General features: G+C 43.9%; 1 protein-coding gene across 1 annotated transcript; it reads left to right on the forward strand.

The window, feature by feature from the left end:
* The first annotated feature begins 11,379 nt into the window (after window positions 1-11,379).
* LOC134359980 (complement component C8 gamma chain-like) lies at window positions 11,380-37,608 on the forward strand. The gene is made up of 7 exons (XM_063073909.1): window positions 11,380-11,578; window positions 12,405-12,541; window positions 14,355-14,425; window positions 19,315-19,416; window positions 19,778-19,879; window positions 23,119-23,154; window positions 30,309-37,608. Exons 1-7 carry the CDS (start codon window positions 11,441-11,443, stop codon window positions 30,329-30,331), a joined length of 609 nt encoding a protein of 202 aa, XP_062929979.1. The 5' UTR covers window positions 11,380-11,440; the 3' UTR covers window positions 30,332-37,608.
* The last annotated feature ends 17,214 nt before the right edge of the window (window positions 37,609-54,822 follow it).

Here is a 54,822-nt window from a genome sequence, read left to right on the forward strand (position 1 = left end):
AAGGTGGAGTGTTCCGGGCGACCCAGGAGGTTAGGCTGGTTCCCCCATTTGACGATACCGATGTGGATCGGTACTTTCACCACTTCCAAAAAGTGGCTATAAGTCAGGACTGACTGAGGGATAAGTGGGTTGTTTTACTTCAGAGTGTACTGAAAGGGAAAGCCCAAGAAGCTTAGTCCGCTTTGTCCGCAGAAGATGCCCAGAGGTATGAAGTGGTGAAAGAGGCCATCCTCAGGATTTATGAGTTGGTCCCGGAGGCATACCGGCAGAGGTTCTGGAATGCGAGGAAGCAGTGGCACCGCACGTATTTGGAGTTTGCCTGTGAGATGCAGACATATTGTGAGCGTTGGTGCGCCTCAAAGGGGGTAGAGGGGGATTATGACAGACTGCTGCAGCTGATCCTGATTGAGCAGTTTAAAGGTTGTGTCCCTGAGGGTATGAGACCCTACCTTGATGAGAAAGAGGCAGCCACGTTAGCCGCAACTGCTAAGTTAGCGGATGAGTATGCGTTGACGCATAAAATGAAGTTTTCCCCGAGTAAAGGCTACCAGAAGGGTAGTCAAGACGGCGGGGAGAGTCCGCCGGAAAAGTCAGAAAGTAAGCCGGGGACTAGTGAGAAGGATAAGGTAGACTGGGAGCAGTCTGGCAGGAAGTCTCCTGGGGTTGTCTGTTATTATTGTGGGAAAGTCGGACACTTTGCGTCCAGGTGCCTTGCCCCAAAGAAGGAGACGGGAAAAGGGAAGACAGCGATTTTGAATGGCTGTATCGAGCTGTTAAGCGAACCGCTAGGGAAGGACAGGTCTGCCAAAGTTCAGGAAGGGCGCAAGAGGTTTATCTCGGCCGGATTGGTGTCAGTGAAGGAGGGGTTAAAACCAGTTCCAGTGCGGATCTGGAGAGACACGGGAGCGTGTCAGTCACTAATACTGAAGAATGTATTAGAGTTTAGCTCAGAGACCCAGACTGGGGAGGTCAGGGTCAAAGGTGTTGGGGAAGGGACAGAGTCAGTCCCTTTGCACCAGATACACTTACAAAGCAACCTGGTCTCTGGACTAGTCACGATCGGGGTGAGGTCCGAATTACCGATGAAAGACGTGGAAGTCTTGCTCGGTAATGACATCGCCGGGGGAATCGTGTTCCCAGTCGTGAGATTGACGGGTCAGCCTGCCAGCATTGAGGCCCCGCCCATGGACTCACAGGTTCATCACGGGACCGCGGTAGTGAATTTAGCTGAGACGTTTCTGCCAGTCTTGTACGAGACGGGGGTAGAAAATGAAAAGAAGGAGTGTGGTGAGACAAGAGGTAGTGAGGGAGCTGGGACAGACGTAGCAGTAGCCAGGAAAGAATTTGTGCAGACGCGGGAGCGAGACGAGGGGCTGATGGTTTCGGCAGAGACAGCTCTCTCTGACACAGACTTGACAAGGGAACTAGTAGGCTATTGTGCGGAGGAGGAAGTGCTAAGGAAGAAAGGGAGACCAAGTACCGTGCCCGCCGATGAGGAGTGGGGGGTGGTGCAAAAGGGTTATGGGGATGAGGTTTTTAACATGGCCCACGAGGTACCCCCCGGTGGACATTTTGCGGTGCTGGAGGAAACAGTTGGTGGACTCATGAAAGAGGTTTACCGGCGCTCCAGGGGGAAGGATGTCATTGATCATGACCGACGCGAACTGAGACGGTCACAGGCTTTTGATATGCTAACAAACCTAGTCGGGGTTAGCGTGGACATCAATGAAGCTAGGGGCCCCCTGATAAGAGAAAAAAAACATTTTGAAAAGATTAGTATGGGATCGATCAGATGAGAGAAGGCTATCGTTTTGGCCAGGTCTACTGATAAGGTCTCTCTCTTAATACCCGAACAAAGCGGCTCTTTAGGAGAAGTAGTTAAACGACTCGCACCTGTGTGTTTGATTGTCCCGAGGCGATGCAAAGAACTGGGACGTTGGGTGGTGTCTGTTACAATAAGCCAGTCTAGTAAACAACATCCATATATAATGAGTAATTCAGTGACTAAAGGGCTGATGAACACAGAGGTGTGTATTGGCAATTTAATATGGCTGTCTGAAGCCAGCTTGATAGTGAACCTTGAAAAAAATGAGTTCGGCCACGCGAAGGTCACTTACCTGGGAATTGTGGTGACACAGGGGCAGCTGGCAGCGATGCAAGCTACAGTGCAAGCTATTGCTGACCTCCCAACCCCGACAGACAAGAGGGCCCTCAGAAGGCTCTTGGAGAAGGTGGGGTACTGTAGGAAGTTTTGCAATAACTCTGCGGTCACTACCCCTCCCCCTCCTACTAAGCCTTTGCGAGAGAAAACTAAGTCAGAATGGGACGACCCTTGTTATTGTGGTCCGGGACAAAACTAAATGAGAGGTTACATTGATCGCAATTCATCAGTGTTTTTGGCCACTATGAAGTTTGCTGAGTTGGAGCCTGGTCTAAGGGATTATTAATAACACATATAAAAGGGACGGAAAATGTGATTACTGACTGTCTGTCAAGGTGTTGACAACTTCAAATTCTCTGCATTAGCCAAGTAGCTGATAAAGATGTATATTTGTGTGTATCAAATAATGTACTCATGTTTGTAATTTTTACCCCGGTAAAAATCCTTAAAGGGGGGAAGTGTGACGAGAATACACATAAATTAAGATATTTGCTGGCCTGGGATAGCATCAGTGGCATCAGCAGTTGGTCTGCCACCTGTCCTCAGGGGAGGGAGAGATAAGGCACACAATGAAGCAGCATTTGGAGGTGTTAATGAAGGAGCCATCAGTCTGGGTATTGTCAAGATCAGCTCCCCCTTTGAACCCTGAACTGTTTGAAGTGATGGACAGGCGATACCCCAGCAGGGGGATAAAAAGGGACAGGTTCGCTAAGGCAGGACACACACGACACTCGAGGTAACGAGACCCTGGAAGCGGTGCGCCTCTCACGAGTCGGTGGAAAGTATCGGGCCATAAACGCACAGGGTGGAAAGGTACGATCAGCGGGACCCCGGTGTGTGTCCACCCTCGCTTGGGTGCCAGGTTCACTGCAGAGGATCGACCGCATCTGGAGGAGGGGTCACAGTCGGTGACCTCAGGTGACATCATGAAGGACTCGCCCGAAAGCTGCTTGTGAGCAATATCGCAGGTCTGTGAGTGGAAGCCGTTTTGGAATGATCAGTCGTTCTCGTTCTCTCTCTCCCTCCCCCCACGTTGTCCATCGCCATGGCAACGATTACTGCGAACTGAACTAAATTGAACGGAACTCTGCGTCACTTTGAAACTGGTCATTTACCCCTAGACAACGATAGAGCTTGATTGATCCTGTTATCTTAATTCTGTGCACGTGTGTTTATCATTGCTGAACTGTTGCATTTATTATCCTTTCGATTACTATGTTGCTCGTTTCTTTAATAAAACTTTCTTAGTTCTAGTAATCCAGACTCCAACTGAGTGATCCATTTCTGCTGGTTTGGCAACCCAGTTATGGGGTACGTAACATAAGTAAAAACAACTTTTAGGGTTGCTCCCCAAATGTTCCATCCTTGCCAAAATGTTAAATTCAAATTCCAACTTTAGGTGTCCACTAATGAGCAATTTCCCGGAATGCCCATTTCTCTCAGAAATGTAGGCATCTCATATCTGGAATAGAAATGCATAAATTTCCATCTCAAGCCTGATTACACCTGGCCAGTGCGGAATCTGAGTTTCTCTAAACTCAATTCCATGGAAAACAAATAAATAAACACAAACCAAAAACACAGACAGGACGAACTAATATCCATACTTGTACTTTTCTTCCTTTAGAACCTTCTGCAAGTAACTGCAAACTTTAAAATAAAACAGTTAATTCTCACTGAATAGCTTTCACACATTTTTGAAGAACAAAGGAAGAGAGAATAAAACTGCTGGGTGGGGGGCCCTGACTCATCAACACATTTATGCAACTTCTTAAAGGCACAACCTTTTAAAACAGCCTTTGCACTCTTTCTCTTGCACACACACACATTCTTTATCTCTCTCTCTCTCTTGAACTCTCTCCCTCTCTCTGTCTCGAACTCTTGAACTCACACTGTGGCCACGTCTCATACATATGAAATGTGCTCACCATTTACACTTTAAACCATTTCAGAAAATCTTTTCTTCCTAAGGGTTAAACCGTTGCCAAAGTATTTAGTTACAATCTGATAAAACTGAGGAATTGTGTTACTCTAAGCCTTTACAACTAAGAAGTGCTGGAAGTTGTTCTCATGCACAAGTAAATATCATTCAACAAGTTTAAACGATGAAATCCCTTCATTAACCAAAATACCAACATATTCTGACCTTTCTATCTCCAATTTTTGGTAGGATTTAGATTATATGAATTGTTTGCTGTACATTTCCAGATAATGACCCACATTACCACATCAGAAGCAGCAGATCTGAGCACTGTACTGCCCGACGACAGCTTCCTTGATTGGGTGAAGGCCCACTCCAGCGCTCTGTTACTTCCTTTCTACAATTTCTTTGCTGGTTTCTGTCCTGATCTGCATTTCCCCACACGCTATCCCATGTATTTTCTTGAAGTCAAAGGACTTCAACTGACTCTGGAGTATTCCTAAAGTTAAAATCTAACTCCCACTCTTCCTTCTCCCATGCTCTAATCATTTTCCTAAGTAACTTTGCCTCAGTATGCGTAGGGTCATTGGGATCAACAGTTCCAACATCCTTCTAGATTCATCAGTGCTTTGAGACACTAATGTTCTTAACTATCGATTTGTGGATTCTAGCTCTAAATGATTGCGATCTAATGTTGATCTGTAAACCCCTTGGGACACCATCCATAAATGGGATGCAAATGCAGTGCGGTGTCCTCCTTTCCTCTGATAATGTTTACATAATGATCCCCCCAGCATACCATTGTGTTTCTGGCAAAGTGGATGTATGTTTGGGTGCAAGTACATTATAATTAATATCCTTTCTTCAGCATGATCTAGTTCATGTGCTGCCTTCTGTTAACTAATTGCTTGGAACAGTTCCCTAGGATCATGCCTGGGCATATATGTCCCGCTGTCCTTAGCAAAATCTCTAAGCTGCTGTACCCCGAACGGTGTATTGCATGTTATATTCTGGTCTTGACTTCCTGCCCTGGCTCCTCCCTCTCTGAGAGTAACCAGGGGGCCAATTGTGCCGTCCGTAGCACAGGCTCTTTTTGGTTGTACATTTTGGTTCCTGGATGGAAGCTCACCATCGTAACCATTATCTGCTGAATCGTTCCAATCCATATCTCCATATTTATTCTCCTCCCCTCTTTCAGATCCAAAAGTACACATTATTCCTCTCTGTACGGCAAGTTGGTCCTGCAGCTTTTGTATTTGCTTTAAATACGTTTACATGATCCTCAGTGTTATGTTTATGCGTATTGATTTCTGTATCACATTTATATCCGTCTTTAATTCATTGTCCTGTTTCTTTAATTCCGCCACCTTGCTTTTAGCTAAATTTCCTTTTCCTCCTGCTTACTCTTTTCCTTAACCAATTTCTCATGCTTCTGTTGAAACTGGTACATTTAAGACCTTGAGATATAGAAGCAGAATTGGGCCATTTGGCCCATCGAGTCTGCTTCGCCATATTATCACGACTGATCCATTTTCCCTCTCAGACCCAATCTCTTGCCTTCTCCCTTTATCCCTTCATGCCTTGATCAATCAGGAGTCTATCAACCTCTGCCTTAAATATACATAAAACATGGCTTCCACAGCTGCCTGTGGCAACGAATTCCACAGATTCACTACTCTCTGGCTAAAGGAATTCCTCCTCATCTCTGCTCTGAAAGGACGCACCTCTATTTCTGAGGCTGTGTTCTCTGGTCTTAGAGTCTCCCACCATAAAAAAACATCCTCTCCACATCCACTCTATCAAGGACTCTCACCATTCCATAGGTTTCAGTTAGGTCTCCCCTCATTCTTCTGAATTCAAAAACTGGTCACAACACTCCAAGTGAGGCCTTACCAGTGTTTTATGAAGTCTCAACATTAAATCCCTTGCTTTTATATTCTGTTCCTCTTGAAATTAAATCTAACATCACATTTGCCTTCCTCTCCACAGTCTCAACCTTCAAATTAACCTTTAGGGAATCCTGCACAAGGGCTCCCAAGTCCTTTGCACCTCAGTTTTTTGTATTTTCTCTCCATTTGGAAAATAATTGAAGCTTTCATTTCTTCTATCAAAGTGCATGACCATACACTTCCTGACACTGTATTGCATCTGTCACTTCATTGCCCATTCTCCTTCAGTAGCCTCTCTGCTTCATCAATACTACCTGCCTCTCCACATTCATATCATCTGCAAAAATTGCAACAAAGCCACCAATTCCTTCATCCAAATCACTGACATATGAAGCAAAAAGAGTCAGTCCCAGCTCAAATCCCTATGGAACACCACTAGTGACCGGCAGCTAGCCAGAAAAGGCTCCCTTTATTCCCACTCTTTGCCTCCTGCCAATCAGCTAATGCTTTATCCACACTAGAATCTTTCCCGTAATACCATGAGTTCGTAGCTTGTTAAGCAGCCTCATGTGTGGCACCTTGTCAAAGGCCTTCTGAAAATCCAAGTACTCAACATCAACTGATTCTCCTTTGTCTATCCTGCTTGTTATTTCTTCAAAGAGTTCCAACAGGTTTGTCAGACAAGATTTTCTCTCGAGAAAACCATGCTGAGTTTGGCCTATTTTATCATACCTCTCCAAGTACCCCAAAACCACATCCTTAATAATCAACTCCAACACCTTCCCAACCACTGAAGTCGGACTAACTGGCCTATAATTTCCTTTCTTCTGTCTCTCTTCTTTCTTGATGAGTGGAGTGGCATTTGCAATTTTCCAGTCTTCCTGAACCATTCCAGGATCTAGCCATTCTTGAAAGATCATTACTAATGCATTCATGATCTCTTCAACAATCTTTTTCAGAACCCCAGGTATACACCATCTGGTACAGGTGACTTATCTACCTTCAGACCTTTCAGTTTCCCAAGAACTTTCTCTCTGGTTATGGTAACTTCACACACTTCATGACCCCTGACACCTGGAACTTTCACCATACTGCTAGAGTCTTCCACAGTGAAGACTGATGCAAAATACCTATTCAGTTCGTCCACCATTTCATTGTCTCCCATTACTACCTCTCCAGCATTGTTTTCCAGTGGTCTGATATCCACCCTCAACTCTCTTTTACCCTTTATGTATTGGAAGAAACTTCTGGTATCCTCTTTAATATTATTGGCTAGCTTACTTTTGTAATCCATCTTTACTTTATTAATGATTTTTTTAGTTGCCTTCTGTTGGTTTTTAAAAGCTTCCCAATCCTCTGATTTTTGCTCTATTATATGCCCTCTGGCTTTTATCTTGGCTCTGACTTCTCTTATTTGCCTTAGTTGTGTCATCTTGCCTTTAGAATACTTCTTCCTCTTCGGGATGCATATATCCTGTGCCTTCCAAATTGCTTCCAGAAATTTCAGCAATTGCAGCTCTGCCATCATCTCTGCCAGTGTTCTTTTCCAATCAATGCTGGCCAGCTCCTCTCTCATGCCTCTATAATTCCCTTTACTCCACTGTAATACTGATACATCTGACTTTAGCTGCTTCTTCTCAAATTTCAGGGTGGATTCAATCATATTATGATCACTTACCCCTGAGGGTTCTTTTACCTTAAGCTCCCCAATCAATTCACATTCATTGCACTACACCCATCCAGAATAGCTGATCCCTTGGTGGGCTCAACCACAAGCTGCTCTAAAAAGCCATGTCATAGGCATTCTAGAAATTCCTGCTCTTCAAATCCACGCCAACCTGAATTTCCCAGTATACCTGCATATTGAAATCCCTCATGACTATTGTAATATTGCCCTGTTGGAATGCATTTTCGATCTCCTGCTTTAAAAATCCACGTGTCACATTATGTGCCAAATCCATACCTCTGTGTCTGTATATCAGTAATCTTTTCCTTGAGGGTCTTTAATTCCTTTTGGAGCCTTTCATTTCTTCTTCTAACCTATCCTGCTCTGCTTTAGTTTGTCACTAATATTCTAGGATTTCCCGATGTAATCTATCTCCATCGGCTTCGGTTTTGTGCCGAATTTCCATCCAATCCTCAATCAGACAGTCAACTACTACTGGCTTCTGTAACCCTTTAAATTTCTTGTCTGAGAATTTCCCCTGAGCAATGTTAAAAAGTGCTTCGCCAGTGGTTTTCCCTTCAGCATTAGCGTGACCAGCATACTGCCTGTATTGCGACTATTTCCCAAATACATATTTCTGGAGGAATCACCTCCAATCAAAACAATCCAAGTCCTCCGAACTTGCAGAATTCCCTTAATTCTCTATCCTGGTTCAGTAATAACTGGCTACCCACCCCCAAGTCTCTCTTTCTCACCCATGTGGTCCGTCTCGAGCATCCCACTGACTCAACCGAGAGGCTTATCCTTGAGCCCACACAGGGATGTCAACTTTGTTACAAGGATCTGCACTGTAGTAATAGTGGTCACAGAGGCGCAGAGAGAATCTCTAATTACCAACAGGTACCTTTATTTTCTCAATGGAAGAACACGTGAATTTACACAACCAAGTAGCTGTGTGCATACCTATTAAGTTTTCCTGACCCTCCATGAATAGTCAAAGAATAGAAAAGGTAATACCAGTAAAAAAGGAGTCTTTTCTGGCCACGTGTTTCTCGTGATCCCGTTCTGAATCTCTATTTGTCCGCGTGGCACTCCACATCCATGATGGAGAGCTCTAGAGAGTCATTGCTGCCAGCGCACCTGAAGCATCTGCTTTTATATTCATTCCTTCCCAATTCAGATGTTGCATTTCAGTGTTATTGGCCACAGGTCATTTGACTGACCTTTAACACATTCTTATTGGTTCTGATCCAAGCCAGCATCCATTTATTGCCCTACTTTCTGCAAGTGACAACTGGTAATTTATGGCTCTTTGTTCTCAATCAGTTACCAGCTCGAATCACTCAGGGAAGACACAGACCCCAACATTCACAATTTTGCATGTTATATTATATCAAAATACACCTCACAAATAATCCCTTATTTGGAAGTGATCTCTAGTCCAGTAGATTACCTGGAGCATCGTTGTGTCTACTTTAAAACATTAATGAAGCCAAGCAACTTCGGTTCACAAAATGGAGGACGCATAGCCACTTTGCAAAATGGCAGCCTCTATCTCCTTCGACTCCATGGCAAGAACAAAGATAATTGGTTTGTCTACTTCCACTGTCCTTGATTCATTCAAATTCACTGATCTTTAGACTGTAGTTCTTTCCTCTTGTGTTTGATCACCCATAATGAAACACCTCACAATGGTCCTGATTAATCTCCATCGGCCTCTGCTCTGCCCATATTTCCAAATGAACTGTATCCTGCTTTACCCATTGACAACCAAATCCACCAATTTTCAAAATACAAACATGGATAGTGCAATGCTCCTCTGAATTTCTTTAGAAACTATAACAGCTATCCTTTCCATGAAAAATGCTTCCCGATATTTCTCCATTTGGCACCAGAATCAAGTTTTAGAACAATGCTCCATTTTCCTGAGTTCCTTTCTGCAGTACTTGAAATTGAGTACTAAGTGAGAGGATAGGTACCATTGTGCTAGAAAGTCAGTGAACCCTGTAGAATTTTCTTTATTTCTGCAAAAATATGACCTAAAATGTGATCAGTTCTTCACGTAACTCCTAAAACTAGATAAAGGTAACCCAATTAAATAAGTAATACATAAACATTATACTTGTTTTTTTATTTATTGAGAAAAATTATCTAAAATTACATGTATTTGTTGAAAAAAGTATGTGAACTTCTGGGGTAATGTCCTCTACAAAAGCTATTTGGAGTCAGGTGTTCCAATCAATGAGATGAGATTGGAAGTGTGGGTTGTAGAAGTGCCCTGCCCTTTAAAAAAGACACACAAAGTCAGGTTACTGAAAGAGCCTGCTCTTCTCAAGAGAGGTCTGTTTATGTGCACCGGAGGCCCTTAGAAGAAGAATTGTAGAGATGCATCAAGCTGGAATAGGCTACAAAAGCATTTCTAAAGACCTGAGTGTTCATCAGTCCACAGTAAGAGAAATTGTCTACAAATGGAGGGAATTCAGTACTGTTGCTATTCTCGTGAGGAATAGACAGCCTGCAAAGATCACACCAAGAGCACAACGTGCAATGCTGAAGGAGGTGAAAAAGAATCCAATGGTAGCAGCAAAAGACCTGCAGAAATCTCTAGAACTTACTAAAATCTCTGTTCATGTGTCCACTATAAGAAAAACACTGAATGAGAATGGTGCTCATGGTAAAACACAACAGAGGAAACTACAGCTCTCCAAAACAAAACATTATTGCACATCTCCAAGTTCGCAAAAGACCACCTGGATGTTCTACGATGCTTCTGGAACAATGTTCCGTGGACAGATGAGACAAAAGTTGAACTTGTTGGCAGAAATGCACATTGCTATGTTTTGGGGGAAAAGAGCACTGACCACCAACACCAAAACCTCATCCCAGCTGTGAAGCACGGTGGAAGGAGCATCGTGGTTTGAAGCTGCTTTGCTGCCTCAGGGGCTGGACAGTTTGCAATTGTTGAGGGAACAATGAATTCAAAATTGTATCAAGGCATTTTCCAGAGAATGCCAGGGTGACAGTCTGTCACCTGAAGCTTAGTAGAAGTTGGATAATGCAACAAGACAATGATCCGAAAGACAAGAGTAAATCAACAATGGACTAGGTTAAAACAAAGAAAATTTGTGTTTTGGAATGGCCGAGTCAAAGTCCTGATCTTAATCCTATCGAAATGTTGTGGAAGGATCCAAATCAAGCAGTTCATGCAAGGAAGCACACCAACATCCCAGAGCTGAAGCAGTTTTGTAAGGAGAAACGGCCTAAAATTCCTGCAAGCAGGACTGATCAACAGTTACCGGAAATGTCTGGTTGAAGTTATTGCTGTACAAGGGGGTTACACCAGTTACTGAAAGCAAAGGTTCACATACTTTTTCCAACAAATACATGTAACATCAGATAATTTTTCTCAATAAATAAATGAACAAGTATGATGTTTTTTGGGTTATTCATTTAATTAGGTTTTCTTTTATGTGAAGATCTGATTACATTTTAGGTCCTGTTTATACAGAAAATTTTACAGGGTTCACAACCTTTCTAGCACCATTAACAGCCTTTCTAGATAAGCTTGAGGGATATGGTGACAGGAAGGTAGGATGGTGGGCTTGAAGGTAACAATCAATCTCAAATAAGGTTACATTATTAGCTCTGCAGAGCAGGAGGTTTGCCTAGAATTCAAGTATACCTTGTAGGCTGTCGTTTATTTAATGATAAACCAAAGAGGACCTTGTCAATTGTAAATATTGCTCTGTCTGCTGGTAACTCCAAACAGCCCAGTCAGCAGATATACTCACTGTCTCCAGAGCATGGGGCCTTTCAATCTGATCTTCCTTTTCATGTTAAGTTTGACTTTTCTTTCCAGTGGCAGTGCGGCGAGACGGCGAGCACGGGGCCAGAGTCCAATTGACAAGATCCAGGCTCAGCAAAACTTTAACATTCAGCAGGTAATGGCACAACCTTTTAACTGCAACACTTTCTAATGGTGGAGTGATCAGCGTACTGGCGAGGCAAGCCCCTGACTCACTCTCCTCAGCAGAATTGTATTTTTCACCCTTTACAGATGACTGATACAGTAGTTCTGCCAGTAAGTTGAAGCCAAGGCTGCCAAAGTGGACAGTCAAGCGGCAGATTGTAGTGATGTGATGTGAAGTGTGGTATTTTGGTGGACTGAATGAGGAGAGGCATCTTACACTAAATAATACAATTCTGAAAGAGAAGCTGAAATAGACCTGAGGTTATTTGTATGTCTGAAATAGATTGAGAAAACTATCAAAATAGCAGTTGGGATCTTTGGCTTCATAAATGGAGACTGACAGCACAAAAATATCTATTAGAAAGACGGAGGAATTTCAGTTGCACGAACAGCCTGCAGGAGCTAAGACCATTCACCGCAGGGCATACAACGGAAAGAGGAGATTTAATTTCAGGTAACAAACACAAAATACCACAGGGGGGCACCAGAGGGAGGTGACAAGAACGGAAGGAGAAGTGGGGAGCCAGAATGGGGAATTGAGGTGTTCTAAGATGCTTTGCTACAGCAAATTCTCAGAATATTAGGATTACTTAGAATGGAGAAATAAGCAATTCTTGTGGGGACGGGGAAGGACACAATTTAAGGTCATTGGGATGGTGCGGGGAGTTTGATTTTCACTGACTCTTGCTTTTCCTGCAGTGGGAATGTTTGAATACAGAGTGCAGAGCAAGCTTCACTCTGTAATTAACCCATAACGTTCCTGCCCTGGGACTGCTTGATGTGATGTTTTATTTTAGTTTACAGGTGTGTGGCGCCTCATTGCTGTTGGATCGCAATGTTCGTATCTGAAAACAAATAACCACAATCTGGAAGCGGTTACTATGCGAGTGAGCGATCAGACTGAAGACATGCGTATCAACACGCTCCGCAAAATGTGAGCGTAACCAAGTATTTTTCTCTGCCAATTTCCCAGTCCTGCTCCCCTGACCAATCTCTCTGGATGGAAGCACAGCAGAGACCACAAATGGTGCAAATCCAGGGAAACACACACAAAATACTGGGGGATTGCAGCAGGTCAGGCAGCATCTATACAGAGAAACGAACAGTTGATATTTCGGGCCGAGACCTTCCATCGGGACTGGAAAGAAATGGGCTAGAAGCCAAAACAAAAGGGCGGTGAAAGAGAGAGCAGCAGGAGCTAGGTGATAGGTGAATCTAGAGGAGGGGGTGAAGTTAGGTACGTTTGAGAAGGGGGAAATTGATGTAAGAAGCTGGGTGGAGATAGGCGAAAGAGGCAAGGGGCTGAATTAGATAGAATCTGATAGATGACGACGCTTGGCTGTGGAATAAAGGGAGGGAGGTGGTTGACCAGAAGGAGGAAGGTGTGGGTGATGGACAGGTCGTGGAGGCAGGGAGGGAAAAGAGAAAGGCTAAAGAGATCAGAGGGATAAGAAGGAGGGAGGAGAGAATGGGAGCGGTTACTGGAAATTAGAAAAAATTGCCATCGGGTTGGAGACTACCAAGATGTTGTTCTCTAATCTGCATCTTGCCTGAATTTTTCAGCAGAGGAGGCAGTGGACAGACATATCAGTGTGGGAGTGGGAAATGGAATTAAAATGGTCGGCCAATTTCCCCCCCCCCACCCCACCCCACCTTCCCACTTTCCCCCTTTCCCCTGGATTCACCTATCACCTGCTAGCTCATGCTCCTCCTACTTCTCCCCACCCTTTTATTCTGGATTCTGCCCCCGTTCTTTTCAGTCCTTTTGAAGGGTCTCAGCCTGGAAATTCAACTATTCATTTCCCTCCACTGCCTGACCTGCCGTTTCTCCAACATTTTGTGTTTATCATTTCCATTGGATGGGAGTCAGATCCCTTGCTCCCACCGGATGGAAGTTGGGCCCCTTGCTCTGATTGGTTGGGAGTCGAGCCTCCTGCTCTCATCAGACACCTCTCCAAATTGGAAACCATGGTCGCAGCAGTCAACTTGACAAGTTTTGTTTTTGACACTTCAGAGAGTCATGTTATGTACAGGTTGACCATTAAAGTAACATCTTTACTTATCAGCACTGGCTCTGTAGCCTTCTGTTTGTGGCAATTCAAGTGCTCACATAAAACCCTTGCCTCCACCACTCACCTAGGCAGAGCAAAAGTTCTTTCTCATGGACCTCTGAACCAGAGTGGGTTGGAGAGGGAAAATAAATCAGTCATGATTGAATGGTAGCATAGACTCAATGGGCCAAGTGGCCAAATTCAGCTCCTGTCTTATGGTTTTACATCTCACCTTCCCAGCCTGTCCAATCTTTCCTCTTAACTGAAACACTCCATCCCAGGCTGCATCCTCTGCACTCAATCCTTCCCATAGTATGACTACCAGAACTGCATAGGGCATTTGAGCTGTGGCCTGGCCAATAATTTATTTAGATGCACAATAATCTCCCTGTTCTTATATTTTCTGTCTCATGTAATGAAGAGGATTATCCCTATATACCTTCTCTACCATCTTACAGTATCGACCTTTGTTGCTACCTTCAGGGATCATTGGACATGCACTAAGGTCCTTCTGTTCCTCGGTACTCCCTAGTGCCCTACCAATCATTGTTTATGTCCTACCGTTATCAGTCTCTGCAAAGTCAAGATAAAGGTAAAATCAAGACATCTCTGTGCAGTGTCTGAGTTGGACAAAGAATCAGTTTCCAACCTGCAACACAATGAAATGTACTCAATATTCTCTTCTCTTTCTCTCAGGGATGGGATCTGTTGGAACATTAAGCAAGACTACAAGAAGGCTGTGACCCCAGGGCGATTCTCAAGGAAAAGTTTGTGAAATCGTTGTCACCTTATAATATTTCATTCCTCTCATTTCCCCAGGAGGCACTCAGCCTGCACAGCTGCTGCCTCTCTCCCAGATCCCCTGAAAATGCTTGGCCTTGTCCCCACCCTCATTGGACTGACTCCCTACCCTCCTACCCTGAAAGTGCTGACTCCTCTCCCCCCCAGCGCACGTGTCCCATTTGCTCCTCATGCCCTGAAGGGCTGTGCTTCTGCCCCCTCACTGCCAGAGAGTTAACTCTCTCCTTTTTCTTTCTTCATACTCACTTTATGCTCCTCTCATGAAGGGTGAAGTGTGAAGGAGTTGGAGCTGGAACTGAATGAACGCTGGATCATTCAGGAGGCTGACGGAGTGGTAGTTAGGACATATAGAGAGGTACAGGAGACTGAGTGATAGTCAGGAAGGGGAAAGAGGCTAAGCAGCCAGTGCAGAGTAACCCTGTGGCCGTCCCTCTCAATAACAACAAAGTATATCACTTTGGAGACCGTTTGGGGCAGGTGGAGGAAATGACGTAGTAGAGGAAAGTCACAGTGGTCAGATCTTCAGCACTGACTTTGGCTCTGTGACTCAGAAGAAAAGGGAGAGAAGAGGAGAGCTTTGGTTATATGGGATTCATTAGTTAGGGGAACAGAAAGGAGGTTCTGCAGACAAGAATGAGATTCCTGGATGGAATGCTGCCTCCTGGGTGCCAGGGTCTGGGACATCTTGGATCGAGTCCTCAGCATTCTCAAGTAGGAGGGTGAGCAGCCAAAGGTCATGGTCCATGTAGGCACCAATGACATGGGTAGGAAGGTGATGAGGTTCTGCATAGTGAGTTCAGGGAGTTAGGTGCTCAGTTAAAGGATGGGACTTCCAGGGTTGTGATCTCGGGATTGCTACCCATGCCACATGCTACTGAGTCAGAAATAGGAAGATCAGACAGTTTAACACGTGGCTAAGGAGTTGGTGTAGGAGGGAGGCCATCAGATTTTTGGATCATTGAGCTCTCTACCAGGGAAGGTGGGACCTGCACAGAAGGGACGGTTTGCACCTGAATTGGAATGGTCTAATATCCCAGCAGGAAGGTTTGCTGGTGCTGCATGGGGTGGTTTAAACTGGAGCTGCAGAAGGATGGGAACTAGAGTACTAGAATAGTTGGTGGAGAGGTTATGGAGACAGATGTTGATAAGACCTTAGACAAAGCTAGGAATCAAAAAACTGAGCATGGTACAACCAGTGCCCTGAGCTGCGTATATTTCAAAGCAAGAAGTATTGTAGGAAAGGCTGATGAGCTCAGGGCATGGATCAACACCTGGAATTATGATATTGTAGCCTTTAGTGAGACTTGGTTGCAGGAGGGTGCAGGACTGGCATCTCAATATTCCAGGATTCTGTTGTTTTAGAAGTGACAGAGTGGGAAGGATTAAAGGGAAGGGGTGGCATTACTAGTCAAGGAAAATTGTCATGGCAGTGCTCAGTCAGGACAGACTGGAGAATTCATCTAGTGAGGCTATATGGGTGGAACTGAGGAATAAGAAACGTATGACCAAATTAATAGGGTTATATTATAGACCACCCAACAGTTTGCAGGGTTTAGAGGAACAAATTTGTAGAGACTGTTGCAACAAACAAGGTTGTTATTGTAGGTGATACTAACTATATTGATTGAAATTCCATTACTGTGAAAAGACTAGATGGGATAGACTTTGTCAAATGTGTTCAAAAAAGTTTCATTAATCAGTACATAGAAGTCCCAATGAGAGAGTCTGTGATACTTGATCTCCTTTTAGGGAATGAGACAGGGCAGGTGACAGAGGTTTGTGTCAGGGAATACTTTGCATCTAGTGATCACAGTGGCATTAGTTTCAAAGTAGAAAAGGAAAAAGATAGTCCCAGGTTGAAATTCTAAATTGGAGAAAGGCCAATTTTGATGGTATCGGAAAGGATGTGGCGAGTGTAGATTGGGACAGGCTGTTTCCTGGCACAGGTGTACTTGGTAAGTGGGAGGTCTTCAAAGTTGAAATTTTGAGAGTACAAAGTTTGTATGTGCCTATCAGAATACAAGGTAAAGGTAATAGGTTTAGGGGACCTTGATTTTCAAGAGATATTAAGGCCCTGGTTAAGAAAGAGAAGGAGGTGCATAGCAGATAGGAACAAATGAGGTACTTATGGAGTAGAAGAATTGCAAGAGAACACTTAAGAAAAATATCAGGAGGGCTAAAAGGAGGTATAAGATTGCCCAGCAGACAAAGTGAGCGAGAATCCTAAGGGATTCTACAGATATATTAAGAGCAAAAGGATTGCAAGAGACAAAACTGGTCCCCTGGAAGATCAGAATGGTAACCTATGTGTGAAGCAAAGTCAATGTGGTAGAACAAAGTGATCTGGGAATACAGGTCCATAATTAATTGAAAGTGGCAGCACAGGTGGATAGGGTCAAAAAGAAAGCTTTTGGCACATTGGCCTTATAAATCAAAGTATTGAGTACAGGAGATAGGATGTTATGTTGAAGTTGTTTAAGATATTGGTGAGGCCTAATTTGGAGTAGTGTCCCATCGACAGGAAAAATGTAAATAAGGTGGAAAGAGTACAGAGAAAATTTACAAGGATGTAGTCGGGATTGGAGGACCTGAATAATAAGGAAAGAATAAATAGGTTAGGACTTTATTCCTTGAAACGTAGAAGATTGAGGGGAGATTTGATAGAGGTATACAAAATTATGAGGGGTATAGATAGGGTAAATGCAAGCAGGCTTTTTTCCACTGAGGTTGGGTGGGACAACAACTGGAGGTCATGGGTTAATCGTGAAATGTGAGATGCTTAAGGGGAAAATGAGGGGGAACTTCTTCACTCAGAGGGAGATGAGAGTGTGGAACGAGCTGCCAGCACAAGTGGTGCATGAGAGCTCGATTTCAATGTTTAAGAGAAGTTTGGATGGGTACATGGATGAGAGGGTATGGAGAGCTACCATCCGCGTTCCTGTCGCCCCCACCCTCCCCCAGAGATCTGTTCTCCACTTTCCTTCAGTGCCATCTCCCTTCCACTGATCTCCAACCTCATCCTCCTCCCTTGAAGGTTTCTCTCCAGCCACTAAACACACTGTGTTTGTATCACATCCTTAAGATTGTCGACCCTCTTTCTCTGTCCCCAAAGACTGATATGATTTTCCCTTTCCTTCTTGAAGCTGATTTTCTTCTCTTCCACACTCAGTCATTTAGACCTCCATTCCTCCCCTTTGAATAAGTGAATGTCATGTCTCCTCACTCATGCTCTCAAACCCTCCCCTGAAGTGACAATTTTATATTCCTCCTTTGAAGGGCCGATGCTCCTTCCTCTGATGTTAATCTCCTCCTATTCATCTATTTTCCCTTAAACTACAGACCCATTCCCACTTCCCTCAGCTCCCTCTCCCTTCAAGGACTGGAGCTAATTCTTCCCTGTAGTTGCTCACCCTCTTCCACAACAAGAGCTGGTGCTCATCTTCTCCCAACGTACTGTGTGAGGCATTGGCAATATCCCTCATTCCTGCGGTGCTGGCTCGAAGGGCCCAATGGCCTACTCCTGCACCTATTGTCTATTGTCTGTTGAACCCCATGATGAACTCACTCCAGCGTTAAAGATGCTGACATTCATACCCCCCTCCCCAACACTCCCCTGATGCTGACTCTCTTTGCCATCCCGTAAAGCTGTTGACTCTATCCCTTTTCTCAAACCAAGAAATTATGGGAGAAATCAAAAGCAACAGGTAAAGTGAAGGTGTAAAAGTCAGGTGGTTACACAGAACTGAAAGACGCCCATTTCTGACACCTTGAAGGATTTGGAGGAACACGGAGGAGCCTTAGTACCCTAGGACAGAGTGAGGGTTTCCAGTCAGGGTTGAGAAAACTTTCAGTTGTTTTCTTTAGAGCAGAGAAGTTGAAATAAGATTTTATAAAGCTAAGTTTAAGTTCCTGAAGAGTTTAGATGCAAACTGTCAAAAGTCCAAGGGAGCAGATTTCAAATTAGTTTCAGCACTGAGTGATGTATTGATGAAAACCTCAGGGATGTTGCTGTGAACTAAAAGATGTTGAGCATCCTTGGAGCTAAAGATGCACCAGTGCTCTGGGGATCAGCTGGGTCAAGAAAACGTAGCATCCAAGGTGAGAGCAGGCTCTGGTGACTGGGCACATGAGGGCGTCAGAGACTGATTGGAGATCCAGGAGGGTCTCAAGTTGTGGAACAGGGATCAATGTGGAAGTGGTCAGGATTTTGGGGCAGGGATGTAGTTTGGGATTGTGGCTAGGGAGGTGTCAGGGTGTAGGAGGCTGTGATGGTGAGGTGGAATGGACAATTATTCAGGAATTGGGTATACAATGGTGAGTCGAGGCTATGGATTTGATCAGAGATCAATACCACTGGAGGGATGGAGGTATTGGGGCCAGGGGTTCTGATGGAGAGGTTGGGGCTGGGGATGGTGTTGGGCAGGAGTTGTTTTAGGTGGGTGGTGGGATGTAGATCATGCTCACTGTGTGGTTGTGCCTGGAAACAAAGGATGGTGGAGACTCTGATCTTTGAGAGTTCTTGACTACAGCTGGTAATAGATTATGATTGCTCCAAGTGTGACTACTGGCTGGTCATAATTTGTAGCACTATTTCACAAAAGAAATATTGCAGGTGAAGTTGCAATGAAAGGAGTTTGCATAACTGGGCTGATGAGTGAGCCATTTGGCTGACTCCAATAGGCTGAGTAGTCAGTCTCCATTGGGGCTACACTGTTCATCGTTCAGATGGAGCGTATACTAGGAGTTGCTCAAAAACAGTCAGGTTTGACAGTCTGTCCCAAAATTCAGCATTATTATCTTACGTAGAATTTGAGGAATTAACAACCTGAATGTGTCTTTTTGCTTCACTCTGCAGATCGGGGACTGACCACTGACATTGTGGTCGGTGAAACAGACTACACCAATTACGCAATACTCTTCTTTCAGCAAAGACGGAAAATCACTGTCAAACTCTATGGTGGGTAAAGAATGTGTTAGAGGAAAACCATGAATCCCAAACCTGGGTACACACTGACATGGACCTCAAACTACTTTTCATTACTTTTCTGAATTTTGTGCTAGTTAGAGTGAGAGGTGTCAACACTCATGAAATGGTGAATTCCGAATGACAAATCAGGTGTAAGGTGGGCTAGATGGAGGACATAAGGTCCCGCTGTATGGAGCGGAACACAGCTTAAGCACAGAGTGAAGCATTCTTCTGTTATCCCATCAAACACTGTCAGGACAGATACAGAACTAATTAGGTATAAGAAAAGCACAGAGTAGAGGCGGACTGTGTGATTTCCATTCACAATAATAATTTCTTTTTCTGTTTCCAGGGAGAACCTCTAATGTCGATGAAGCTGTAGAGACCAAGTTTCAACAACTTGCTACCAGCAACAACATCCCAGAAATATTCATCTACGCGTTCCCTCAATATGGTTAGAATCATCCCAATGATAAGTCTGTCTTTTAAATAAACTAACCGTGTTTTTCTTAAGCTCTGTTCACCAGAGAAAGCAAGATCTCCCAGTGGCCACATATTTCAATTCCACATCCCATTCCCATTCTGATATGTCTATCCACGGCCTCCTCTACTGTCAAGATGAAGCTACACTCAGGTTGGAGGAACAGAACCTTATATTCTGTCTGGGTAGCCTCCAACCTGATGGCATGAATATTGACTTCTCTAACTTCCGCTAATGCCCCTCCTCCCCTTCACACCCCATCCCTTATTTATTTATTTAATATATTTTTAATTTTTTTCCTCCTTTTTTTTCTCTCTCTCTTTTTTCCCCCTCTGTCCCTCTCACTATAACTCCTTGCCTGCTCTCCACCCTCTGGGCTCCTCTTCCCCCTTCTCTTTCTCCCCAGGCTTCCCTTCCCTTGATCCTTTCTCTCCTCCAGCTCTTGGCTCCATCTCTCCCCTCCTGTCTTCTCCTATCATTTCGGACCTCCCTCTCACCCTCCCACTTTCAAATCTCTCACTACCTCTTCTTTCAGTTAGTCCTGACGAAGGGTCTCGGCCCGAAACGTTGACTGTACCTTTTCCTAGAGATGCTGCCTGGCCTGCTGCGTTCACCAGCATTTTGTGTGTGTTGCTTGTGTTTTTCTCTCTCGTAGAAACAAGAGTAAGGTATAAAAACAGGAAAACTGGCCATTCTCAGCATGTCAGGTAGCATCTGTGGATAGAGGAGCCGTGACTGAATGGTGAAGCAGAGTCGATGGGCTGAGTGGCCTGATTCTGGCCCTATGTCTTATGTAGAAATGAAAATGGAAAAGTTGAGAAATGAACAGCTTCTTTAGCACAGATTGAATACAGTATGCTATATTGGGATGCTGCTTCAACTGGGAGTGTTTGATCCCATGTTTGAGGAGGCTAGCTGAAAGGACAGGTGCTGAATTTCCGGTAATTGCTTTGGATAAGGAAGTGGGAAGAGGAGTAGTTAGTGGAAATGGAACATCAAGCTCGGGAGCTGAAAGAGCATGGTCCCCTTTGGAATGAGGAAAGAGGAGGAGAGAGGCATGTGCCCTGTGATGCAATCCCGTTGAAGATGGTGGAAAAAGCAGACGATCTGTTGAAGTTGGACATTGGCAGGGTGGGAGATGAGGACAAAGTGAATCCCTGATCCACAGCCGTGACTGAAAGTATCAACATTTCTTTTCCAAAATACTGGAGGAACTCAGTAGGTCAAACAGCATTTATGGAAGGGAATAAAAGCCAATGTTTCAGGCTGAGTCCCTTCATCAGGAGCAAAATATGCACTGTTTATTGCTTTCCATAGATTCTGTGTGACCTGCTGGGCTCCTCCAGCAACTTGTATGTGTCACTCTGGATTTCCGGCACCTCTTCTGTTTAACATTTCCTTTCATCCCGACTTCCTCCAGTAGTTGCTTTTTGCTCCATATTATAGTCCTTTGTGTCTCTGGAGCCATATCCTTAATCTAGATGGAATGAAAGGGGATGGAAATAAAATATAGGTGGAAAAAGAACTTCCCCCTCCTCTTAACTGACTCACAGGATTGATGATTAAAGCTGAGTGGGCCAGACGGAAGGAATTTCTTACAGTTTGACCATTAAGAAATGGGTGTGAATTAAAATGAGTGAACGATGGATCAGTTGCATAGATATGGCAACAATGAAGAAATTGACAAGAGATATTGTTTATTTTGGGATGCGGGTGTCACTGGCAAGACCAGCATTTACTGCCCATCCTTCGTTTTCCTTCAGAGGGCAGTAGTGAGCTGGCTTGTTGACTCATCGTACTCCTCCTGGTGAAGGTGCTTCCACAGAGCTGTGGGTGAGGGAGCTCCAAGATTTTGACCCGGGATTGACGAGCGAATGGAAACCTGCAGGTGACAGAGTTCCTCTGCACCTCCGGTCCTCTTCCTCGGAGGCCGAGGACCCATGTTTTGGACGGGAGTTGCAGGAGCAGCCTGAAGGAGTAACTGCATTACATTTTATGGGTGATATCACTCTGCAACCATGATGCAGCAGTGGTGGAGAAAGTGAATGCTTTAGGGTGGTAGATGGAGTTCAACCTGATGGATGCTTTGGTAATTCTTTGGAGTTGGATACAACGGAGTGGGTAACATCCCAAACCATTCTTGGTGGCAGAAAAGCTTTGGGTACCTAGAGGTCCACTCTGACAGAATCAGAACACTAATGAAACGTCTTTGACCTGAAATGTTGACCGGTTTCTCTTTCCACAGATTCTTCCAGCATTTTATTTCCTTTTTCCTCATTTGTTCTCCTTTAGTCTCTTATCTTAGTTTTCTCTTCTCTGATTCGCATTAGTATATATAACCCAACAATTTTCACACGTGCCTTTTTATGCTTCCCTTCCTCTGTGTTTGCTCTTCTTTGACTTTACATGGACATGTGTCTCAACTGTAGCCCATTGCTCTGCTAAGCCTGTTTACTTTCAGTTTCTATTAACCTGAGCCAGATCCTTCTCATTAAAGTGGGCTTTCCTCAAGTGTATGATTTTTATTCTGTTTTGCTCCTCCTTTTCTATTGCTAACCGAAATTGTGATGTTATAGTCACTATTTCTTAAATGTTCCCTGAACAATCTTGGTGTGCTTAACCCACCTCTCTTCAGAACTAGGTTCAGTAATATTCCTCCTTTGTTAGGTTAGGAACATATTGCTCTGGAAAATTATCCCGGGCACCTATTAGCAATTCCGTCCCTGCAGTCCTCCATTTTACTACTGCAACATCCCACCATTTCATCCTTTCGTCTCACCAGTCTACAGTATTCCCTTCCATGCTGCTCATCTTCCTCCGCCCCTACACTCCTCCATCAATCATTTATCCCAGTTGTCCTTACCATTCCTTCTTTAACTTCCCCTTCCATCCTACCGTTCTCCTTCCTTCTCTCTGTATTAGCTCTCCTGTCCTGTATCCTACCTCTCTATCTCATTGTCTCCATCTTACTGTGCTTATATCTTACCCTTGTCCATCCTACACCTTTCTGATCCTCTATCCCCAAATCCTGCAACGTTGCACTATTTCCTTTCCCTTCTTCATTGTACTCCCCAGTACAGCATCCAGCAAAAAAAAATCTGACCAACTCCCACCAATTGGTTCTGTAATAATCTTTCTTAATGGACTTTGATAGGCAGTGGGACACCGCCCCTGTGACAGGCATAACATTGACTCTCTGTACTCTTTTACAGGGTTCTGTGATGCCGCTGATGAGTTTCATCAACTTGGTGAGTTACTCCAGCTTATTGAACACTTCCTCGTGCATTCCATGACCAACAAATACAATGCAATATGCCATTGCCAGACATCACCCTTATCACCAACTTGGCTCCATTCGCTTCTTTGTGCTTCAGGTGCTCAAACTATTGCTTGCCTTATACAGGTGACCCTCTGCCTTACGGCCATTTCAATTCCAGAAATTTGTCTTTACAGAATTCACAAATTGGAGATACAAAATAAAATTCTCTCTCGCAGAATTTGTATGAATAAATTCGCAAATAAATCGACACTAGGTTTAGTTTTCTTTTTTTCAATTTGCAGTCCTTGATGCGTCTAAAGCCAAAGTTGAGGTTTATCGTCACATCCACGAGTACAAGTAAACAAAGGTTCAATAAAAATCTTTCAACAGCAGCGCAGGCACGTGGCATCAAACAAGTAAAACATAAATTAAACATAAGTTATACACATTCAAACAAGAATACACAATTAGAACAAAAACGTCCATTTTAGTGCAAAGTGGTCAAACTATTGCTGATTGTAGTGATTAGGGTCTTGCTGGTTGGTTCAAGAAGCGAATGGTTGGAGGGATGTAGCTGGCGTGGGATTCACTTGACTTCGGGTTATGGAAAGGATGTGATACAGCCCATTTTCCAGGAATGTCAAACCTCTCACCCGATAACGTAGCCTGTATTAACCTGCTTCGGAGTCTTGTAACCCACCCTCCCTGTCTACCACCTATTGTTCAATGAATTGATTTTTGTTACTTTGGCAAATATGGCAGATATTTCTGTCCTCTCGATCCCAGAGTTGTCCAGTTGTATGACTGACAAAGTAATCTGGTTTTGTTGGTATTGGTTGAAGGAAGAATTCCATTATGGAAGCTGAAGGAAGCTTCCCTTATGGCTGTCTGCCTTAGCCTAAACATACCTTAAAGCCGAGAAAATCTGCAGAAGATGGAAATCCAAGCAACACACACAGCAAATGCTGGAGGAACTCAGCAGGTCAGGCAGCATCTGTGGAAAAGAATAAACAGCCAACATTGTGGGCCGAGACCCTTCATCAGGACAGAAGAAGGGTCTTGGCCTGAAACGTCAACCGTTTACTCTTTTTCCATAGATGCAGCCTGACCTACTGAGTTCCTCCAGCATTTTGTGTGTGTTGCCGAAACATACCTTTCCCAGTTTTTACCCTAGTTCCACATTGTCCTACCAGGTCTCTTTTTGCAGGGACCTGTTATTGCTCCGCATGTCAAATTCTCATAACACTACTGACCAGGGTGCAATGAGTTCCTCTCTCTTACAATCTCTACTCAAAATAAAACCCTTAGGGTCTCTGCTGTTGTAATCTACTGCCTCACTTATTGTCTACTTTTCCCTCTGTGGTATTTGCAAATGTAGCTGCTTCTCACAACCATGGTCATTATTTTGCAACTCAAGAATCACTCAAGCAGATTTATACCCAACCTCAGCACAGAAGTATTCCTTATTTCAAATACAAAGTTGAGAATTTAACAATTTAAAGTTGAGAAGATTAAGCTGCTGTTTACAGTCCTCACCATAATGTCCATTTTCTGGACACTGACTGCATCCCAGCACAGATCTCTGATGTTCCTGAAAAGCTCTCTTGACAGTCCTGTGCATTCAATGTTAACTCTCAGTCTTTTAGTCTACAGCTGTTGATAAACAACTTTTCTCTAGCCCAACTATATTTGTAAAATCCATTCCAATCCATCTAGCTGTAGGCAAGACTTACATGTCATTGCTTTTCTTCCCACATCCATTACCCCGTTTGCCTCCACTCTTGCTGATGTTGAGATTTCTAACAATTCGAAGATGAGAAGATCAAGCTGCTGTCTACAGTCCTGACCATAATATCCATAATCTCAGCACAGATCTCTAGTGCTCTTTCTTGAGAGACCTGTGCCAATCACAAACTAATCCTTTGCTCTTCCTCTCAGAGCTTTGTATCAGACCCAAGTATATTTGACTCTGCTGCTCTCTCCCCTTAGCCCTCCATCAATCCTATAAAAAAACAACTGATCTGCTTTCTATCCACATCTCTATCCCACTCTCTCCTCTTAGCCCTGCATCGATCCCGTATAAAGCCAACTGATCTGCTTTCTCTCCAGAACTGGATCATTACTTGGAGCGATGATGTTGTGGCCATTACAGAGACTTGGATGACTCAAAGGCAGGAATGGTTACAGAGTGCCAGGCTTTAGATGTTTCAGAAGGGACAGGATGGGAGACAAAAGAGGTGAGGACGTAGCACTGTTGATCAGAGATAGCGTCACAGCAGCAGAAAAGGAGGAAGTCATGGAGGGATGGTCTACTGAGTCTCCGTGGGTGGAAGTTAGGAACAGGAAGGGGTCAATAACTCTACTGGGTGTTTTTTATAGACCACCCAACAGTAACAGGGACATCGAGGAACAGATAGGGAGACAGATTCTGGAAAGGTGTAATAATAACAGGGTTGTCGTGTGGGAGATCTTAATTTCCCAAATATTGATTGGCATCTCCCTACAGCAAGGGGTTTAGATGGGGTGGAGTTTGTTAGGTGTGATCGGGAAGGTTTCTTGACACAATATGTAGAAAAGCCTACAAGAGGAGAGACCATACTTGATTTGGTATTGGGAAATGAACCTGGTCAGGAGTCAGATCTCTCAGTGGAAGAGCATTTTGGAGATTGTGATCATAATTCTATCTCCTTTACCATAGCATTGGAGAGGGATAGGAACAGATAAGTTAGGAAAGCATTTAATTGAAATAAGGGGAAGTATGAAGTTTTCAGGCAGGAACTTGGAAGCATAAATTGGGAACAGATGTTCTCAGGGAACTGTAAGGCGGAAATGTGGCAAATGTTCAGGGGATATTTGTGTGGAGTTCTGCATAGGTAAATTCCAATGAGACAGGGAATGGATGGTAGGGTAGAGGAACCATGGTATACAAAGGCTGGTGTAAATGTAGTCAAGAAGAAAAGAAAAGCTTATGAAAGGTTCAAAAAACTTGGTAATGATAGAGATCTGGAGGATTATAAGGCTAGCAGGAAGGAGCTTAAGAATGAAATTAGGAGAGCCAGAAAGGGCCATGAGAAGGCCTTGGCGGACAGGATTAAGGAAAACCTCAAGGCATTCTACAAGTATGTGAAGAGCAAGAGGATAAGATGTGAGAGAATAGGACCAATCAAATGTGACAGTGGAAAAATGTGTATGGAGCCAGAGGAGATAGCAGAGGTACTTAATAAGTACTTTGCTTCAGTATTCACTACGGAAAAGGATTTTGGCGATTGTAGGGATGGCTTACAGCGGACTGAAAAGCTTGAGCATGTAGACATAAAGAAAGAGGATGTGCTGGAGCTTTTGGAAAGCATCAAGTTGGATAAGTCACTGGGAATGGATGGGATGTACCCCAGGCTCCTGTGGGAGGTGAGGGAGGGAATTGCTGAGCCTCTAGTGATGATCTTTGCATCATCAATGAGGACGGGTGAGGTTCTGGAGCATTGGAGGGTTGTGGATGTTGTTCCCTTATTCAAGAAAGGGAGTAGAGATAGCCCAGGAATTATAGACCAGTGAGATTTTCTGCAGTAGATGGCAAGTTGATGGAAAAGATCCTGAGAGGCAGGATTTATGAACATTTGGAGAGGCATAATATGATTAGGAATAGTCAGCATGGCTTTGTCAAAGGCAGGTCGTGCCTTATAAGCCTGATTGAATTTTTTGAGGATGTGACTAAACACATTGATGAAGGTAGAGCAGTAGATGTAGGGTATATGGATTTTAGCAAGGAATTTGATAAGGTACCCCATGCAAGGCTTATCGAGAAAGTAAGGAGGCATGGGATCCAAGGGGACCTTGCTTTGTGGATCCAGAATTGGCTTGCCCACAGAAGGCAAAGAGTGGTTGTAGACGGGTCATATTCTGCATGGAGGTCGGTGACCAGTGGTGTGCCTCAGGGATCTGTTCTGGGACCCCTACTCTTCGTGATTTTTATAAATGACCTGGATAAAGAATTGGAGGGATGGGTTAGTAAACTGGCTGATGACACAAAAGTTGGGGGTGTTGTGGATAGTGTGGAGGGCTGTCAGAGATTACAGCGGGACATCGATAGGATGCAAAAATGGGCTGAGAAGAGGCAGATGGAGTTCAACCCAGATAAGTGTGAGGTGGTTCATTTTGGTAGGTCAAATATGATGGCAGAATCTAGTATTAATGGTAAGTGTGGAGGATCAGAGGGATCTTGGGGTCCAAGTCCCTAGGACACTCAAAGCTGCTATGCAAGTTGACAGTCTGGTTAAGAAGGCATATGATGCATTGGCCTTCATCAATTGTGGGATTGAGTTTAGGAGTAGAGAGGTAATGTTGTAGCTGTTTAGGACCCTGGTCAGACCCCACTTGGAGTACTGGTCGCCTCACTACAGGAATGATGTGGAGACCATGGAAAGGATGCAGAAGAGATTTACAAGGATGTTGCCTGGATTGGGGAACATGCCTTATGAGAATAGGTTGAGTGAACTCAGCCTTTTCTCCTTGGAGCGACGGAGGATGAGAAGAGACCTGAAAGAGGTTTATAAGATGATGAGAGGCATTGATCGTGTGGATAGTCATAAGCTTTTTCCCAGGGCAGAAATAGCCTGTATTGTGCTGTGGGCTTTCTATGTTTCTATGTTTCTATAACTCTCTGTCCTGCTCTCTCCTCTTAGCACTGCATCGATTCCAAACTAATCTCTCCTATCTCCTCTCTCTCCGGAGGTCTTTGGCTGAATAACTGTCAGTAAATGGTTCATAACCTGAATAAAGTGAAACTCCACTCATGAAATAACACAGCTTTGAGAAAACAGGTTGTTGGTAAACACGTTAAGGACCCCAACAAGCAGGTAATTTGATACTAAGCTTTGCAAATGAGTAAGACTATAATTAAACAAAAGTGCCCATGGTAAATGGGTGAGGCCTGCAGTAAAGCAGTCATATCCCAGGTAAATGGTTAATGTCTCTCATAACTGGTAACTGGCATTGTGAATAGATTAACATCTCCACCGAATATGACTCCGAGTAAATTGGAAAGTTTGCCAATCATGGACTAATTGACTGTATAATCCAACCTAATTCATTGATAACTAACACCCTTCATTGCCTTGAGGTTGGGAGACAATGATTGCTATCTCCAAGCTGCTTCCCATAGGTTCCAGTCTTCCAGTGTTGTCCTCACCTGTCTCTCCCATCCCTCAGAGATTGCTGAGCCTCTGGCTAGGATCTTTATGTCTTCGTTGTCTATAGGAATGGTATCAGAGGATTGGAGGGAGGTGAATGTTGTCCCTTTGTTCAAAAAAGGTAGTAGGGATAGCCCGGGTAATTATAGACCAGTGAGCCTTACGTCTGTGGTGAGACAGCTGTTGGAAAAAATTCTTAGAGATAGGATCTATGGGCATTTGGAGACTCATGGTCTGATTAGGGACAGTCAGCATGGCTTTGTGAAGGGCAGATCGTGTCTAACAAGCCTGATAGAGTTCTTTGAAGAGGTGACCAGGCATATAGATGAGGGTAGTTCAGTGGATGTGATCTACATGGATTTTAGTAAGGCATTTGACAAGGATCCACATGGTAGGCTTATTCAGAAAGTCAGAAGGCATAGGATCCAGGGAAGTTTGGCCAGGTAGATTCAGAATTGGCTTGCCTGCAGAAAGCAGAGGGTCATGGTGGAGGGAGTACATTCAGATTGGGGGGTTGTGACTAGTGGTGTCCCACAAAGATCTGTTCTGGGACCTTTACTTTTCATGATTTTTATTAACGACCTGGATGTGGGAGTAGAAGGATGGGTTGGCAAGTTTGCAGACAACACAAAGGTTGGTGGTGTTGTGGATAGTATAGAGGATTGTCAAAAATTGCAGAGAGACATTAGTAAGATGCAGAAGTGGGCTGAGAAGTGGCAGATGGAGTTCAACCCGGAGAAGTGTGAGGTGGTACACTTTGGAAGGACAAACTCCAAGGCAGAGTACAAAGTGATACTTGTAAGTGTGGAGGAGCAGAAGGATCTGGGGGTACATGTCCACAGATCCCTGAAAGTTGCCTCACAGGTAGATTGGGTGTTTAAGAAAGCTTACGGAGTGTTAGCTTTCATAAGTCGAGGGATAGAGTTTAAGAGTCGCGGGGTAATGATGCAGCTCTATAAAACTCTGGTTAGGCCACACTTGGAGTACTGTGTCCAGTTCTGGTCGCCTCACTATAGGAAGGATGTGGAAGCATTGGAAAGGGTACAGAGGAGATTTACCAGGATGCTGCCTGGTTTAGAGAGTATGGATTATGATCAGAGATTAAGGGAGCTAGGGCTTTACTCTCTGGAGAGAAGGAGGATGAGAGGAGACATGATAGAGGTATACGAGATATTAAGAGGAATAGATAGAGTGGACAGCCAGCGCCCCTTCCCCAGGGCACCATTGCTCAATACAAGAGGACATGGCTTTAAGGTAATGGGTGGGAAGTTCAAGGGGGATATTAGAGGAAGGTTTTTTACTCAGAGAGTGGTTGGTGCGTGGAATACACTGCCTGAGTCAGTGGTGGAGGCAGATACACGTGAAATTTAAGAGACTACTAGACAGGTATATGGAGGAATTTAAGGTGGGGGATTATAAGGGAGGCAGGGTTTAAGGGTCGGCACAACAATGTGGGCCGAAGGGCCTGTACTGTGTTGTACTATTCTATGTTCTAAGTTCAACTCTCTCAGTGAAAAAAGTTGTGAGTTCAGGTGGTCTCTTTCTGCACATAGCAAGGCATTTAAGGATCACACATCAAAGTTGCTGGTGAACGCAGCAGGCCAGGCAGCATCTGTAGGAAGAGGTGCAGTCGACGTTTCCGGCTGAGACCCTTCGTCAGGACTAACTGAAGGCATTTAAGGATGAAGGATTTGTGATTTGCATCTTCAAAGTCATAGCAAGCTGACCAGGATCAACACCGAGCTGTCACCTGGAGCGAAAGATTATTGCTGTCAGTTTCTGACAATCTTTATTCCCCGAGCTTTTGGTTTAAAAACCATAAAATATAGTGATCATATAAAACCCATATGTGGGAGGACAAGCAGTTGTTGGGAATACCCAAGTAACAGGGTCCAGCTGCAACTCTGTGGCTTTACTGTGTTAGTTTTGAGTTGTTGCTTTTGTTTTGCCTCAACAGATGACGATTTTGGAAAATCTTAAAGCCAGATGCGTTGAGCCATGCTCACTCTGCCCGCAGATGGTTTGTGATTTCTCTACTGATGGATCTGATCAGCACCCTGCCAATTGATCAAATAAAGTTGGGCATGGCATTAAATCCTGGTGATCTCCTTTACTCCTGTAGTCACTTGCCCTTCTATCTAGAATCTATGGCAGAGGGATTTCCTTTAGTCAGGAGTTCCTGACCATCCGTGTGGCTGGCAGAGCTGAAGGAGGAAGGAAATCTGGTAACAGAATCTACTTCTGAACTTCTATCGAGGCAAGGACTGGACCATTAGTTTCTGGTACATTGCAACAGTCTTTGTCCCATGTCTGCTGCTGATGGTTCTCAAGTTGATCCTGAGGAAGAAGCAGGGGAAATTGTGCCCCTCGGTAAATTCATGAGCTGTGTGACTAAACCACATGATTCATCTTTTACAATCGTGGCTGCACCACTTCTCCAGAGTTGCCATCTTACCTCTTCCACTTTTGACCTCATTACGAACCACTTCTTCAGTCACCTTTTCCAACCATCTTCCTTCTTCCACCTCCAACACTTCCCTAACCACCTTCTCCTCTGACTTCCCTCGACTCACTGAGTAATGATAATGAGACAGTACCGGTACACATAAGCATTAAGGAATACTTCCAGATGAGACATGGAGCAGGGAAATAGTGGTTAAAAATAGACTTGAAGGTTGTATCTGAAGTGTTCATAACACGGTGAATGTCATGAATAGAAACAAATGAATACAATCAAATTTACATTGTGCAGATGTAGTTGCAAATTGACCAACATTGGAAATTAAATATTCCAGGATACTTGGGTTTTGGAAGGGAAAAGGGAGATGTCAGGGGTGAGTGCGTGGAATGGGCTGCTGGTGACGGTGGTGGAGGCTGATATGATAGAGTCTTTTATGAGACTCCAGGATAGGTACATGGAGCTTAGAAAAATAGAGGGCTATGGGTAACCCTAGGTAATTTCTAAGGTAGGGACATGTTTGGCACAGCTTTGTGGGCCAAAGGACCTGTATTGTGCTGTAGGTTTTCTGTGTTTCTATGTTTCTATGTAAAATGCAAACGGAGGAATGTCCCTGGAAAGAAAGGTATTTGAAGGATGATATTGGATGGAGAATAAAGTATAATTAACTTGGGAGGAACTAGGAAGCAGCGAGGGCAGACGTCATTTGTGCACAGGCTCCCGACCAGGAGTGATAATGCAGGACAAAGCATAAGGCAGAAAATGTAACAGGGTTAATACAATCATTGCCAGGGACTTTAATGTGAGCATAAACTGGACAAACCAAATAGTGTCGAAGTGAAATTAATCAAGTGTGTATGGGGTAGTTTCTGTGTCAGAATATTGAACATAGTTTTCCAGTTTAAGGTGGTGCTGGTGAATTTCAGCAACTACTTGCTGAGGCCAATGAAACAAAGAAAACAACTCAGTACTTTGTTAATCGCACCTTTTCTGTTAAAAGTTCACCGCAAACAATAGCCTGCAACTTCCTTTGGCTGGAGGCAATCCAATGCGGCAGTACTGATGTGAGGTGAGGCAGCAGGAAAGATGCAAGGTTCGATGGATTTGAGCTGAAATGGAAAGGTTGGGTACAGGCTGAATCGAGGTGGCAGAGTCCAGGCCCCAGAGCATATCAAAGCAACACAACCCAACGTTTGGATGACGATTTAAGTGCCAGGTAACCAAGTCTGGAAAGATCAGGTACAGGCTGAATCAAGGCAGTGGGGCCCAGGCCCCAGAGTGTATCCAAGCCTCTGAACCCAATGTTGAGATGATGATTTAAGTGCCAGGCCAGAATGAAAAGGTCAGGGTATCAGGGCCCGAGGCGAGGGTCAGGCTGGTTCAGCTACCTGCAGTTATGGGATGCTCTGGGATTTAGACGCTCTAACTTCCCAGAGTACGGATAACTGGCGCGGCCCTTTTAAGGGTCTGGGATGGTCCCACTAATCATGGGTGCCAAGAATCGTATATTTAAGGAACATCTGAACTGAGGTTCGGTGCTCAGTTGTAGGCCCTACTAGTGATTTCGTCTAGCGATTCTTTTATGCTCAGTTCTCGATCCTGGCTTCGGACACTCCAGCATCTGGGCCCTAACCATCCTCGTCAAGCACTCTTGTCACAGTAAGATTGAGCCAACATGGACCCAGTGGGGTATCAGAGCCTTTCGTCAGCTGTAGCCAACAACAGCAAGACAACCTCAACACAGAACCTGGAGATGCACGAGCCCGAGGTCGCTATGTGTCAGCTAATGCAGGGAGGAAGCCAAAGTCGCTCACGTGAGGCTGTTGGTCGCACTGCGGAGTCTGTACATCTTCCAACCCTAGAGAGATTCGATGGCGACCCAGGTTCCTGTCACCACTTCCTCGTCCAGTACTCATTAGTGTTTGAACTCCAGCCACCTGCGTTCCCTCCGGAGTGTGGAAAGGTGGCCTTCAGTATCTCTCTTCTGACTGGCAGAGCCCTGGCCTGGGCCACCGCGCATTGGGATCATAGGTCAAGGATTTGCTCGGATTCGTGGCTGCCATGAGGAAGGTGTTTCATCACCCGACCGGACCGCCTGATGAAGATTCAGTGAGGAGTGACGGTCAGCAGCCGACTATCTGCCAGGAGAGTGATTGGAACAGGGAGGCCTTGGCCACGCTATATTGCCATGGACTTTGAGATGAACTGAAGGATGCCCTTGCCTTGGGAGAGCCAGCAGATAATTTAGTTCTTACCGGCCAGTTTATCTGTCTGGCCGAGCAAAAGGGGGAACCAGTTCAGGAGGGTGAAGCCAGCCAGTCTGAGCCCAGTCCCTACGAATTGCAGTACCACTCCCAACCTCAGACCACGACCAGCCCATCGCCTACTCAAGACCCAGCTAGCCCATGCAGGTCAGTTGCACTAGACTCTCCGATGAGAGATCCCCGCATCAGAGTTAAGGTTGCTGCTTTTACTGCATGAGCAGGTCACCTGTAGGTCGAATGTCTGAAGCTGCAGTCACCTAGGGAACTATAAGACCACCTATTGTCGGGAAGACTGACAGTAGCACCCACTATGCCCAATCCCCACAGATCCTGGTTTCCTACTGAAGGTGGAATTCACCTGGGGCAAGAACTCGAGGCAGGTGAAGGTTTTTGTTGACTCTAGGGCAGTGGGCAATTTTCTGGATTTAGGAACTGCCCGTCGGTTCGACATGCCGCTGCGAGAGTTGATCCCGCCCATGCCCGCAGCTGTCTTCGACGGCCACCCACTGGGCTCCGGGCAGATCCAGCAACAAACTGTGGTCTTGTGGATGAGGATGGGAAATCATGTGGAAGACTTTCATTTCTACATTATTGACTCACCACTCATACCCCTGATCCTTGGGTACCCTTGGCTGTCCCAGCATAACCCATTCGCGGACTCGAGGGAGGGGAGGATTATTGCCTGGTCCAGTTATTGTAAGAGGGTTTGTTTGAGGCATGGTGTTCTGACACCGAGACACTCCCGTGACCCTCGCTGGGCAGATATGCCCCACCTCTCTGGATCCATTTTCAGACACACACACTCTAACGGAGCAGGATAACAGAGATGCTAATTCCCAGGGACGGCCTGTAAACGAGGGGAGATTGTGGGGAGAATGAGAAGGGGGACGTGAGAAGGATTTTGCGGTATCAGCAAGTGATGAAGTTCAGTAGCCACTGCAGTGTCACAGCCACAGACTGTGCATTACTCAGCCCTGACAATGAGGGAAGAGGGCAGTGACTGCGTTGGAAAGGTTTGGTGATAAACTTACTACTGTGGCATGTGTATCTGGACATTAGGGGGAGTGGGCAGGGTCTTAGGTGAAGGGAAGTTATGTATTGGTCAGGATGCACTCCAGTTGTTAAGAGGGGAGACTGATGATTTACTTACTGACTTGATGGCCATTGAACTTCTCACACAGATCGATATCCTTCACTGTGACGCTGACCCCCAGTTCATCCCAGACTCATTGCCAACTGGCTTGGAGCTGGATGACGTTCTGGCCCCCTCTCTCCTCCTCTCTTTTATTCACACTCCTGTGTACCGTCCGGCCTGCCCAACATTCTACCCCGTGCTCTTTAAATATCCCATTCTCTTGTCACTGTCGACATACTGTACCTTCACAAGCTTTCTTGTGAGAATTTCCTCTCCCTCCCCAACCTGAGTCTTACTGTTGGTCTAATCTCATTCCCCGTCCCTCTTCACCAGCCCCACGATATCCCACCCAGCACACTTCCTGCCATTCGTTGTTTTATTTTACACTCTTCTGCATTTGCATTTGTCTGGTTCACACACTCTGCGTATTCAATAAATATCTCAGAAACTCCAGTTTCGCTTTCCGCTCACTTCCCCTGACCTTTCCCACTCAGCATTTTCACAATGACTTCCCAACTTCCCCTTCTATCCTTAAACACAAAGGATCATTTTGTTTCCTGCCTGCTCCACATTTCCCTGTAAGACCCCGGCTCCTTCCCCACTGCTGGCAGATCTCTCAATCAGTCACCCCTTTCACATCCCTTCCCAGTGGCGCGCCACTGTCCCAGATCTGAGCCCCGCCTCTCTCAGGTACTCCAATGTTGTCCCTTCAGCATTTCTTTCTGCATTACAGTCTTTGTCCACTCTGTCGTGCTGTATTTGTCACTTTACTTATTGTTACGTTTATTATTACCAGAGCATTGTTTACGCTGTGAGTTTCACCTGAGCAATGAATTTCCTTGCACCCACATTACTAATCTGTAATCTGCAGATTTTATCCCATGTAATTCCACACTCAAGATATTGTTCAGACCCCTCTCATTCACACTCTTCTTTTAGCCCTCCTCCCCACAAACTCTCCACCTTCAGCAATGATCACTCCGTCCATGATTCCTTTGTCCATTCGTCCCTCCTCACTAATCTGCCTCCCTGCACTTATCCCTAAAAGTGGGTACTCCTGCCCACTCACCTCCTCCCTCACCACCATTCCGGGTCCCGAACCGTCCTTCTGGGTGAGGCAACACTTCGCCTGTGAATCTGCTGCGGTCACCCGTAGGGTCTGGTGCTCCCAGTGGAACCTCCCTTGCGTTGGAGAGATCTGTCATAAATAGGGGGACTGCTCCGTCGAACACCTCCACTCCATCCGTCAAATCAGAACTTCCTGGTGGCAAACCATTTTCATTCCACTTCCCATTCCCATTCCAATATGTCAGTTCATGACTTCCAACTTGACATCTTCCTGATATCCCCACTGTCACTGACGCCAGTCCCCAGACAATTCACTCACTCCATGTGGTATCAAGAATTGGCTGAGATCACTGGGTACAGCAAAAACTCCAGAACCTGATGACTTCCCAGCAGCTGTACCGAAGAGCAGTCCTCCAGGACTCGCTCCACCTCCAGTTAAACCTGCATGATTACCTGCTGCCCCCCCCCCCCGCATTCAGTTTACACTGTTATCACACTGATTATGGAAAATAGGCGGACTGGGCAGTAAACTGGTAAAGGCCCAGTGAGAGGCGATCGAGCAGCACTCACTCAACAATAACCTGCTCATGGATGCTCATTTTGGGTTTCATCAAGACCTTTAGACCACAAGACAAGACAAAGGAGCAGAAGACGGCCATTCGGCCCATCGAGCCTGCTCCGCCATTTTATCATGAGTTGATCCATTCTCCCATTTAGTCTCACTCCCCCGCCTTCTCACCATAATCTTTGATGCCCTGGCTACTCAGATACCTATCAATCTCTGCCGTAAATACACCCAATGACTTGGCCTCCACTGCTGCCCGTGGCAACAAATTCCATAGATTCACCACCCTCTGGCTAAAAAAATTTCTTCGCATCTCTGTTCTGAATGGGCGCCCTTCAATCCTTAAGTCATGCCCTCTTGTACTAGACTCCCCCATCATGGGAATCAACTTTGCCACATCCACTCTGTCCATGCCTTGCAACATTTGAAATGTTTCTATGAGGTCCCCCCTCATTCTTCTAAACTCCAAGGAATACAGTCCAAGAGCAGACAGACGTTCCTCATATGTTAACCGTCTCATTCCCGGAATCATTCTAGTGAATCTTCCCTGTACCCTTTCCAATGTCAGCACATCCTTTCTTAAATAAGGAGCCCAAAACTGCTCACAGTATTCCAAGTGAGGTCTTACCAGTGCCTTATAGAGCCTCAACATCACACCCCTGCTCCTATACTCTACTCCTCTAGAAATTAATGCCAATATTGCATTCGCCTTCTTCACCACTGACTCAACCTGGAGGTTAACCTTAAGGGTATCCTGCATGAGGACTCCCAAGTCCCATTGCATCTCAGAACTTTGAATTCTCTCCCCATTTAAATAATAGCCTGCCCATTTATTTCTTCTGCCAAAGTCCAAACATGGGTCAAAAAGATGCATTCCAGACATGAGGCGAGAGTGACAGCCCTCAAGAACAATTCATCCTTTGTCTGTGTGCCAACAAGGAGCCCTGGTCCAACTGGAGTCATTGGACATCAGAGGGACAACAGTCCAATGGCTGGAGTCTCAAAGGAAGCTGTGTTCTGTATGTAACACCCTGGTTACAGCTTTACTGCTACGCTGCAGGTATTCCATTTTTAGCAGTTCTGTAAGAGCAGTCTGTTCTGCTTTCAGCCTGTCTGGGTTACTGCTGAAGATAAGGGATGCCGAGGAATGTGTGTTATCCATTCAGGAAGGTTGGTCTTGGTTTTCTTTTGTTCGGTGGGAGATGGAGAGAGAAGACGCTGGAGAGAACCGGTCGTAGGATTTGACCCGGTGGGGATTCGTGATTCAATGGAGTCAGGTGCCGAGATCGACTGAGGATCGGTGAATATGAGTTTTAGGAAGAGTTGAGCTCCAACTTGTGCACATTTGACTGTCAAATTATAATGGGTCCTTTTTGTTTGTTTTCCTTTCTTTTCTTTACTAACCCTTTAGTTAAGTTAAGATTCATAAATATAATTCCTTTATTTGTACGCAGTGTGCTGTCTGTTGTTTCTGCCAGTGAGTTGTAACAGGGCTGCAGATTACACAGCATCCACACAAACCAGGGTTTGGGCTGGGAGAGCCGTCTCAATTTCACTGGTTTGGTGGGACCGGAGTGTGTCTTCCCTGGATTTACGCAGCCAGGGAAACCAGCTGGGTTTCATGTATTTAATATTTATGTAAGAGTTGAGTAACATTGTAAATACATTGTTTGATTAAGCATTCTTTGTTCTTTACATAATTCATTACAGGTTATACAGTATGTAAAAGTATGCAAATGGCCTCTATCATTACACTGACACGTCATAAGTGTGCATCTCATTAAAGTGAAAAGAAAACTAAAGTAAACACTTTATTCCAGGCTCTATGTATTCCTTTCGATAAGTTTTATGTTTTGGATTTACAAAACATAACAGTGGTGATGAGGTAATTTTGGGATGAACCTGAGATGACTACCTACCTGTTGAAGTGCAGTGCGACATTCCAGTTTTGAAAAAAGGCAGAAAAGGGCCAAATTCATGAGTTCATTATCAGTGAGTAGCAGTTGAAAATAATAATAAATTAAAAATATTCAGAAGTAGCTAACTACATCAGAAAGATACACATGTTTGATTGCACAAGAGATAACTGGATATTGTATGCTAAGCAAATTGAGCAGTATTTAAAAGCAAATGCAATATCCGATTAAAAGTGAGTGCCAATTTTGCTGAGAGCATTAGGTGGGAAAGCATACAGTTTGCTTAGAAGTTTATCTGTTTGAAGCAAACCAGTCAAAATTAACACTGCTGGTATCATGAAAGTAATGCAGGAATATTTAGAACTGAAACCATCGTTGATTGCAGAACATTCTAGCTTTCATAAGCAGATAAAAAAAGGAAGGGGAGTTCATTTTCAGCATATGTGGCTGAATCGAAGAGATTGTCAAAGCATTATCAGTTTAATGACGGGATTAATGATGCACTGAAAGATTGTTTAGTTTTTTTGGAATCTTACAAGAATACATTCAAAAATGGCTCCTAACTGAAGCACAACTCATATTTAAAAGAGCAGTTGAAATTGCTGTTTCAATGGAAACAGCAGACACAGAACACAATCGAGTAGCAGTCAGGAATGAAAGTGAGCATGAACAGATTTGCAGCGCCTAACGAGAAACCGGCCTGGCTGAACAAATTATGTTACCATTGTGGCAGGAACTCACATACATCAGACCGATGTAGATTTAAAGGTGAAGCTTGCGGAAAATGCAACAAAGTAGGACATATATAAAGAGCATGTTGGGCCAACAAAAATAAATGGACTGCACAGAAAAAAAAGATAAAGTCAAGTAGTAGTTTCAAAAAGAGCACCAACTGCATGCTGTTGATGAAAAATCTGATAATGATGAGAGTGAAACAGGACTTGGTAGCCTTGAGATTTAGAGTGTGAAAACTAACAATAGCCAAACAATATGGCTTACACCAGAAGTAAGCAGCAAATTAATTAAAATAGAATTGAACACTGGCTCGGCTGTTCCAGTCATTCCACAAAATGAATTTGAACAGCATTTCAAAAATAATGAACTGAAGCCTGTAGATAACTAACTAAGAACTTACTTTGGAGAAAAGATACTACCTGTGGGAATGACATTTGTAACAGTGAAATACAACAACCAACAAGCCACATTGGGCTTGTATGTGGTAAAAACAGGAAGGCCAGCATTGTGGGGACATGATTAGCTGAGACAACTACGACTCAATTAGAGATTTACCCACCATTTGCATTCCACATCCCCTACAACAGAGTTGACTGAACGCAAATTAAGAAAGGTACTGGGTGATGCCATGCCAGTGTTCAAGGATGGCATTAAAAAACTCAAGTATATGGGTAAAATAGTATTGAATGAAAATGGCACATCCAAGTTTTATAAAGCCATCTGATTCCTTATATCGTCCATGATAAAGTAACTAGTGAGGTTGATCACATGAAGACTCATGGCAGATGCAATTTAATGTGGATAAATGTGAAGTTATCCACTTTGGTGGCAAAAATAGGAAAACAGATTATTATCTGAATGGTGGCCGATTAGGAAAAGGGGAAGTGCAACGAGACCTGGGTGTCATTATACACCAGTCATTGAAAGTGGGCATGCAGGTACAGCAGGCGGTGAAAAAGGCGAACGGTATGCCGGGATTTATAGCGAGAGGATTCGAGTACAGGAGCAGGGAGGTACTACTGCAGTTGTACAAGGCCTTGGTGAGACCACACCTGGAGTATTGTGTGCAGTTTTGGTCTCCTAATCTGAGGAAAGACATCTTTGCCATAGAGGGAGTACAAAGAAGGTTCACCAGATTGATTCCTGGGATGGCAGGTCTTTCAGATGAAGAAAGACTGGATGAACTGGGCTTGTACTCGTTGGAATTTAGAAGGTTGAGGGGGGATCTGATTGAAACGTATAAGATCCTAAAGGGATTGGACAGGCTAGATGCGGGAAGATTGTTCCCGATGTTGGGGAGGTCTAGAACGAGGGGTCACAGTTTGAGGATAGAGGGGAAGCCTTTTAGGACCGAGATTAGGAAAAACTTCTTCACACAGAGAGTGGTGAATCTGTGGAATTCTCTGCCACAGCAAACTGTTGAGGCCAGTTCATTGGCTATGTTTAAGAGGGAGTTAGATATGGCCCTTGTGGCTACAGGGGTCAGGGGGTATGGAGGGAAGGCTGGGTTCTGAGTTGGATGATCAGCCATGATCATAATAAATGGCGGTGCAGGCTCGAAGGGCCGAATGGCCTACTCCTGCACCTATTTTCTATGTTTCTATGTTTCTATGAATACTTTCCAATGTTGAGTGGAGTCCGTGGGCAATGCCAGTGGTTCCAATAGCCAAGAAGGATGGGTCTGTCAGGACCTGTGGTGATCTTAAGGTCACCATAAACCCAGTACTGAAAGTAGATCAAAATTCTCTGCCCAGGATAAAGGATATCTTTGCAGACTTTTCTGGAGGAAAATACTTCAGCAAAGTGGACTTAACTGTGGCCTAGCTACTGATGGAGATGGAAGAAGAGTCCAATGTGTTTTTTGCCATTAGTACTCACAAAGAGCATTAATGCTCCAATAGGCTTGTTTTTGGAGAAGCATATGCACCTGCACTCTGGCAGAAAGCCATGGACCAGGTGTTGCAAGGCTACCCAGGCACTCAGTGTTACCTGGATGACATCATTGTTACCAATAAGGATGACAAGAAACATCTGCAAAATCTCAGGACTGTGTTAAAAAGGTTAGAAGACTACAGGCTCAGAGCACAACACTCGAATTGTTTAAACCAAGCATCGCTTACTGTGGTCACACTACTGAAGCACAAGAATTACACAGGTGTGGATGCCCCGAGGCCAAATGACATGTCAGTGTTCTGGTCCTTTTTAGGATTTGTCAATTACTATAATAGGTTCCTGCTAAACCTGGCTACTGTGTCCACCCCTTGAACTCATTACTACAGATTGGGAAGGAATGGCAATGGACAAAGCAGTGTGAGGTGGCTTTCCTAGAAGTAAAGGAAGTGGTGACCTCAGACACTGTACTCTCACATTATGATCCACATCGTCCAGTGAAGCTTACCTGTGACAGCTCACCTTATGGTATAGGTGCAGTCATGTCACATGTGGAATACATATGAATGATGGAAGTAAACGTCCAATAGCCATTGCATCACGTTCCCTTGCCACTACAGAGAAAAATAATGCACAGATTGACAGAGAGGCCTTGAGTCTGGTTTGGGGTGTAAAGCATGTTAACCAGTACTTGCATGGGGGCAAATTTACCCCTCATGACACATCATCAACCACTAGTGTCCATTTTCACTCCACAGAAGGGTGCTCCACTAACAGCAGTGGCACGAATGCAGAGATGGGCCCTGTTTCTTTGGAGGACATAATTACAAGATAAAATTCAAGAAGTCAACTAATCACAGAAATGCTGATGGGTTGTCTCAATTACCCTTGGAAGAGGAAGTACCTGAGAAATTTACAAAAGAGAACATTCCTCTTTAAGTATTCTCCCTAATGGAAATTGAAAGTTTCCTATTGTGGCAGAGATGATCCAAAGGGAAACTGGAAAAGACCCCACACTGTCTCAGGTCTACATGGCAACACAAAATGGCTGGAACGTGCAGCAGAAATCCCAGTTCCCCAAGTTTTACCAGCGCCTGGATGAACTTGCCCTTGATGGGGCTTGCCTTATGTGAGGATTGAGTTGTTGTACCATCCAAGCTGAGAGCTAAAGTGTTGGAGGAGCTACATGTCAGTCACCTAGGCAAAATCAAAATGAAAGCATTGTCTGGTGGTCCGGGATAGACCAGCTGATCAAGATGCTTGCCATGCACTGTTTCGGATGCCAACACACCAAAAAGATGCCAAAAGCATTTTGGAGAAAGGAGAAGAAAGATGTTCAGAGCTGTCAGAACCACTTTCTGCAGTCCCAAAGTCAACTCCTACAACCACCATGGTGGAGGCCCCAGAACCAGAGATTGTTTCACAGCCACAAGTCTCACTTGGCAGGCAGAGTGACCCCCCCCCCGCCACCTTGTTAAGAAAGACATTGTCCCATGAGGTTATGAAGCCCTCCACAGTGATTAAATGTTTAGGCTTGAATGAGACATCTTAAAATTTACTATACTTTGGATATCTTTTTAGTAGTTGTACTACATAGAATAATGCGTACATAAGTTGAGATGCATTCTATATTGAGGTTGAGTTTACTGCTAAGCAGGGAAGAAGTATTGTGTATTTAGTATTTCAGTAATCTTTGAGTAATATTGTAAATATACTGTTTGATTAAGTATTCTTTATTGCTTGCATAATTCATTATGGATTATATGTAAAAGTACATGAATAACATACGTCATTATGCCACCACATCTCCACGAAAGTAAAAACAAAACTAGAGAACACCCGTGATTCCCAGCTCCGTGTTTTCCTTTCAATTAGTTTTATGTTTTGGAGTTACAAAACATCACAAGATGGCTGAGTTTTCTGGAGCTTCCACGGTTACTGATTATTTCTGGTTATTGTTCCAATGGGCACTGGCCATCTTCGTTTCCCATGGCATTCAATATTTCTGTTTGTGGTTTCCATTATTTCTCGGTATGTGTCCCACAGGCACTGACCACTGCTTGTTGTGATCTTCAAGGCACTGGTGAATTCTGGGTATGGTTTCCACGGGCAATGCTTACTTCTGGGATGGTTTCCATTGGCACTGTTTGCTTTCTTATTATTTCATGGTACAAAATGAGACAGAGCACAAGTAGGCCATTCGGCCCTTCAATTCTACACAATCATGCTGATCTTCCAAATTCAACGTCCTTTCTCTGCTTTCCTCTCATATTCATTGATCACTTTGGTTGATAGTATTAGATACAGCTCCTTCTTGAATATATTTAATAATTTATCTTCATCTGCTTTCTGTGTTAGAGAATTCTGTAGGGTCACATGATACATGAAGGAATTTCTCCTCATCATAGTCCTAACTGGCTTACCCTAAATCCTAATTTCTGGCTCTGGACCTCCTCATGACTGTGAATATTGTTTCTGCATCTAATCTATTCAATCACCTTCCAGGCATTCTAGGAATGGATAAGTTTCAATAGGTAATTTCATCCTCCTAATGTCCAGTAAATATAAGCACAATTATCACAACCATTCTTCAACATTCGTCCTTCTATACCATGCCTAGGATCTGTTTGGTGAAATCTCCCTCTACAGCAAGAACACCCTCCCTCAGAAGCTGTGTGTTCAAAGCTGCACTTAGTGAGCTGCCCTCACTAAGGCCCTGTGTGGTCTGCTCCTGTACTCGAATCCCCTCATGCTGAATGTTGGTAGAGCCTTCGCCTTCTTCACCACCTGTTTCACTGCATGCACTGCCTCTGAGACAGGTGTACAATGACAGCCAGCTCTTGCTGCAGTCCCCCCTTTCCGTCTCCATCACTGCTCAGAAAACAATCTGCCTTCCTGTTCTTTTGCCATCTCACATTTAGACTCATTCCACAGCATCCATCCATGCAGTTGCTTCCTCATCCAATCTACACAAAGCACTCTGGAGCCTCTCTGTGTCCTCCTCACATTTCACCCTCACACGCTCCCCCACACAGCAGCATTGATTATTTCTTGTCCATCATTTCCATCAGTCTATTTTCTGAGGATTGTTTCCACAGGCACTGACTACTTTTGGATATGGCTTCCACGGAGACTCACTACTTCTGGGAATGGTTGCCAAGGGTACCAGCTACTTCTGGGAATGTTTTCCATGAGCACTGTACCTCTGGGTGTTTCCATGGGCACTGACTGTGCCTGGGAATACTTTCCATGGCCAATGATTAGTTTTGAGTGGGATGCAACTCGCTGGGGGTCTGCAAGTGTGGTTCAGGGCAAGTCAAAATCTCGCAGGTTATTGGGCTGTATTAATAAAGGCATTGTGTCCATTTTCAAGGATGTAGTGATGATCCTTGAGAGACCAATGGTTCAGCCAGAATGCGAATACTTTGTCCACATCCTGCCACTGCACTTTAAGACTGATGTAAAGGCATGGAGGGAGGTATGGAGAGAGATTACTAAGATGGAGGGTCTGAGTTGGAGAAGCTAGGATTGTTCCCCTTAGAACTGAGGACGTTGTAAGGAGATCTGATCAAGGTATCCTAAATTGTGCAAGGATTAGACTGAGTAGGTAGCGAGAAACAGTTCCCATTTCAAGAAACCTGGAGCACAGAATGCATTGGATTGAAGGAGGCTGCAGAGGGTTGTAGACTGTAACAGCTCATCACAGGATTGACCTTCCCCACCACTGAGGGCATCTTCTAAAGGTAGTGCCTCAAGGAGGCAGCATCCATCATTAAGGACCCCCACCATCGGGACGTGACCTCTTCTCTATATTACAATCAAGGAGGAGTACTGGAACCTGAAGTCCCTCACTCGACATTTTAAGAACAACTTCTTCCACTCTGCCATCAGATTTCTGAATGGTCATGAACCCATGAACACTACATTGCTATTTTTCTCTTGGACGATTGATTTATTTTTTGTAACTTATAGTATATTTTTAAAATATACTAGACAACAGGGTGACCCGTTGGGGCACCCTTTGAGAGAAGGGTAGTGCAGTCTGATGTGACCAGAATGAACATTAAATTTTTCTGAATGCTATTGGTATTGCTTTACTTTGGAAACTGAAGTAGAAAACCTCAGTTTATTAAAGAACGACGCGTAGCTAAGCAAATCTAGCTCCTCTTTGTTTAACGAAGGACACTTTTGATGGCATCATTTCTGGTTTAGTTGCCACTCTTGTGCCTGTTTTTGTCATTCTAGAGACGTGCAGTCCTTTCATCCCCCGTCTCTTCATCTCTTCTGCTGTTTGTTCTTTGTCTCTGATCCTGGAAACATGCATTTCTCAGCCTTTTTGTCACTTCCTCTCTCCTCCTTCTGTGCCTGTTTTTGTCATTCTGGAGATGTGCAGTCCTTTCATCCCCGGTCTCTTCATCTCTTCTGCTGTTTGTTATTTGTCTCTGATGCTGGAGACGTGCAGCCCTTTCATCCCCCGTCTCTTTATCTCTTCTTCTTTCTTTAACAATGTTTTTATTGATTTTGAATTCTATATATATAGAATACAGAGTTCAAGAGAATACATGTTTACATGTTATAAAACAAAAGACAAAATATAATAATACCAGATACAGTATATTGAATCACATTAACGAACTCCTTACTCTATATTCATATGGATTAGATTAGTTCATATATTAGAATATAAACAATTTTATTAAGAAGAAAAAGATCTACACTCACTACCAAAGTCGAAGCTGTTTGGGAAAAAAAAGAAAAAAGAAACGTTTCAGATAATAAAATATACCATTAACCAACTCCTGTACTTCAAAAAGAAGTCAAAGATTATGAAAATAATTTTAAAACGGCCCCCACAAATTTTGAAAATCTGGGTTAGATTCAGAAATTGAACAATGAATCTTTTCTAAATTTAGGCATGCCATAATATCCCGTAACCACTGAGCATGATTAGGCTGAACAGCATCTTTCCATTGAAACAAAAGTGCCCTCCTAGCCATAAGAGAGGTAAAAGCCAGAATGTGCAAATCAGATGTCTTCAAAATGATATCTTTCCTTCCAACAATACCAAATAGGGCAGTCAAAGGATCAGGTTTAAAATTTACTTTAAAGAGTACAGAAAAAATCTGGAATATTTCCTTCCAATATTTTCCAAGACTTGGGCATATCCAAAACATATGAATAAATGAAGCTTCTCCATTGTTACACCTATCAATGTATGCTCTGAACATACTGTATGCCAACATCAGTGAACTTGAGACCAGGTATCCGGAGGCTTTGCTCATTACAGCTGGGGACTTTAACCAGGCTAACCTCAGAAAGGTGCTGCCAAACTTATACCAACATGTCTCCTGCCCCACTAGAGGCCCGAATATACCTGACCACTGCTACACAGCAGTCAAGGATGCCTACTGTTCCATCCCACGACCGCACTTCGGAAAATCGGACCATCAGGCCGTACTCCTCCTCCCAGCTTACAAACAGAAACTGAAGCAGGAGGTCACAGTGTCAAAAGTAGTGTTGCGTTGGACGGAGGAAACGGATGAGGTCCTCCGTGACTGCTTTGAATCAGTGGACTGGTTAGTATTCAAGGACTCAGCAGCTAACCTCGATGAGTATGCCTCAGTTGTCACCGACTTTATTTGGAAATGCAGGGAGGACTGTGTGTCGCAAGATGATCCGGGTATTCCCTAACCGGAAATCTTAGATGAATTATGAGGTCAAGTCCCTTTTAAAGGCTAGAGCTGCGGCTTTTAGGTCCGGGGATACCAGTCGCTACACGGAATCCAGGCGTGAACTCTGGAAAGCCATTAAAGGCGCCAAGAGGCAAAATCGAGCCAAGTTGGAATCCCAGGCTAACCAGAGGGATGCCAGTAGACTATGGCAGAGTCTAAATGAGATCACCAGGCGCAAAGAAAAGGCTGGGAATATCAATAATTGTGGTGCTTCTCTTGCTGATGAACTTAACATATCCCACGCAAGATTCGAACAGAAGAGGAGCGTCCTGCTCCCTCCGGATGAACCGGACCTGGTGGCATCGAGATTCATCGTCACCGAGGAGGACATTAGAAGGGCCTTCCTGAAGATAAATCCAAGGAAGGCGACGGGCCCAGATGGGGTCCCAGGATGGGTTCTCTGGGCCTGTGCAAGCGAGCTAGCTGGAGTGTTTGCTGACATCTTCAACTGCTCCTTGCTTCAGTCTAAGATCCCCTCATGTTTTAAGAAGGCAACGATAATCCCAGTGCCGAAGAAGAGCAAGGTGGCATGCCTGAATGACTATCGACCTGTGGCTCTCACATCAATTGCTGTGAAGTGCTTCGAGAGATTGGTTATGGCACACATCAACCACAGCCTACCGGTCAACCTTGATGCTTTCCAATTCGCCTACCGGAGCAACAGGTCAATGGCAGATGCCATCTCTCTGGCCCTACATTCCTCCTTAGAACACCTGGAGAATAAAGACGCATACGTAAGGCTCCTTTTCATTGACTACAGCTCTGCCTTTAATACCATCATTCCAAATAAACTGATTCCTAAGCTCCGGAACCTGGGCCTGAGCATTCAGATCTGCTGCTGGATCTCCAACTTCCTCACAGACAGGACCCAGACTGTAAAAATAGGGGACAAGCTCTCCTCTACAATCACTCTGAGCACCGGTGCCCCACAAGGCTGTGTACTCAGCCCCCTGCTGTACTCACTGTACACCCATGATTGTGTAGCCAAGTTTCCATCAAACTCAATATATAAGTTTGCTGATGACACAACAATTGCAGGCCGTATCTCGGGTAATGATGAGTTTGAGTACAGGGAGGAAATTAAGAACCTGGTGGCATGGTGTGAAGACAATAACCTATCCCTCAACGTCAGCCAGACGAAGGAATTGGTTGTTAACTTCAGAAGGAGTAGCGGACCGCACGACTCAATTTACATCGGTGGTGCACAAGTGGAACAGGTCAAAAGCTTTAAGTTCCTTGGGGTCAGTATCACAAATGACTTGACTTGGTCCAACCAAGCAGAGTTCACTGCCAAGAAGACCCACCAGTGCCTTTACTTCCTGAGAAAACTAAAGAAATTTGGCCTGTCCCCTAAAACCCTCACTAATTTTTATAGATGCACCGTAGAAAGCATTCTTCTAGGGTGCATCACAACCTGGTATGGAAGTTGTCCTGTCCAAGACCAAAAGAAGCTGCAGAAGATTGTGAACACGGCACAGCACATCACACAAACCAATCTTCCGTCCTTGGACTCACTTTACACCGCACGCTGTCGGAGCAGTGCTGCCATTATAATCAAGGATACGACCCACCCAGCCAACACACTTTTCGTCCCGCTTCCCTCCGGGAGAAGGCTCAGGAGCTTGAAGACTCGTATGGCCAGATTTGGGAACAGCTTCTTTCCAAGTGTGATAAGACTGCTGAACGGATCCTGACCCGGATCTGGGCCGTACCCTCCAAATATCCGGACTTGCCTCTCGGTTTTTTTGCACTACCTTACTTTCCATTTTTCTATTTTCTATTTATGATTTATAATTTAAATTTTTAATATTTACTAATTTTTACTATTTTTAATATTTAATATTTGTAATCCAGGGAGCGGGAAGCGCAGAATCAAATATTGCTGTGATGATTGTACGTTCTTGTATCAATTGTTTGGCGACAATAAAGTATAAAGTATAAGTATAAAAGTATCACAATAGGGAGATATATCCCTATAAAAACAAGATAACTTATCCTTGGTCATATAAGCCCTATGAACCACTTTAAATTGTAGGAGGGAATGACGAGCACATAGCAATGAAGTATTCACCAATTTAGAAATCTCATTCCAAGTTTCTTCAGAAATTGTGGTCTGTAGATCTTGATCCCAAAGATTTTTAATCTTATCTAAAGAATCATTTCTCATTCCCAACAACATATCATAAAAATTGGATATTGAACCATTATAGAATGGTTTCATATTAAGAATTTCATCTAAAACGTTCTTATCAGGTCTATTAGGAAATGTATATAATTGAGATTGCAGAAAATCTCTAATTTGTAAGTACCAAAAAAAATGGGTTTTTGGTAAACTATATTTAGTTGACAATTGTTCAAACGAAGAAAGACTTCCTCCCACAAACAGATCCCGGAAGCATGTCATGCCCAATCCTTCCCATTGTTTAAAGACTACATCAGTCATGGAAGGATAAAAAAATAATTTTAAAAAATGGGACTAGAAAGGGAGAATTTCAATAAACCAAAGTGTTTTCTAAATTGTATCCAAATCCCTAAAGTATGTTTGACTACTACATTTTCAGTTATCTTACCTAAGGATAAAGGAAGTGAAGATCCCAATAGGGAGATAATAGAAAATTTATTAACCGACTTAGCTTCTAAAGAAACCCACCCGGGACAGTCCTCGTGCTTAATATAATATAACCAAAACGTGAGATTCCATATATTAGCTGCTCAGTAATAAAACGTAAAATTTGGTAAAGCTAAACCTCCATTCTTTTTAACTTTCTGGAGATGGAGTTTATTCAATCGAGGAAGTTTATTTTCCCATATGTAGGAGGATAAAATAGAGTCCAGAGAGTCAACAAAGGATTTAGGAATAAAAACGGGTAATGCCTGAAACAGGTATATAAATTTAGGTAAAACATTCATTTTAATAGAATTAATTCGGCCAATCAATGATAACGAAAGGGGCGACCAATTTGATAATGTTCTTTTTATATAATTTAATAAAGTAAGAAAATTTTCTTTAAGTAAGTATTTATAATTCTTAGTAATTGTTACACCCAAATAAGTGAATTGGTTTCTTACAATTTTAAAAGGATGGTTAATATCAGTTAATGGCAAAATATTCAAAGGAAAAAGTCCACTCTTGTGTAGGTTCAGTTTATATCCAGTAAATTGACTAACACAAGATAGTAGAGAAAGCACAGAAGGTAATGAAGTTTCAACATTAGAAATGTAAAGCAATAAATCATCCACATAAAGTGAAACTTAGTGGATAGTACCCTTCTGTAAAATACCAGTGATATCATTAGATTCTCGAAAAGCAATAGCTAAAGGTTCTAAGGCCAGGTCAAACATAGAACAGAGAACATAGAATAGTACAGCACAGTACAGGCCCTTCGGCCCACAATGTTGTGCCAACCCTCAAAGCCTGCCTCCCATATAAGCCCCCACCTTAAATTCCTCCATATACCTGTCTGTTGTTGTTGTTCGTCCATCGTTGTCGTCGATGAAGACCTCGACACCATCAGCGCGTCATTTGGATTTAAGTGAGGGAGAGTTGCGCAGCGTCAGCCTCACTCTCTCTTCCCAATTCCCATCTGGATCCAGCGGCAAGACAAGAGTCAAGACGGCTGAAGATGGGACTAGGAGCAGTGGATGACCAGGACGTCTTCTGTGTCTTGTTCTGCTCTACATGTTCCACAATGCTTGCAGAGACGTGCATGCCTCTCCTCCTCTGTCTCTTCTTCTCTTATCTTTTTTTGTCCTGACTCTTTGATCCTGGAGTCATGCGACCCTGGCCTCATCCGATTCTTGTTCTCTCCCTCTCCTTGCCACTTCCCAACGATGTTTGGTGTCATCTCTTGATCATAATCTCCCCCTTCCCTTTCCACATGGCATAATTAGGCTGACCATTTTTTTTACCCTAACGCTGGATAGAAGATACGAAGCAGTTACATCAGAGGATGCTGATTATTCTTGATGATGTGGCTGGCACTCTCCTAAATGGACGTGATATAGTCACTGCTGTCCTTTGACTGCAGCAAAGGGTTTTATGGGTGCCTCGAAGTACGTCATTACAATAAGATTTAATTATCTCTTATTGATGGGTGGCTGTTAGATCTGTCCCAATCCTGCACATGCTGATGGTGATTAGCAGAATGTGATCCCTCGAAATAGAGCTGCCCTGCCCTTTTGCTCCAGTAGGTGTCGCTGCTGAGGCTGGCTGTGTGCACGCGTCGGGCTGTTGTGTCCCGATTTCCACGATGGCTGATTGGCTCTCAGGTTAAAAGGAAGCCAGCTGATTTTGGTGAATGAGCAATTTTATACTAATATATAGCCCTGAACTGTGCCTGTATTCTGTAAGTTAGCGCATTTTAATTCGATTTAGCCAAAAAAAGTGCCACTGTAATACACCGTTTGCGCTAATTGGAGGTCACAAACAGACAGACAGAGCATGAGAGTTTTAGTAGTATATAGATTACACTACACTGCTGCTGCAAAACAACAAATTTCATGACATACGTGTGACAATAAACCTGATTCTGATTAAAGGTGATTGGCAAAGCAACCATAGCTGACATGAAAGGGACACGGGAGTAGTTGTGGTCTGGAATACAGCATTGGGAGAGTTGTGGGGTCAGAGTCATCTACAGACTTGAACGAGGAGTTCGTCAAGTCAGTTCGTCAAGAAGACTGCATCCATCATTGAAAAACCTCAGCAGCTAGGACATGATCTCTTCCCATTACTACCAACAGCAGGCAAAGGAGCCTGAAGACCAACTCAACAATTCCACAATAGCTTCTTCCCTTCTGCCATCAGATTTCTGAATGTTCCATGAACCCATGAACACTACCTTGTAACAAAATGCCGAAGGAACTCGGCAGGCCAGGCAGCATCTATGGGAAAGAGTACAGTCGACGGTTTGGGCCGAGACCTGTCAGCAGCACTATCTCACTAGTTCATTCTTTTGCACTTTTTTTTTTACTTTGCAATTTTATCTCTTGCACTATTCTGCTGCCACAACAAATTTCATGCCATATACTGTATGACAATGATAATTAACCTAATTCTGACTCTGAGGAACGTCTTCTGCAGTCAGAGCTGGATTTATCAATTTCCAGTAAGTGGCTTCTTCAGTTTGTATCAGAACTGGCTGGTTCCACCTGTGACACTGTCTCGGTATTCCTCTCTCCACTAACACTGCCTGATCGGCTGGGTATTCCCACACCACCAGACCTGCATTCCAAAGCTTTTACCTCTCCCTTTGATTGTGCACTTTCTCTCTTTATCTTGTCAACCAGGTGTCTGCATCTGCAGCTTAATCCCAAAGAAACTCTGGCCTCATCCGTTTTCCCTTTGTTTTATCCAGCCCTGCAATTTAAAGCTGGCATTCCCTCTGTTTCCCAGTTCCGATGGAGAGTCATTGACTTGAAATATTAACTCTGTTTCTCTCTCCATGGAAGCTGCCTGACCTGCTGAGTGTTTCAGTACTTTTTGTTTATTTTCCCAGAGAGGAGGCAGCCGCTTTAAAATCAGAAGTCAGCCAAAGGATCCTCCAGCCTGCTCTAACATTCATTAACGTCAATGTATATCCCCCCGATTCCCATATCCCTTTATTTCCTATGTCGCTTGCATTGAATGAACATTATTGTAGCTTCCACAGCCCTCTGAGGTAGATTCATTGCCCATTGAGTGCAGAAGTCTCCCCTTATCTCAGTCCAAAATTGCCTTTCCCCCAGCTCTGGACTCATCAGTTAGGGGAAACATCCTCCCTGCATCCAACCAGTTATGTCTATCAACAACTTTGTAGGTTTTAATGAGATGTACTCCTGTTCTACTGAACTCCAAGAAAATACAATCTCTCCTTAGGTGACAGACCCACCATCCCTGGTACCAGTTTCATGAATCTTTGCAGCACTCCCTCGAGGCAAGCACCTCGAGGTCAAGAAACCAAAGATATACATGCAGTCTCACCCAGGCCCTATTCAACTGCAATAAGACTTCCTCATTCTTGTAAACAACCCCTCTCATATTAAAGGATTTCATACCATTGCCCTTTGGCCTTCAGATAAAGCTCTCCCAATCTCCTTTGAACATATCCAGTAACCAGTCTCACATCATGTAACAAATATGTGCACCTTGTTACGTGCACCAAAGTGTATCCACCAAAGACTCCACATTATATTAACCTGCCCTGGTCATGCCCAAACTCCCATCTTTTCTATAGTAATGGCAGCATAATTGGTTTTCAATATGGTTGCTGGAGTGCGAATCATTCTTCCTGTATTTCAGTATTCCATTAACTGATCTTTTTTTTGGCACCAAGTCTTGTTTTGATCCTTCTTACTGAAGGAATCATTAACCAACTGAGCACAAAGTAGGAGTCAGTGACTGTCGGTTTGCAGTTCTAGCCGCAGCAGCCGCTAGCTCCTCTCAGCCCAGTCTGTCGGAATTGCAAGAAGACCCGATCACGAACACCAGGTTAATGACATGACAACCCCTGCCATGGCTTATTTCATATTGGTGATGGTTTATTATCATTGCTGCACTCAGCAGAGACATGATGGAGTGGTCAGATACTGAGTCCATTTGGGGGGAACTCAGGAATAGGAAGGGTGCAATCACACTGATGGAATTGTACTAGAGACCCCCTAATAGCCACTGGGACATTGAAGAACAGATAGGTGATCATATCAAGGAAATTAGTAAAAATAACGGGGCTGTCGTCATGGGGGAGTTCAACTTCCCTAATATAAACTGGGACCTTCTTAGTGTAAGGGGTTTAGAAGGGGTAGAGTTTGTTAAGGGTATCCAGGAAGGTTTCTTAAATCAATATGTGGACGGCCCGATGAGAGGAGGGGCTGTACTGGACCTGGTGTTGGGTAATGAGCCTGGCCAGGTGACTTACCTTTCAGTGGGTGATCGGTTAGGGAACAGTGACCACAGCTCCTTAATTTTCAGGATAGCTTTAGATAAGGATGGGTATAGTCCTTGCAGGAGAGGCTTAAGTTGGAGGAGGGCAAATTATGAACTAAGAAGACTTAATTGGGATCACCTTTTTTCTGTCAAGGCAACATCAGACATGTGGAGGGTGTTCAATTGCACAGAGTACCAGAAAGGTCTGTTCCTGTTAGAAAGAAGGACAGGGATGGAAAGAGAAGATGACGTTGGATGTCCAGAGGGATGATGAATTTAGTCAAAAGAAAAAGGAAAAATATGTAAAGCTTCATAAGTAAGGAGCAAACAAAGCACATGAGGATTATAAAGAGGTTTTATTGGGAAAATTTACAATTTACTATTACAACAGGATAATTATCCTCTATTTAAGATTAAGCAAGATTGGGAAAGAGAGCTTAACATGACCTTGATAACAGAGGATTAGTTGCGAATTTTGAAGTTGGTTAACTGTTCTTCGATGCATGCCAGTCATTCTCTAATTCAATTTAAAATTGTACATCGTTATTATTTGACAAAGGAGAAACTGTCTAAAATATTTCCTAATGTTAATAGTCAGTGTGATAGGTGTAAAACTGAGATAGCTACATTGACACATATGTTTTGGTTGTGTTCTCTATTGAAACAGTTTGGGAAATCTGTTTTTTCTACAATTTCTAAAGCTTTAAAAATTAATTTACAACCTAATAAATTGACATAAACACGAGGAATTCTGCAGATGCTGGAAATTCAAGCAACACACATCAAAGTTGCTGGTGAACGCAGCAGGCCAGGCAGCATCTCTAGGAAGAGGTACAGTCGACGTTTCAGGCCGAGACCCTTCGTCAGGACTAACTGAAGGAAGAGCTAGTAAGAGAGTTGAAAGTGGGAGGGGGAGGGGGAGATCCAAAATGATAGGGGAAGACAGGAGGGGGAGGGATGGAGCCAAGAGCTGGACAGGTGATTGGCAAAAGGGATATGAGAGGATCATGGGACAGGAGGCCCAGGGAGAAGGAAAAGGGCGGGGGGGGGAAACCCAGAGGATGGGCAAGGGGTATAGTCAAAGGAACAGAGGGAGAAAAAGGAGAGAGAGAGAAAGAACGTGTGTGTATATAACTAAATTGACAGTTTTGTTTGGTATAATTCCTCAATATATTCATGGTATTTCTATATCAGACCAACATGTAATTGCATTTGTTACATTATTGGCTAGAAGGGCTACTTTATTAAAATGGAAAGCTGCTTCTATTCCCACTTTGATACAATGATTCTCTCAGGTGATGCTATGTCTTAGTTTGGAAAAAATCAGAAGTCGAACTTTTGATCCTCGATTTGACTTTGAGAAGAGGTGGGGCTCTTTTGCCCGCTACTATCATCTGATTTGATGGTCCCCTTCCTATTCTTGGGTAAAGGGACTTGGTTGGCAGATTGACGTCTTTTTTTATGGAAGCTTGTATGGCGTATAGCTCCGGGTTTGTGCTCCAACTGTTTTTTTTCTCGCTTTTTTTTGTTAGCAGGATTTTTTTTTGTTTTAGTTAGCAGGGGTTCTTTCTTCCTTCTTTCATTTTTCCAAAAAAAATAGCTTTAACATTTTGTTTTATTTTTATTACTATTATTGATATACTGTTTAGCTTGGTTAATAGTTTGACTCTTATTATACATATTGATATATTGAGTTGATTATTTTAATGTATTTTTTTTGTTGTTGATTTTCAATAATAATTAATAAAAAGATTTTAAAATGAAATGAGGATTATAAAGAAGCCAGAAAAAAAACTAAAGAAGG

This window comes from Mobula hypostoma, chromosome 21 (genome assembly GCF_963921235.1).
Source record: "Mobula hypostoma chromosome 21, sMobHyp1.1, whole genome shotgun sequence".
Taxonomy (NCBI): domain Eukaryota; kingdom Metazoa; phylum Chordata; class Chondrichthyes; order Myliobatiformes; family Myliobatidae; genus Mobula; species Mobula hypostoma.

What these genes read in the sequence shown, in the direction of transcription:
- LOC134359980 (XM_063073909.1), top strand. Translation starts at nt 11,441, where the DNA reads ATGGGGCCTTTCAATCTGATCTTCCTTTTCATGTTAAGTTTGACTTTT. An exon ending in AATCACTGTCAAACTCTATG is followed by an intron (nt 19,417 to 19,777) that starts GTGGGTAAAGAA and finishes TTCTGTTTCCAG; the next exon opens with GGAGAACCTCTAATGTCGAT. An exon ending in TGATGAGTTTCATCAACTTG is followed by an intron (nt 23,155 to 30,308) that starts GTGAGTTACTCC and finishes TTGCCTCAACAG; the next exon opens with ATGACGATTTTGGAAAATCT.